The 67592-nt window shown below is 54.8% G+C and overlaps 16 protein-coding genes across 16 annotated transcripts; 5 read left to right on the top strand and 11 right to left on the bottom strand.

Annotated features, from left to right (window-relative positions):
- Window positions 1–8601: 8601 nt before the first annotated feature.
- SPBR_04696 (6-phosphofructokinase) lies at window positions 8602–11121 on the bottom strand (the record flags this gene model as incomplete). Its single annotated transcript, XM_040762973.1, has 2 exons — window positions 8602–10242; window positions 10315–11121. 2 exons carry the CDS (start codon window positions 11119–11121, stop codon window positions 8602–8604), a joined length of 2448 nt encoding a protein of 815 aa, XP_040615356.1.
- A 1868-nt stretch (window positions 11122–12989) lies between these two features.
- Window positions 12990–15819, bottom strand: SPBR_04659 (uncharacterized protein; the record flags this gene model as incomplete). The annotated part of the gene is made up of 5 exons (XM_040762936.1): window positions 12990–13529; window positions 13562–14179; window positions 14210–15011; window positions 15096–15587; window positions 15623–15819. 5 exons carry the CDS (start codon window positions 15817–15819, stop codon window positions 12990–12992), a joined length of 2649 nt encoding a protein of 882 aa, XP_040615355.1.
- Window positions 15820–16143: 324 nt separating this feature from the next.
- On the bottom strand, window positions 16144–17183 carry SPBR_05146 (uncharacterized protein; the record flags this gene model as incomplete). The annotated part of the gene is made up of 2 exons (XM_040763423.1): window positions 16144–17007; window positions 17088–17183. The coding sequence occupies 2 exons, from the start codon at window positions 17181–17183 to the stop codon at window positions 16144–16146; spliced, it is 960 nt and encodes a 319-aa protein (XP_040615354.1).
- A 2359-nt stretch (window positions 17184–19542) lies between these two features.
- On the bottom strand, window positions 19543–20147 carry SPBR_05334 (uncharacterized protein; the record flags this gene model as incomplete). The annotated part of the gene is made up of 2 exons (XM_040763611.1): window positions 19543–20049; window positions 20109–20147. 2 exons carry the CDS (start codon window positions 20145–20147, stop codon window positions 19543–19545), a joined length of 546 nt encoding a protein of 181 aa, XP_040615353.1.
- A 1206-nt stretch (window positions 20148–21353) lies between these two features.
- SPBR_04650 (cell cycle protein kinase DBF2) lies at window positions 21354–24263 on the bottom strand (the record flags this gene model as incomplete). Its single annotated transcript, XM_040762927.1, has 3 exons — window positions 21354–21641; window positions 21803–21872; window positions 21985–24263. The coding sequence occupies 3 exons, from the start codon at window positions 24261–24263 to the stop codon at window positions 21354–21356; spliced, it is 2637 nt and encodes an 878-aa protein (XP_040615352.1).
- A 1062-nt stretch (window positions 24264–25325) lies between these two features.
- On the bottom strand, window positions 25326–27557 carry SPBR_04740 (phosphatidylinositol:udp-c transferase pig-c; the record flags this gene model as incomplete). Its single annotated transcript, XM_040763017.1, has 1 exon — window positions 25326–27557. The coding sequence occupies one exon, from the start codon at window positions 27555–27557 to the stop codon at window positions 25326–25328; it is 2232 nt and encodes a 743-aa protein (XP_040615351.1).
- Window positions 27558–28847: 1290 nt separating this feature from the next.
- On the bottom strand, window positions 28848–32499 carry SPBR_04581 (gata transcriptional activator; the record flags this gene model as incomplete). The annotated part of the gene is made up of 3 exons (XM_040762858.1): window positions 28848–31247; window positions 31368–31794; window positions 31895–32499. 3 exons carry the CDS (start codon window positions 32497–32499, stop codon window positions 28848–28850), a joined length of 3432 nt encoding a protein of 1143 aa, XP_040615350.1.
- Window positions 32500–46018: 13519 nt separating this feature from the next.
- SPBR_05069 (uncharacterized protein) lies at window positions 46019–47206 on the top strand (the record flags this gene model as incomplete). Its single annotated transcript, XM_040763346.1, has 1 exon — window positions 46019–47206. One exon carries the CDS (start codon window positions 46019–46021, stop codon window positions 47204–47206), a length of 1188 nt encoding a protein of 395 aa, XP_040615349.1.
- A 1036-nt stretch (window positions 47207–48242) lies between these two features.
- Window positions 48243–49373, top strand: SPBR_05109 (uncharacterized protein; the record flags this gene model as incomplete). Its single annotated transcript, XM_040763386.1, has 3 exons — window positions 48243–48462; window positions 48564–48956; window positions 49105–49373. The coding sequence occupies 3 exons, from the start codon at window positions 48243–48245 to the stop codon at window positions 49371–49373; spliced, it is 882 nt and encodes a 293-aa protein (XP_040615348.1).
- A 996-nt stretch (window positions 49374–50369) lies between these two features.
- SPBR_05210 (uncharacterized protein) lies at window positions 50370–51273 on the top strand (the record flags this gene model as incomplete). The annotated part of the gene is made up of 3 exons (XM_040763487.1): window positions 50370–50499; window positions 50547–50881; window positions 50941–51273. 3 exons carry the CDS (start codon window positions 50370–50372, stop codon window positions 51271–51273), a joined length of 798 nt encoding a protein of 265 aa, XP_040615347.1.
- Window positions 51274–51754: 481 nt separating this feature from the next.
- On the bottom strand, window positions 51755–53041 carry SPBR_05029 (12-oxophytodienoate reductase; the record flags this gene model as incomplete). The annotated part of the gene is made up of 1 exon (XM_040763306.1): window positions 51755–53041. One exon carries the CDS (start codon window positions 53039–53041, stop codon window positions 51755–51757), a length of 1287 nt encoding a protein of 428 aa, XP_040615346.1.
- A 638-nt stretch (window positions 53042–53679) lies between these two features.
- SPBR_05051 (uncharacterized protein) lies at window positions 53680–54909 on the bottom strand (the record flags this gene model as incomplete). The annotated part of the gene is made up of 1 exon (XM_040763328.1): window positions 53680–54909. The coding sequence occupies one exon, from the start codon at window positions 54907–54909 to the stop codon at window positions 53680–53682; it is 1230 nt and encodes a 409-aa protein (XP_040615345.1).
- A 445-nt stretch (window positions 54910–55354) lies between these two features.
- SPBR_05199 (uncharacterized protein) lies at window positions 55355–56281 on the top strand (the record flags this gene model as incomplete). The annotated part of the gene is made up of 3 exons (XM_040763476.1): window positions 55355–55699; window positions 55791–56164; window positions 56242–56281. The coding sequence occupies 3 exons, from the start codon at window positions 55355–55357 to the stop codon at window positions 56279–56281; spliced, it is 759 nt and encodes a 252-aa protein (XP_040615344.1).
- A 1762-nt stretch (window positions 56282–58043) lies between these two features.
- Window positions 58044–58566, top strand: SPBR_05367 (CBF/NF-Y family transcription factor; the record flags this gene model as incomplete). Its single annotated transcript, XM_040763644.1, has 2 exons — window positions 58044–58071; window positions 58172–58566. The coding sequence occupies 2 exons, from the start codon at window positions 58044–58046 to the stop codon at window positions 58564–58566; spliced, it is 423 nt and encodes a 140-aa protein (XP_040615343.1).
- A 610-nt stretch (window positions 58567–59176) lies between these two features.
- SPBR_04945 (uncharacterized protein) lies at window positions 59177–60724 on the bottom strand (the record flags this gene model as incomplete). Its single annotated transcript, XM_040763222.1, has 1 exon — window positions 59177–60724. The coding sequence occupies one exon, from the start codon at window positions 60722–60724 to the stop codon at window positions 59177–59179; it is 1548 nt and encodes a 515-aa protein (XP_040615342.1).
- A 1566-nt stretch (window positions 60725–62290) lies between these two features.
- SPBR_05421 (uncharacterized protein) lies at window positions 62291–62626 on the bottom strand (the record flags this gene model as incomplete). Its single annotated transcript, XM_040763697.1, has 1 exon — window positions 62291–62626. One exon carries the CDS (start codon window positions 62624–62626, stop codon window positions 62291–62293), a length of 336 nt encoding a protein of 111 aa, XP_040615341.1.
- Window positions 62627–67592: the final 4966 nt, after the last annotated feature.

Here is a 67592-nt window from a genome sequence, read left to right as displayed (position 1 = left end):
TGCTGCAACATGAGTTGGGACAACCGACGGTTGTCTGGTAAAAATTGAGAATAATGATGAAGTAATCAAGGACTAAACGTTATGTCTCACAAGAGCGTGTTAATGTTGTGTTTTCGTGTTGTGGCACATGTGCTAACATAGAACCTTTCTTAGTTTATCTTTCTTTTGTTTCCCCGTCCCTTGGCGCCTGGTTTGTTTCGATTTCAAATCGGTCTGTCACGGTGGACAAGAGGCAGTCTCGAGATTCCTTTTCTGCTTTCATGCTGTGCACACACATTCAGATGACCATCAACGTTCAAGTCACGGTTTGATTAGGCGCTCCGTGACGGCTGGGTTTTTACGCAAAAAAATATGGAGATCGAACCCAGTCTGAATGATGACAATGGCAAGTGACGTCGGACCTAGCTTTCTTACCAACTGTTTCTAATCAAACAAACGGTCAGAAAAAAAGGTATTCCAGTGGAGGATTCATTCTTACGCTCGTCCGGCGTGAGCACGAAAAGTCTCCGAGTCCAGTGGACTTTGGCGAGTTGCACGCCCAATCCAGAACATACGGCTGGCTTTAGATAGTGTCCTGGGTGGCCTTTGGCCCCGTTGGAAAACGGACCTTGTCCTGCCTAACAATCAGCTCGAAATACAGGCCAATCCCCACCACGTACGATATTTCTTTCATGTCTTTCTTTATTCCCACCGCGGTCGAGTCGCTCAAGTGCGGGACGGCACCCGTTCCGTGCATATCACCGCATTTTGTCCGCCTTGCCAATTCACGAATCTCATCTGAATACTTTTCTTCGTGTATTTTCACTGTCCAGTTTCAGGTTGCTGGCCGCACGCCATGGTTTGGGGATTTTGTCACTCTCCATTCTCTCAAACCCTTATTCACTTGTTGTCCTTCCCTCTTCTCCTTTTCTTTCCTGCAAGATATGTAGCGTAGTGGAGGCTGGAACCAAAGAAACCGTTCAGAAGCCGATGCAACAGTCATAGTCATACAAAGAGCCACAGAGGCACCCTAGCGAGTAATTACATCGCACTAGGATCGGCGACCGGCACTGGCAAAGTCGCATTAGCCACAAGGCGCGACATAAGGTTGGATGAACCCAGATGACAAACAATCGTATTTGACGCGAGTTAAGACAAATTACATTAAAACTCCTCCGTTTCGCACAGCAGCCTCCCTCGTTGTTCGCCCTTTGATCGCACTGGACCTTTTTCCTTTTTGTTTCTGCCCATATCTGTTAAGTCCTATCACCTGATGGCGCCAGCAAGCAATAGCCGGCAATAAACCTTCCAGCGTCTTACCCATTACAGTATTCCGTACGGAGTACAATGAGAGGATGTTACTACGTGCACAGATATAGGATGGGGCGTGTATGATTTTTAATCGCAACGGAGCACACCCCGTTGACGGTTGGGGTGGTCGACATCGACAAGTAATCACCCTCCGTCGTTTTCAACTGCCACATGGTCCAATCGCGTCGAAGACAGGAGTGAGGCTCCGACTCAAATGCCGTGAATTAGAGCTACACTACGAAAAAGAAAAGGAAGAGCAGCTATGGCGAGCTGGTCCACGAGGACACTTTTTGTTCTCTGAGATGGTGTCCATCCCTACCCCAACGTTGTGAATTGGCGAAAACAATCAGGAACCAGACTTTTAGGGTAACAATCTCTTGGGATTTGGAGAATGGACAAGGCCATTTGCACCGCCGAAAAAACGGTGGATGGCACCCACGAAATAAAGAGCCAACAGAAAATACAACCAACACCAACAACACCAACAACGTCAAAAACGCCAACAACGCCAAGACCGTTGCCCCAGTTTGCCTAGCCCTTGACCGTTTCTGCGCCACGCCCCAGAGGGTATTACACATACGTCTGCAGAGGGCGGGATTCAGGTACAGCATTACATAACTCTTTACGCGCTTGGGTCGACCTTTCGACCCTTTTCCGCAGACACATTCATGGGACGGAGTCGTGAAGTCGTCCCGTCTCCCTCTTGGTGATTTTACATTTCCTCGGGCACTTTTCGGAAGATTCTCGCAATCTCTATATGTTTGTTTTCAGCGGAAAATCCAATCCAACAAGACGGCCACTCTCAAATCCTGAACAACGAACGCAAGAAACGTAAGAAGACAGAAAAAGGACCGTGGCCAGTCTGACAGGTGACATACGACATACAGCAGGCAAATGTTCCGTCAATCCATCTAGCCAGGGTGCATGTCTTTTTTGGGGGAGGTTCCGTCTTTGTCTTTCACCTCACCTGGCCATATTAGTTCCTCCGTATATACCTCAGACGTCGTATGACGTACGAACGTCCATCATATGAGCCTGGATTGAAACTGAGATATACATGATGCCGTTTTAGCAATCAAGACAGGAAGATACGTCACTGTCAACTGAGCCTGGCCAAGCCACGGCTCTGCAGATTTTGAATATTCCAGAAGCCCGACCCCGAGGTTTTGTTCGATTCACGCCTCATGCGACTGGGATGTTCGTTTTCGGCAGCCTGCACCCCGTGGTTTTGTACAACATACTACATACCACGTACTGTTGTGTCTGTTCCGTCTTACCTTTTCCCCTCGTTTTATATTCCCCTGTTTTTATTTTCATAATTGGTTTTACTTTCATAACTGGTTTTGTTTTTTGGACCTTTTTTTGGAGACGGATTGCCTTTACGGAAGATGCTTCGTCCAAGGCTCGGGGTATGCCGAATCTCCGAGGTGCGTTGTTCTCCAACCGCAAGAATCGGGTTGCCACACCTTGTTTTGGGGGTGCCGTTTCGGTGTCGCTCTGTTACCGAGGGCCGTCATCTGTCCATCACGCGGGGAGCGTAATCGTCAAGTTTAGAGTCACGTTTGGATGGATTCTTAAAACTTTATTTTGTTTCCGTTGGTACGACTTGAAGATAAAATTACCTCGTCAAGTTACCGACTTTTGTGCGCTGTTGTCCGAGAGGGCTAAATTGAAAAAGAGAAGGTCCTGAGCGTACGATACGGAGAAGGAGACAGTTTCAAAGTCTCTGGGCGCTTGGTGTCTCCATGGAGAAAGCATAAAACTCAAAGGCGCGGTCGGGGAGTTGAGCAATCCCGGCATTGGGGTTTTCGAAGAGCATATGCCGCATTACACTGTCAAAAAGGGCACGTGCACAGACCGGACGGCATAACCTTGCAATAGAGAAGTCTTTGACAGCCAAGCACACATAAGTCACAACCGCATCCCAGGCCACAAACCAATGTATACATTCGAAGTATTTTACCAAAATCTAGCGAGGTAAATAACAGTGACCAAAGAAGGAACCCGCCCATCCGTTTGCCGACGGCGAACTAGTAGACGTATTTCGTTCAAGGTCCGAAATTTGAGCGCACGGAAAGCACTTGGGCCGGTTCCGGTTGCACAAAACAAAACGGACAAAAGTGCATCGTCTTCGACTGGCGATGCAACGCTGGAGAACGGAAACATTTTGCGTGGGTTGAAATAAAAGAAAATTGAAAAAACCAATGGAAAAAATGAGCTTTAATCCACGCCCTGTCAAATCAGTAATTGTGCTCCGCCGTGAAGACCTCGGCTTGTGCAGCATCCGGTCGTTTTGTGCAACGAGGCGAATTTTGTGCCTGGCAACCCCACACAGCTAGGTGCCGTTCTCTGTTCGTAATTGGGTCAGTGCGTTTTTGTGCAAATTTATGTTGAGAAAGGAAAAGTGCATTGTGCAAACCATCTACGACAACACAACGTCTCCAAGGAGCCCGGACATATTTTGCAAGCCGAGGCCGATAGTGGCGACTGACACGATTTAGGACCTGTAAATAGTAAGATTATGGCGTAGGGAGAAAGCCAAAAGCGACAATCGCGTTGTTTTGTTCGTCGTATGACACCTTCTCGGACTACGGAAGACGGCACCGGGTTTAGGTTTTGGTCTTAGTTGGATGTTGACGTGTGTGGTGGGACGATGGAGACCACAGAAAACATCGAGAGGGTTTTTGTTTTAAAAAGTGCATTCGACCAGCACAACTTGCTCGCTTGGTGCAGTTCTCGTATATTTCAACACGCTAGCAGACCGCAAGGGTGTAAGCTCAGGTGGACCTGCCGTGTAAAAACCTTCCAGAAGGATTCTTTCGTGGGCCAGAAACGGTGAGAGAGGACGAGGCGACAATTTGATTACAAGATACAGTGTCCTTGTCGTTTGACGAGCACGTTGTGATAAACAGGACGAACTCTTGGCAAAGGTGCCACTGGAGGGACGGCAAAAACATAAATGGGGCCTCGAACATTGAACCTCGAACCTCGAGCCTCGGCGGCCCATAAATCTCCAGTGATTTTTTAAACAAAACATATAGGGCGGCGTTGCGAAGTAGTTCTGAGACGACAAGGGACAATGGAAGAAGGCCATAATGGAGAAAGATGAACTTGTGTGGACGCCGAGATACATCCGCCACAACGGTCTCTGAGCCAGTTTCTCGACTTCAAGAAAAAGAGGGCTGCTCTAATCGCGCGTTCATGGACTGGGTCTCTGGTGGTTTGGGATTTTGTTCCGCCCTCACACTCGGTCTCGCCTTTGACGGGGACAGGCTCACCAGCGACGGCGAGAGCGACAAAATAACTAAACTAATAATACGCGGTCCGCTCCCAGAGCATGCCCATCTTCCGCAGAGTGAGCTAGAAAAGGGTCAACCCGGGAAAGCTTCTAGCCTCGAAGCTGTCTCCTTCGCCCGTCATGTTAGTCGTCGAGGTTTCCTTCCCTCCATCCCGCAGGCCCCATCCATAAGCAAACAAGACATTGTAAACTGTCCCCTCCTGACAGGGCATGAGGGTTCATCGCTTCTTTGTCGTATCCAGCCCTCTCTTTATCTGTCTCGCTCTCTCGGCATCGGCATGGTCATGGCCCGGAACGTGTGCCGAATATCTGATGTTCTGGTGCATGGCGAAGAGGATACTCCGTTCGACGTCGTATGACAAAAGGAGATGGCAGGAAGAAAAGGACAACGCGGGCAGGCTACGCTGAGGCTTTTATTGCTGCCACACCGTCACGGCCTGCCATTCGCAATAACGGCATCGCGTCTTCGCTTTTCTCGGCCCCCCTCCCCACTCACTCTATGCTTATTCCTCACGGCATGTTGTTACGACTCGACTATACCTCACTTCTGCAGGGAGCGTGCAGGGAACGAGCCCACCCCCCGCATTTCTTTCATTTTACCGATCACGATCGTCGGGAAGGATAGGGAGGGACAAGCCGTAGTGTGTGTGTGTGTACGACGTGTCTGTAAGTGAAGAGGTTGAAGGATGAAAAGGATGGTATCGTAACAGGGGCAGTTTCTGCATGAAGTCCGTCCGACTTTCATGCGCTATTTGAATTTGTTTATTGTTTGGCTGCTCGCTTGCTCGTATGCTCGTCTGAGTATTGGCATCTTTCAGTGCAGATCTCACGCTGCATCTCTCGCATCTACAATGACGTACAGTACGAAGTACAGCACGTACAACGTACAGCACGTAATACTGATTGTGCATATTTCGCATATTATCCATGATCTCGGGGCAAATGATCCACATGGTCGTGACATGATGTTATGTCAGTATTACAAATGTTGTTACTCGACGAATTCGAGAGCAAGAGAAACGAGCAGAGCAAACATCTCGTCCCTTTTGCGGCCATTATCGATCTACGAGGCATTTATTTATATGGATACTAATAATCCATTACGGCGTACTCCGTGCTCTGTGCTCCTCGGCGACGAGCACTTCAGCGGAATTCCCATGGCTGTGGTCGACATCCGCGGAGATTTACTTACAGAATACGTATGGAGGAGCTTACCTGTGCTTGGTTTTGGTTTGGTTTGGCCTCTGGGAAGCTTGGTTGGGAACCTCCAAAGGCTGGGCGAATGCCGAAGCCGCGAGCAATCCCCTTCCAGTTTAGTGACTGGAGACGGACAGAGTCACTTATTACGTGGTAGTGTGGCCGTTTTTCCGAACGCTAAGCTCCTCATTACCAAACTTGATTCAGGGCATTTTGGGTCAAAACGGTAGAAATAAGAACCCCCTGTAAGTTGTAGTACGGCAGACGTTGACAAACTCCGTCCGTCTAACCTCTACGATTTGTAGGCTTAACACCGACTTTTCATACCGCACGGAGTCCGGAGCGTGTAAGCTGCGACCTCCACCTGGCCAGGTGGACCAGGGGCCCTGTGCCTGGCTATGTTTGGTCACACACTGTCCCGGCCACACCCCTTAGGTCCACCGAACGGCGGACAAAAGACCGTTAACAGGTAAACGGTGCAAAACGAGAAGAAAAAAAAAAAGAAAAAAAAAACGGACAAGGCAAATCAAATAACGGACAAGCAGAACATCAAAATATAAAAAAGAAGAAAAGAAGTTACAGGCCCATAGGCACGGCATTGATATCCGTGCTGTCGATGTCAAGGTCGTCGCCAAACGAACGGAGATACGGCAGATATATCACATGTTTGCTGGTCGTGAGAAGACGAAGGAAAAAGCAACGACAAAAAGAAAAAGAGCCAGGACGGAAGGTCGCCGAATCGGCCAAAAGAAACGAGGACTTAGGCAATAAACGGCTAGATTGGCCGATTCCGTCTATTCACACGGGGGCCTCTTCCAGTCCAAGAGCGCAAATTGGGACACGTCCAACTTCGGACGAAGTCGATCGAACGCGGATGACCGCCCCCCTATGTATGCGGGCTGAAGATGCGATTTTCTCATACCGTACGGCTTTCCGCCGATTTTGTGTTTTGTATGTTGTGCGTTGCATCCTGCGGACTACGTTACTTAATCATGCTTGCTTGCACGAATCCTTTGTGGCTGTCACTGGCTGGCTGATGCCAGTGACCAACGTTCGCCGCCGAGGCTTGTGACGTCTCACAAGAAGGACGATGAGGCAAGGCGATCCCAAAGCCAACATTGTTACGCTGCTCCATAAATGGCACAGGCGGGGGAAAAGGGTCATCAACGTACGGCACATGGAATCATACTTTTATTTGCTGGCCAATGACGCATCACAAGACGTTGGTTTAGACTTTGCACTTCCGGACGTCTGACACGACCCTGTGAAGCCTTGGCTATGGGCGAGACCACCAATTACAATGCTGACCGATGTGCTTTTCAACAGAGAGTGTAGACATGATGGGGATGCGATTGCCAAGAATGGACCGGATATGGAATTACGGAACTACAGCGGAAATACATTCGGGGGCGTGTGAACAGGAGACAGCCAGGAAAACCACCGTCGCGAAAACTGTATGTCCAAATAGAACGGAAGATGGCAAAAGAAGAAATACAAAGAAAGGGGAAGAGAGGCCAGTTTCGCGAAAAAGACTGTCCGCTCCGTTTATTCGAGTAAGCAGTGGTGTTGGGCTGTTCAGCGACCTCCCAGTCCTCATGATGCTAAAACGGCGACTGTGCAACTTTATTGAGTATGCTTGACACGTAGCGGTCGTATACCACGAATAGTATCGTGAGGAATACCGCGAAAGACAGTCTCCACCGCCATATTGTCTCTTTGGGGCCATCTGTCGTACACGCTGCGTCTGCGTCTGCCACTTGCTATTGCTTGTTTGCACCGCAGCTTTGCTACCGATACCGTACCCCAACGCGGACATTGGACGACCGAGTCCACCGAATCCCCCAGACGCGTAAACTCGGGGAAACCCTGTCCTTGCACGGAACCTTCCACGTAAAACCGAGAACAAGAATACCTGCGGGGTGTTTCGGCGCCGAATTTGCCCTTTCTCTTCAGGTGATCAACATTGGCAACAGAGACGCCTGAGAGCTGTTGTCTTTGACCAAAGGCAGTGTGCACTTCAAAACACACCAACCTCACGAGGGACGACAAGAATATGCATGGGCACATTGCTTTCGGTTCGGAATTACTGCTGTCCGAGCCCGACATCGATGTCAAGACAGCATGGACGCGCGGAAGCCATGTAGCGTTGCAACATACTTGCTAGAGCATTATTTATCCATGGCATGGCTTCCAGATGTCCTATTTTAGCTTTTATTATAGGTTCCTATTCTGTTTATTATGAACAGCACGGGGTGGCTTGATTATAGGCAAGGCATATGTAACTGGACTGGACGACGAGAGAGACATTGTCCTCTAACACACGTTCCTAGTGTGAGAAAACAACAAGACCAACAAGAAGAAGGAGCCCTCATCCCTCATACGCGTGCTCAGAATGAAAAGGACCTCTTGCGGCAGTAGATGACAGAAATGGACAGCAAGTACGCATGGCAAGAAACATTCGAAGAGCCGGTGGCAGATGCAATCGAGAGAAAAAAAAATCAACGGAAGAGACTATCAAAGACAAACAAAGGGGAAAATCAAAGGGAAAAAAAGCTCGCAAACATGCAACTATGCAAACACGCAATACATTTCCGTGCACTGATACAATGCCCCTGCACAGCACAAAATACGTAATAGCCACAGATATCCTGCCACATCGCCGAACAACAACCAAATCAAAGTCAAAGTCAAAACTCCCATTCTCCGTGAGACCCGCCCTGGGTGAATATTCCCCCGTACCGTATGCATTTCGTGGAACGGTGTGGGACGAACTTCCGTGTAGCACTGCTTTTGGTGCTTCCGAGTGTCGTTCGTGGTCACTGCGTGACGATGCCGCGCTTGGCGTCCTTGGCCGCCAGGCCGCTCAGGCTCGTCTCGGGCGACTGGTGCGATGGGCGGCCCGCGAGCACGTCGACCACCTCCTTCATGTCGTACCAGTACGACGCGCGCTGGCGCCGGTTCGGCCAGTCCGTCTCCGTCTCCTCGAGCGTCTCCATGGGCGAGAACACGACGCTGGCACCCTTGATGCCGATAACAGCAGCCGACAGCGGGTCCTTCTTGACGCGGTTGTGCGCGTTGCAGCCAAACGTCTCCAGGTGCTCGATGCACTTGATGGCCAGACGGGCGGCCCGGCACCGGTCCATGGGCGACGGCACGCCACCCTGCTGGACGTGGCCGGGGATGCTGTCCCGGGACTCAAAACGGTTGTGGGCCTCCTCGCGGATAATGTCGGCGATCAGCTTGGCGCTGTACACGCGGCTCGTCTTTTCGTTGATCAGAATCAGCCGTCCGGCGCGCGACTGGCCCTTGTCGTTGACAAACACCTCCTTAAGGTGCCGCACGTCCGCCGCCAGCATCTCCAGGCTGAGACCCTCCTCGGGCGTGTACACAGCGCTGGCGCCCACGCCCAGGCCGGCCACCGTGGCAATGTAGCCGCACCGCCCACCCTGCGTCTCAATCACAAACACGCGGCGGCGCGTGGCCGAGGCCGACTGCTTGATCTTGTCGCAGTAGCTGACGAGCTCGTTCAGACACGTGTCGGAGCCAAGCGAGTACTCGGTGCCCGGCACGTTGTTGGAGATGGTGGCCGGCAGCAGGGCCATGGGGATGCAGAGCGACGGGAACTCGTTGCGGGCCTTGCGGAGCTGCGACACGGCGTGGAAGGCCTCGAAGCCACCAATGAGGAACAGGCCATCGAACCGGTATTGCTCGACGAGGTTCGCAATCAGCTCCATGCCCGACTCGCTGGGCAGCTCACGGTTGGTGCCAATCTCCGAGCCGCCCTTGCTCGCCCAGCCGTCGACCTCGAGCCATTCAAAGGGCCGCACAGAGCCCATGGGGCTGTCCTCGTGGTGGCGCGAGAACCCGGCAAACCCATTATGAATTGCAATCGGCTCGTGGCCACGCGAGATGCAATAGGCAACACCGGCGCGGATGGCCGCATTCATACCACCAGCAGGGGCGCCGACGTTGATGAAGCCAATTTTCATGCGCTTCTCGCTGGACAGCTGCTTCGCGTCGAGGTTGACCGTCGCCGTCATCATGTACGACCTGTACTGGTCCGAAAACTCCGTGTCCCGCAGGCTCATGGCCTTGTCAAAGTCGCGGGCCTCGATGGCGCTCGCGACCGACTTGGTGGCTTGCACGGCCTGCATCAGAGGCTTCCGCACAATCTTGTTCTCCGTGATGGCGATGAAACAGGTCTCTGATTCGGGCGTCGCCTCGATGACGGCCCGCACTGCCTCGACGCCCTGCAGAGTCGACAACATCCGGTCGTAGGCGACGGCCGTACCGCCGCGCTGCACATGCCCAAGAGTCGTGATCCGTGTGTCGAGAGCGAGGCCCTCCTTGTCCGCGAGGAGCTTGTGAATCATCTCGGGCGAGATGTGGTTACCATGACGGTCGTGCGCGCCTTCGGCGACAATCACAATCGTCTTTCTCTTTCCGAGGTCACGATGCTGTCGCTGGTGTCAATAGCCAAGCTTCTTCCGAGATTCCGGGTGGTACAGGGGCACAGGTACCGGTCTTACCTTCTGGATGATGTCGCACATCTCCTCACGCCAGTTGTCCTTGCGGGGTTTCTCGGGAATGAAGATGAAGTCGGCGCCGGTGGCCACGCCGGCCATGAGGGCCAGCCAGCCGCAATGGCGCCCCATGACCTCGATAACGAAAGCACGCGAATGCGACGAGGCCGTGGCCTCAATGTAGTCGACCATCTCGCAGATGCGGGCGAGCGCCGAGTAGCAGCCAATCGTGGCGTCGGTACCCGACAAGTCGTTGTCGATGGAGCCGACCAGGCCCACAATGTTGAGATGCTTGTAGGGCGCGATCGCGTCCGCGGTCAGCTCCTTGGTGTGGACAAGCTCCTCGAGCAGCGAGGGCCACTCGGCGCGGAACTTGTCGGCGCCCGTCAGCGAGCCGTCGCCGCCACAGATAATGAGGGCGTCGATGCCGTGGAGGATCATGTTCTTGGCGGCCTTCATGCGGCCCGCGCGCTCGTAAAACTCCATACAGCGGGCCGTGCCAATCAGCGTGCCGCCCTCGGACAGCCAGCCGCGCACGTCGTGCCACTCCATCTGGCGGATATAGTCGCCGCCACGCACCAGGCCCTCGTAGCCCTCGTAGACGCAGAAGGCATCGCAGCCCAGGTGGATGGCCATGCGGACGCAGGCTCGGACGACGCCGTTCATGCCGGGTGAATCGCCGCCAGACGTCATAATGGCAATCTTCTTCCTCCGGACAACTCCGTCGGGGCCGACCGACGCGGCGGGCACGGTCGTGGACACAAAGCCATTGTTGCTGCTGCCATTCGTCGGCGGGGACGGACTCGCCATCATACACGGGGCCGAGGCGTCGACAAGAAAAAAGGAAGAGGGGACAGGTCAAAAATACGAGGGAGGAGAGTCGACTATGAGATCCGCGGGCGATGAAAGATTCGATGGAGGTGCTTCGATTGGGAGGAACCAGCGCAGATGGAAGGATTGGATGCCAACAGCACGAGTACGTAAAAACGACAGGCAACCACAAGACAAATCAAAACGTCAAACGTGGTCGGGAAAAAGGAACGAACAAAGGAGAAGAGAAAAGAACGGAAAAGCTGTGCTGTTGCGAATGTGGTGATATAATCGAAGGAGGCGCAAAAAATAGTATTATTGGGGAAGGTACGATGCAGACAAAGTACGGCGCAGCGAAGAAGGGGCGTCGGACGGTGTAAAAGGAAGTGACGTCGAGGCGGGCAAACCATTGACAGTGAGTACGAATTATTCAAAGGTTGCATTACAGGGAGTGAGAAAAAGAGAGCGGCTTGGAGTGCTTCTTTTCTTCACTGGATCGGCACCAGATGTGGGAGCTCTTATCTTATCAGCTGCAGCCAAAAGTGCAACGGAATGGCGGCGCGCAAAGTGTACGACTCGTAGGGGGGCACAGAAGGTGGGGGGTGGGCTACAGTGGGGTAATGCCGAAAATCACGCAGGGGAGCAACGAGGAAACCGCGACCAGCGCGCTGTCCACGAGGGGAAAGTGTCGCTGAAATCGGACGCGGCTGCCCTCGAATCCGCGGGATCTGGAGCTTCACACTTCTTGACAGGAGGGACGTTAGATCAAACGCAAGCACAACTGGAATGGACACGAACAACGACGTCGGGCCTCCGTAAGCGGCGACACAAGTGTCTTGCTCCCTTTTTGGCGGGCGTCTGGGCATGGGCAGTGTCTGAGTCAGGACAGCATGCCTGTCAAAAACATGGCATCAAGGAAGCAGCCGAGGGTTACTGAGTCAATAGCCTTGAAATTCTTTGTCCTCTGTGAAAGAAATCTGTGAAGAGAATTATAAAGTATAGAAGCGTGTTTTTCATTTAAGTCGACACTTCTTGGTGGGGTATAAAAGGGCCGTTTGTGAGAGTACAGGTACGATTCGAAGGATGAGGAAAACTAAGGGGCGATAGAATGGGAGAGTTAAGGAGAAAGTAGTTGACGTGAAAATTGAAAGCAAATACACCGCAGCGAATAGTAATTCAGGACACTTGGCGAATAGAAACACAATTCGTTCGTATTACGTTGATAAGAGATTTGCCAAACCGAAACTACTTGAGGAGCGAATTCGCACCCCGTTCAGCTGCGTGGTTTTCAAAGTTCTCTCTTGGCACTTTCTTCCCTCAGTGTCCGATGATCCGTCTCCGTCTATTCATTGTTTGTAAATCATTTGTGGATGTATTGTCGTCGTCTTCTCGCGGTTGTATTCCCAGACAGACATATCACGCCTCTCCGTCGCACGATGGACAATGTGCTGGCACTCTGTGTGTAACAGCAGCCTACTTTGCACAGGCCGTACTCGGCCAGATACTACATCCAGGGAGCATTGGCGGGACCATCCGTGCAGATGATGATTCTTATTCGTCTTGTTTCGTTGCGGTCGAGAGATGGCAAAGGACCTTTGTCGTGCAGCTCCCGTCTACTTTTGATGTTTTTGCAGTGATGAGTCTCTCATTGGCTGGGGAGCTGTAAGTGAAGTAGGTATACAGTGGAATAGGTTCAGAAGGCACTGTACACACTGTGCGCCACACCCAGCCTCACCCAATGCAACTGCCGTTGCGAGCACAGATCAATGTCAACACCAAGACCCTAAATCGCACACGGAGCTCCCTCTAGTCGCGTCTTCTGCATGCATGCACGTCTTCATGGCACATGTCACCGTCCCGCCACGATCTAGTTACCGACTGTGAGCGTGCACACAACGTCGCCCGCCCGCCATGGCCGACAACAGGCCTCGTCCGGTAGCTCGACCCGATGCGGCCTCGACAGCATCGGCATCAACATCGGCATCAACATCGGCTTCTGGAGGACCCCTGGCACCACCGCCGCCTCCACCGCCGCCTCCACCGCCTCCGATCTCCGGGCCCCTGTTTGGCACTCGCGACCCCGTCTTCCGGCCATGGCCGCTGCCGTCGAAGCAGCCGACCAATATTGGCGAGTTTGTGCAGCGGCTGAAGTTCCAGGGGATCGACTTTCGCGATTTGTCGGAGGAGAAGCTGAAGAAGCAGATTGAGAAAGAAAAGGCCGAGGAGGAGAAGGAAGAAAAGAACGGGGGAGGCACCACGAAGACGGCAGTGACGACCAAAAGGAAGAGCAGCGACAAGAACGGCGCCAAACGCGACACGTCGCACGACCGGCCACGAAGCATCCAGGAGATGCTCGCGAAGCGCGACGAGATCCTCATGTCGTTGGAGTGAGTTTGACCTCCGTCCGATGGCTGGTGGCAGCTCACAAATAGTTTCCTTTTACTAATGATCCTCCAGAGCCGCCCTGCAGAGCGGATTGATTGCCGTCGACTTTGTCTCCCTCCTCCTGTCCAAAGACCGCCCGACGCAGGCGCTGCAGACCCTGTCGCCCATCGTCCGCGACAAAGCTGGCATTGGCACCCTGAGCGCCGGCCGCATCGCCAATGCCGCCCAGGCTGCGCGTGCCTTGCAGAGCCAGAACGGCGGGGGAGGGGGTGGGCGCGGCGGCGCCTCGGGTCTGTCCGCGGCCGAGGTGCAGGCGCTCGACGAGACGACGCGTTTCAACGCGCAGCGGCTGATTGAGCACAAGACGGAGTGCGTGGGGTGGCAGCTGCTGGCCATGGACCGGGCGTCCGACGTGTTGAGAGCCGGCCGCAAGCGGCTGCGAACCGAGATGCGGCGCGAAGAACGGTACTGGTCTGAGGTGCTGGCGGTGCGCGACAAAGGGTGGACCCTGTCGCGCATGCCGGGCCAGCGGCGCGTGCTGCGCGTCAAGTTTGGTTTCAGCGAATCCGCGCCGGACCTGCGCGCGCTCAGTTTTGCGCCGCTGCGGCGGGTCAAGAACGGGCAGGTGGCGCTCGACCTGAGCGCGTTGGGTGCGCCGTCGGCGATTGTCGTGACGCTGCGGAAAAAGGGAGCATCTACGATCCACCAGGGTCCCGCTCAGATCGGCCGCTCGCCGCTGGCAACACGACTGGCGGAGTCGGCGTCGCTCGAGGACCGCATTCTCGAGGCACGCAACACGGTCAACGCCAAGGAGCTGTGGCGGGAGCTCAATCGCGAGGCTCGCCTGATGCTCTCGCACGGGGTCGTGTTCCGGGACGCGGAGATTGTGTTCCCGGCCGGCGCCGACACCGAGGGCATCATTACCATCGAGCCGCTGTACCATCGGCCGTCGGCCCACACGTCGGCCCACACGTCGGCCGCCGAGAAGAAGAAGCGGGAGGCCGAAGCAACGCACGACCCCAAGCTCAACGACATCGCGGCGGGCATTTGCACGTCGCTGCAGCTGTTCCTCGCGCACGGCCACCGCGACCACTACCGGCAGCGGTCCTCGCCACAGCCCATCACCGACACGGAACCCCAGCCGCCCATCTACTATATGCTGCGACCGATCGTGGCCAACCTCAAGTATGAAAAGGCCATTCAGCACATCTCGGGCTACCTCTCTGATGTGTGCGGCATCCTGCACGGTCTGGGACTGGAAGGGTCGCGCTTCACCCTCTATGAGCGGCCGTTGTCGATGAGCATTGCGCCACCAGGGACTGCTGCACCGCGGCCTGGACAGGTTGGGCAGGCTGGGCAGGCTGGGCAGGCTGGACAAGGTGGTCAGCCGGCCCAGGCGGCGCCGTCCGCGTCGGAAGGCTTGTGCAATACATTCCTGGCGCCGCGCGAGTTTTCGTTCGAGTTCACCATCAACCCAGAGGTGCGCATCCTCGTGCGCTGCCGCACGACTGTCGTGCCGCTCAAGGCACAGTACCTCATCCAGCTGCTGCCGCCAGCGTCACCAGCGGCGACCGCGAGTCCCCTCGCACCACCCGCTCCGCCGGCGGCCCGCAACCCGCTTTTCGATACGTTCCCGCCCGCCGACAACTACGGCACACTGCGCGACGTGCTCGACTACCTGAGCCGGGCCACGGCGCATGTGCTGGCGGCGCACGCGCGCAAGCTGGCGCGGCAGTGGGAGGACCGGTCCGGGACGGGGACGGCGTGGGCGACGTCGGTGGACGGCATGGAGATCCGGCAGCTCAACAATGCGTTCTGGAAGGTGCGGTTCAGCCTGGTGCCGCAGTCGGCCATCACGGCGCTCGACAAGCTTGTGGCGCTGTCTGAGAAAAGCGGTAGTGCTCCCGCCAAGGAGGAGCCTGTGCCTTTCTCGATTGAAAACGACGAAGACGACTATGTCGACGAGACTGCACAGGTGGCGGCGGCCGTGGCCGCGGCGGACTTGGGCGGTGACGACGATGGCGCCGACGATGGCACCGACAATGGCACCGACAATGGCACCGACAACGTCGTCCTCGACGATGCTACCCAGGACAGGGAGAACGCGCGCAATGCGGACAGTCCGCTGGCGCGGCCCAGCCCGCCCGAGCTGCGCGTGTACGCGTCGTGGCCCATAGAAGAGTCCGAGTCGGCCGTGTACCGCAAATGGGTCTGGAGCAGTGCGAGCCTCGAGGCACAGGCAGCCGGCACGTCCGACGACTTGGAGTCTGTTGTCGTGGGTTGCGTCAGTGGCAATCTGAAGCCTACAGTTGGCATCAGGTTAAGATAGGTCGAGGCGTGGGATAGGACAATTACGCAGGGCAGCGACTGCGATGTTGACGTTGATTTTTTACAACTATTTTAAACCTATAAACTTGCGTGGCGTCGAACAGGAGGGATAAAAGGCATATTCAGTCATAAAACTAATGAAATCCGATTCAACGGCATAGCGGTCGTTTGCGTCATATTGAGAAACAAGGTACATGAAGGCATGGGGTGAAAGGACATGAGACAACGCCGGAGACGTGAAGCAAACAGAAAAAGGAAAAAATCAGAGAACTGTGACAAGTGAATACACGTGGGACATCACCGTTTTCCCCCTTACAGCATACCAACCGCCGCCAGCATCGTCCCCAGCGCCAGGCCCATGATCTTGACGGTCGCCCAGCCCTCGCCCGAACCGCTGCCCGGACCGCCGACGGCCAGAGCCCGTGCCGGGCCGGCGCCGCTCGACGTGCTGCCGCTGTTGCCGTTGTTGCCGCTGCTTGTCACCTCGGAGTTGAAAAACGTCGTCGTGCTCGTCAGCCCGCCCGACGCGGCCTCTTCGACCGTGGCCACGCCCGTCGCCGTCACCACCACGCCGCCGGCGCTCGTAAACGTCGTGGTCACGGTGGTGGCCGCCGTGCGGTACGCCCAGCCGTTCTGCGAGCTGCCCCAGAACCCGCCGCCGCCGCCCCAGACGCCGCCACCGCCCCACCCGTTGCCGCCCCAGCCGTCGTCGCCTCCATTTCCGTTTCCGTTTCCATTTCCATTGCCGCCATTGCCGCCGGGTCCTCCGTTGCCCCACCATCCATCCGTCGCCCACGGACAGCCCGTAGCCGTAAAGGTCGTGGTGGCACCGCTTGCTGGCCAGTGCGAGCCCGACGCAAAGGGCCCGCCCGGTCCGCCGTTTGGTCCGCCCGGTCCGCCGCCAAAGGGACCGGGCGCGCCAAACCCATAGCCGTCGTGGCCCGCCGTGGCCGTGATCGTCACAACACCCGTGCTGCCAGCGGCCTCGCACGTGGAGTAGAGGCTGCAGAGAGCCGACGACACGGACGAGAAGGTGGAGACGGCGGCGGCCGTGGCGGTGGCGCCGCAGCTGGCGCTGAGGCAGCTGGCGACGGGGGGGAAACCGGCGGTGGCACAAAAGGCCGAGGGCGAAGGGAACGACGACGACGACGAGTAGGCCGACGAGAGGCAGGATTTCTGAGAGGGGCTGTTAGACGGGGGCGCACACACATCAAGATCCGAGGGCGTCGAGGAGACGCAGGCATGGAAAAACATACCACACAAGCGGGCGCCCCGTTCCAGAACGGCTGGGCAGCGGCGAGCGCCGGCAGAGCGACGGCGGCCACGGCAGCCGAGGTCGAAAGACTCTTCATGGTTGTGGTGGATGTTGGGGGAGCGTATGAGTACGAAGCGATAGGAGGATGGCAGCGGTGTGTTCGTCGTAGAAGAGGGACCAGGTTTGTCCTTACTGTAAAGGTGCAATGTGCAATCCAAGCGCAGATGCGGACGAGGATGTCTTTAAATATAGTGCAAGGCAAGAAGAAAACGAGACACGGAGAATTCATCAATGGAAAAGAAATGCAGAGGCTGCAGACCGACTGGAAGGCCGGGTTCCGGGGACGGCAATATATCTGGTCAGGCCTTTTGTCGTGACGTACATGGTCGTCCTCGGGGCTGCAAGTGCCACTTATACAGGGAGGGCGTACTTTTGGGGCGTTTATGCGACGTGTTCGTCCAACAATACGCGCGCCACCTTCTTTTCTGGCGCATCGCCATGTATTGTCTCTTGTCTTCGGCACATGGCGGACGCATGTACCGCAGGGCAGGAAACGTCACTGGAGGTCAAAGGATGGTGAGGGATGGTGAAACAATGCGGGCCAGCCAGAATGACAACAAAGACAAAGGAGACGGAATAAGCAGCGGAGCAGCAGAGTGACGACGAAAACTGATATCCCGAACCCAGCCTCTTTTTGGTGCACACATCCCTCAGCCGAACGAACCGACTGGCTGGGATTGAGTGGTTGCGTGTGGCACGCATAAAGCGGGAGGCAGAAAACGGGAGGACAGGGCGGGCGTTCCTGCGATCCTCGAGTATGAAGGCAGAAAAACGAGTGGCTCGACCGCAGCGGACGTCCTTTTTACCCGGGACCGACAGGGTCAGCCAGGTGACCGTTCCGCCCACCGCAACCAGCGAAAAGCAAAACGGCCAGCGATCCTGCAGCCCCAAAAGAGAAATACAAGGTCTCAGCCTCCGCTAGAAAGCCAAGAGCGCAGAAAATGCAGGTAATAAAATATGATTCTGTGCTATAGCAGGCAAGCGTGGCGTTGCTCCTGTGTCGTCTCGTTGTGCCCTCGTTTTGCAGGCTGGATTTTCAAGGTGTGCCGCTGGGCCAATGAAGGTGAATTCTCGGCCGCATTTGACTGCATGGAAGCTCCTCTGCCGAACTCAACCTCTGCATGCGTTGGCCCAGTGAATGGAAGAGAAAACCAAGATACAACAGTCAAACCATCCAACAAGAGTGACAAAGGGAAAGAATCACTGCCGCGCGTCCCTGCATCATGCAACGTAAGATCGAAAGAGGAGGGCAAAAGACAATGGCTAGGAATGGTGAGCGACAATGTTGATAGTCAAAGGAGAGACCAGCTTTTGACGAGTGACCAAGTCGGTCGGGACCGAGACTACGTGACGAATCGACTCGATTTACGATAAAAAGAGCAGTGAAGGAGACTGTGTGGGAGGATAGCCTAACCCTTTGTGTGACGATGTAGGAAGGGGAGACGTAAGGCTTACGCCACATGAAGAGAGAAGCAAAAGAAGAAAAGAAAAGAAAAAGAAGAAAAAAGAAAAGAAAAAACAAAATCACGGAGAAACAGGATCCTGTAAAATAAAGCGAAATGACCAGCAGGGACGACCATGGGGCTGGTAATGGCCGTCAACTGTGAATGTGGATGAGGGCTGGCCAGCGTCCAAACTTCTGCTCCCCCATGTCTCACACCTCACTCCGGTCGTGGGCGGGGGGGATGTCCGTGTCAGACGGCGAATCCTGACTCGTCATCGTCAGCTCGCACAGCGGCGCAACAAGACGACGGCGGCAGCGAACCGACGGTACAGACAAAGAAAAACTGCATACGACGACAGACACGCGTCGTGCGGGTTCGCCACATGATTTCTTTGCTGTTTTGGTCTAAGAAAGTGATTCATCTTGCAAGGTAACTTGTCATGTCGTTGATGCTAACTCGATACATTGCTGGCAGCGAGCAAAAGCATCTAGTAAGCCTGATTATAAATAAAAGATTATTATTTACGTATTTCGTTTTCAATTTTCCTTGATTTATTTCAATTTTTGTTTTTAAAAAATAATAGACAAACAATTTTTTCCAATTTTTTTTCTGTTATTTTATAAAGTCGTATAAGGTGACGTTATACCTGAAACAAACTTTAAAAACTAAAATAAACGATCCGATCCTTGCTCCCCCCGCGTTGGCAAGTCTTGTTCGCACAGTCCATGCACAGCATCTGTAAAATACTGTCGACAAGGGCATGCGAACCACTTGCTTTGCCTTCAACGCCCAACCCCCTATCTCTAGCTCAGACCGAAACTGCCGAGTCTTATACTGCCGGGCTCCCTGCCACGTCTCTCCTCTGTCCTTCCCGCAAACGCCCTCCCCTTCAGTGGCGGCACCCTGCAGAGCTCTCAAAAAACGCTGACAGAGGAAACCTTATTGTCTAGCCTACGCCTTGGGCCGGGACGAGCAGTCAGGCCGGCCGGGCAGCACGGGCATCGTGACGGGCATCTTGACGGGCGTCGCGGACGTCGTCTTGGGCGTTCCCTGGGGCGATGTGCTGGGCTTTGCGGGAGCCGCTGGGACCCCAGACGGCTGTGCGGCCGCCTTTGTGGGTGTTCCGGGGGCCTCCTTGGCCTTCGTCTTCAGAGGGCCCATGGCCTGCGCGTCAGGCACCGTCGTCGCAGATGTCTTGGGCGCGGTGTCTTCCACCGGAGACTTGGGGGAGCTGCGGGCGGGTGATGCTTCCAGCGAGAGGGTGCCGGACGACAGCGACGAGCGCCCCGGCGGCGTGGCGCTCCCACTGGACATGCGCGAGCTGGTGGAGGGCGACGGGCTGGTGTTGTCGTCGGAGACAGCACGAGCGTTGGAGGCAGTGGCAGCGGCGGCGGCGGCGGCGGCAAGCACAATGGGGTTAAGTGGCTGGCCGGGCGTGGCTTTCACGTTGATGCTTACCTACGGTGAGGGTTAGCTGTATGTATTATGAGCGAGAGACAGGACACTTTGTGACGTACCCGTCTCGGTCTGCCCTGTGTGGGCGGTCCGGCCGGCATTGTGGTTGTTTGGTATGAGGTTGGAAGCAACTTTGTCGGCACTGTAGGATGTATTTGCTTGGTGTCCGCGGAGGAGGGCAAATGAAGATTGAGTTTGTACTTCGAGACAGGCGATATTTATACCTTTTGGGGACGCGGATTCGAGTTGGATCAAGCGAGGCTATTCACATATTGACGAGACCATACTCCTGTGACAAGAAGAAGTGACGGACGAAACGATGCTGTGATCGCACTTCATCTTGTCACTGATTTGAATGGCCGTTACTAGACTCTGGCTGTGAAGACGTAGCGACTTTACATGTCACGAGTCAGTGATCACGGTTTGGCCGGCATGTTATGGATGGTGGATACAATTGATGCTGCCTGCAAAGTGCAGACACAATGTACTGGGATTGGACGCTTGCATCACGGATACGTGCCATTCACCTAGTCATTCAGCAAGAAGAGTACGAACGGCAACTCACAAGAGGTTGACCTGTGCTGTAGACAAACGTACACGCAGCATATCTGTCTCTACGTTCGTCCCCATCGCATCGCTGGCCTTGCTGCGAACAACAAATTGGTCTCGGTCTGGGAGCAACGACGAGATGGCCAGACGATGAGAGAAACAGACAACAATTCCCGAGACAAACGAGCAGTGGACATTAACGAACAAATCGAAATTTCTCTACACTGTTGGATTCGCAAACGCTGTTCGTGGCAGCCGAAAATCATACGTACAAAGAAATCATCCAGCGATCCACGCTGTTCTGACCTTTGATGGGGAGAGCAGGCATTGCAAGAAACCAAAACACCAAGAACGACGACGGACACGACAAGTAAAACAACAGACGTCTATGCCATTGCTCTCCTACCTTCTCCCTCGCATAGCTTTACCAGTCCCACGCTTTCCCCTATTATTACCACTCGCTTCTATAAAAGCAGTGAACAAAAAGGTAAAACAATAAAACATTCAATGCCAAAAAAATAAAACCACCAAACCAGGATAAAGTACAACAAAAAGCCCTTCTTATGAAATCCCCCAAAAGACACAGAAAACTAGTTGTGTAGAAGGGAGGGACAAAAAGCAAGAAAAGAATGAAACATTTGCGTATCGATGCAAGGGGCGGCAAAGGGTAACGAAATGGGAAGGACTCATGCGACAAGAAGACACTAACAAAAAAGGTTGAAACAAGACCAAGAACCAGACACACAAACGCAACGCACTTACGGACCCTTTCTTGGGTTGCTCGATTTCCCCATGACGCTCGACACATCCTTGGCGAGGGAGGGCCTGGCATTGTCGGCAACACCCCATGGGTCTTGCATGGCACCAGAGGACCATGTTTGGTGTTCCTGCTGTTGCTTTTGCTGTTGTTTCTCATGGTGTCGCTGCGGTCCCTGCTGTCCCTGCTGGACATAGTCATTGGGAAAGGCCAAATGGCCCGGAAAGGCTCCAGGTGCCGAAGCGTAAGAGGTACCACCGGGGTGCAAGTAATTTTGCAGATAGAATTGCTGCTGCAATTGTGGAAGGGGGGGCTGAACATGAGGGATAGTGTGGTGCTGGCTGTGCTGGCCGGGGTGAGGATTGTGACGCTGCAGGTAACGCTGCTGATGAATGATGCGATTCTGGGTAAACAAGTTTTGGTGGTGGCCGTAGGACTGCGGGGGTGTACCGAAACCGGCCGGGTTGTTGCGGCCACGGTGCCGGCGGAGGCGCTGCTGGTCTTGGTCTTGGTGCTGGTTCTGGTGCTGGTTCTGGTGCTGGTTCTGGTGCTGGTTCTGGTGCTGGTTCTGGTGCTGGTTGTGCTGGTTGTGCTGGTTGTGCTGGTGATTCTGATGCGGATGCTGGTCCTACAACATCGTACCATAGGTCTCGGCGGCGCCCGTATCCAGCGGCACGCCAAAGGTGTCATTTGTCAGCGGCTTGCGAGGACTGCTGCTGCCACCACCGCCGCCTCCAGGCTTCTCGCCCTCGTCCGCAGTGGCCGGGCCCGTTTTCCGGTGCCGGAACGTGAAGCCAACAAACAGGCCCTTGCCCATGGACTCCTCCCGGTCCGCCATGGACTCCAGCGCCGTCTGCTTGTCGTGCACCTCCTTGTACTTGGCCATGTCGGCCTCGTTCGTAAAGTCGTCAAAGTAGCCGGCGTCGGTCTCCGAGTCGAGCTCCGGCACAAATGGCGCCTTGCTGGACCGCAGCGTCTCCCACTCGACTTCGGAAAAGTAGTGGTGCTGGTAGATGTCGTCGATGCGCGAGAAGCGCTTCGACCGCGCGTTGATGCACGTGGTGATAAAGTTCCACGTCCGGTTGCTCAAAAAGTAGTTGGGGTCCTCCCACACCGGCCGCTTGAGCACGTCGCGCCAGTGCTTCAGGTTGCGCCACGTCTCGTCGGGCGTCGCACCCGCAAACGGCGGGAATCCCGTCAGCGCCTCAAACAGCATGCAGCCCAGGCTCCAGTAGTCGACCGTGAAGTCGTACTCTTCGCCCCGCAGCACCTCGGGCGCCATGTAGTCCGGCGAGCCCACAATGCTCTTGGCGTAGTTGGTGTCCTTATCACGCATCGTCCGGTAGCCCTCGCGACGCTCGGCCATGGTGCGCTGCTCCATCGGCTTGCCAAACGGAACCGACGTCTCCGACGCCTGCTCGAGGCGCACGCGCATCGACTCAATCTTGGCTGGTGCGAGGAAACCGGCCGCCAGACCGAAATCGGTCAGCTTGACGTGGCCGGTCGAGTCGACCAAAAAGTTCTCGGGCTTGAGATCGCGGTGAATGTAGCCCAGCTGGTGCAGGGCATCCACGGCGCAGAACATCTCGGCAATGTAGAAGCGGGCGTGGCGGTTGGAGAGGACACCCGTGTTGTTAAGCAGCGTCCGGAAGTCGCCGCCAGGCACGTATTCCATCGCCAGGTAGATGCTGGCTTCGTCCTGGAAGGAGTAGAGCAGCCGCACCAGCCACTCGCTCTTGGCCGTGGTCAGAATGTCGCGCTCTGTCAGCACGTGGCGCACCTCGTCGAGCTTGAACAGCAGCTTCTTGCTCATCACTTTGAGAGCGCAGACCTCGCGGGTGTCCTTCTTCTGCGCCAAAAACACCTGGCCGTAGCCGCCCTGGCCGACCTGCGTCAGGATCTGGAAGTCCCCGTGACGCAGGCGGATGCGGCGCTTGCGGAGGTTGGCCCGCTCGCGGCCTGTGTACTTGTGCCACATCTGGTGGTACGTCGCCTCGTCGGTTTCGGGGGGTGCAGGGATCTCGGACTTGAATGCGTTGAGGCGGCCCTGGCGGGACCCGACGTAGGTCAGCAAGTCGAAGTAGTAGTCGAGGAAGTAGAGCTGCGTCACGTTGACGAGACGCCGCACGTTGGGCCGCTTGAGGATCTCGAGCTCCTCGGGCGTCAGGCCGCGCGAGGTGTTGAACTTCTTGACGTTGGGTGTGTTGGGCCGCTCGCGGGTGGGCTGCTGGTAGAGCTCGTGCCGCGTGGCGGCGGCATGGCCCTGGTGGAGTTGCTGTTGCTGCTGCTGCTGCTGGCTGGCCGCGTCGGTGGGCACCGGCAGACGCGTTGAAGGTTGCAGGTTTTCCTTGCCCTTGTGCTCCGAGGACGCGTCCGCACCCGCACCCGCACCGGCATCGACTGTTGCCAATGCGGGCGAGGCGGAAGACGTGACGCCCACGTGTGTCTCGCCCTTGCTGCCGACGGCCTTGTTCTCCTTGTTGGCAGGTGAAACAGCCGACTTCTTGTGGACGACGCTATCATCGATGGCAAATGGATCTTCGAGGAGCTGCTGGTGCGGCTGCAGGCTGTTGCCCTTGGAGGGCGACAAAGGTTGGCTGGATCCAGTCGTAGGGGTGTTTGTGTTGTTGGAGGCACTGCCCGCGCCCGACGTCTGCGGCCGGCCGAGACGCACAGCGTTGTCAAAGAGGCTCGGGATGGGCACGATGATGTTGCTCTGTTTCGGCCCGCTGGCCATGCCGCTGTTGTCCTGTGCGGTCCCAACTTCGTACGCGCCCGGTGGCAGCGTCTTTTTGCTCGGGCTGCCCTGGGGCGTGCTCGTGGGTGTGAGGAAGTTGTTCTTGGTCGGTGTCTCGGGACGCGAGACGGCCGTGTTGGCCCGGTCGAGGAGGTTCGCCATGAAGCTGGCCATGTTGCCGATGGATGTGGACAAGGGCTGAGGAGGACAGAAGGGATGTTTGGAGGCAAGAGACTCGATACTAGTACGTCGGAGCCTCGAGAGAGACAGACGTGAATGCAAAGGAAACAAAAGAGAGCGACAATGATGAGGATGGCGAAGGAGAGAAGAGCAAAAGAAAAGAAAACACGACCAGGAAAAGGGCCGGCTCGGGTTTGCTTTGCTACTTGTCGTTTCTTAGGCACGTCTCAAATGGGGCGAGCTTTTGCCAAAGAATGCGCGGTTGTCCCGAGCAAGAAAAGCGAACGAAAGAATGTCGATGAAAGTGGAAATGGATAGACACTGCAGCAGTCCGTGGCCGTCACCGTGCTGCTGTGAATGAATATATTGACTGCTCTTCGACGTTGGGCCTGCAGAAATGGCGTCGCTATGGAGCACAGAAGAGGGAAGGAGTGGAGGAAGGGACCCAGAAAAAAATAAATGGGAAAAACAACAACTGGGAAGGCACGATTGGGCATTGGGCTCCTCTGCATTGTCGGAGAAGCGCAGGTGCAGGTGCTGGAGGGGAGCTGTCCGGTTTGGCGGGCACAATTGCCCCACTACACACAATCTACAGTTGCCCCAGCAACGATCGTTCCATCCTGTTTCGCAAATCGCGACGGGAGAGTCCCGAGGTTGGCTGCTTCTTTCCAATTTAGGACGGGCGGCGGTCTTTTTTCTCATGCCTTGATCGCAAAGGACTTTTGCCAGTGGCTGGGCACCAGCGCATATACAAGTTTAATTGCGTTGTATTACGTATGGAACGCCGTACTTTGTCACTCGAACGTCTCCAATTTCAAGGCCGCCGCTCATTGCACAGAATACATCCCGATTGAGTAAATGCGCTTCTCGTAGCGTCTGGAGAGACGGCTCAGTTGCTATCCTGGTATTAAATTATCGCTTATCGTCATCCCAATCATGTCTATGCTATGTGAATTGTGTTTTTGTGAGTCCGCGCTGCCTGCCCCAATGACCAATCAATAATTATGCGAAATATGAGATACGAAGAAGGAGACCCAAGCTGCCAAACGCCAACCCCTACACATCATTCCAGTGCCGTCGGCTGATGATGACTGGCCGTGCCGGGTCCCAGGGCCCGTAGATCTCGTTCTTGTACTTTTGCAGACCAATCAGCCACCAACTGCAACCGCCCATCGCGACAGCCGACAGCAGACAGGCGACGACCATGCCGGCCGTCGCACCGCGCCAGGGGAGGCCGTCGCTGGGCTCGGTCAGTATGATGCCGACACCGGCGCCGGCGCCGAGGACGAGCAGGACGGTGAGGCCGATGTGGTATTGCCAGCTACGGTGGCGAGCATAGCGCCGAAAGACTGGAAACAGACCAAAGACCTCGATGCTGAACAGGGTCAGACTGAACACCTGGCCGGTCGAGGGCAGGCGGCTGGCGAGGACGGTGGAGGCCATGAGGGCGGCATTGGTGGAGAGGGAGGCGACGGGGAACTTGTGGGCGCCGACCCAGACGCCCGAGTAGTCAAAGAAGAAGATGTTGATGGTGAGCAGCCAAAAAGACATGGCCCAGATGCTGTCGGAGGACGTGGAGCGCGTGAGCGACTTGAGGATGGGCGACAGGCCGAGGAGGGTGAAGTAAATGAGCACGGCAGACTTGATCGTAGCAATGCGGTGATGGCCACGGCCGCCACGCACAGGCGTCAAAGGGCGTCGCGGTGGCGGGTAGCGCGGTGTTGCTGGTGTGGTCGGCACATGGTGCTCGGCTCCTGCTGCGGACCGACCGTGCGAGGAGGCTGGTCGATGGGAAGAGGAGGCGGCAGGGCCGCTTGTCGTGTTGCTGCCGTTGCTGACTTGGGATAAACTGCTGGAGTGGCCCACCGGCTGCCACGAGCTGCTTGTGCTTGTGCTGGTGCCTGTGCTTCTGCCGGTGCCGACACTTCCGTTCCCGTTGCCGCTGCCACCGACATTGCTGTTGGCATATGATGCGTGGCCTTTGCCGCTTCCCACGCGGCTGTGGCGGGTCGACATGTCGAGAAAACTTGTCGAGCTGTTTGTGGACGCTGCTAGGCTGGGCGTCGTATCGGCAGTCGACGCCTCGGAGTGCTTGGACAGACGGCTGGCGGATTGGCTCGAGTGTGCCGAGTGCGGCGCAAGCGAGGACATTGGCGGCGATTGGTCGCCACTTGCGGCACTTGTGGCGCTCGCCACACTGGCCACACTGGCGGTACCCCCGTTGCCCCGCCGGCCCATGCGCTGCCCGTTGGGACTGGGGAAGCCGTCCAGATCGTTGCGGCTGGGGGCTCTGCTGCTGCTGCCAATGTACTCGTCGTCGTCGTCCAAGCCCTCGGCCTGCCGCTCCTGCTGCTCCTGCCCGGCCCACCATTCCCACAGAAGCCAGCCCATGCACGTGGCGATGCTGCCCCAGCCGACCACGGACACAGGACTGACGCGGTCCTGGGCGATGCCGACGAAGCAAATGACAAAGATGATCACCGAGCACACGTGTTGCACTATGACCGTGGAGTCGGCGACGAGCGGCCAAAAGTCGTACGGTTGCAGGCGGGGGTTGCGCTGGAGATTTTCGAGAAAGGTGGCCTGGTCGGTGTAGTTGTCCGGGTACGACTGCTTGACCCAGAGCAGTTTCTTCCACGTGCGTCGCCGCCGGCGGCGGCTGCGGCTGCGGGATTCGCCTGTTCCTCCACCGCCGCCTCCGCCGCCGCCTCCGCCACCACCGCCCAAACCGCTCATCACGCCCGACGCAGACCGTCGCAGATTGTTGCTGCTGAGTCCACCGGGTCGTAGCAACTGCCGTGCGCTGAGGCGCGACTCCTGCGGCAGCTCGCTGCCCGAGACATTGCTGCTGGCAGTCGCCGCGGTACTGTTGTTCTTAGCACTGTTGTTGCTATTGTTGCTATTCCGCGCCGCGTTGCGGTCCCATGGCGGCGAGATGGATGAGTAAAAGGCGTCTTCCGGAGCGAGGTGGTACGGATCGGCGCGCCGGCTGGTCGCTGCCGACACGGGAGCCCATGCCGGCCTCGACGCCGAGGCGGCGGCTGATTGTAAGGAAGCAGGGAGCGTAGAGGATCGTGTCAGGCCAGGAAAGGGGCCGTCAAAGTCGGTAGTGAGGGCTGGTAGAGCAGCCTTCAGTCCCGTCGGCTGGGAGGAGGAAGATGACGATGTCGTTGTCGGTGGTGGTTGCGCAGGTTGGGATGGCTTCGCGGACGAGGTTTGGACAGCTGTCGCTTGGCTATTTGGCCGCCCTGGAGGCAGTGAGAAGATAGAGGAGTCTGCAGCTGTCATTGTGTTGAGAGGTGGGGGGGGAGGTTAAGAGATGTCTCCAAAATCGAAGTGAGCGTGGAGCGTGGTCTTCTTGTCGCGATTGGAGTGCGGGAGAATGGCGTGGGAGGAGAGATGGGGCTTGCGAAGAGGACGAGACGAAACGGACGACCGATGCCGCGAAAAGGAGTGTCACCGTTCTTCAAACGACGTAAACAGTGAGAGACGAGCCCACGAGGGCGGTTGTGGCAGGAGCGCAGGTGTGACCTGCCGTCCAGGCATAGTCGTGATGTGGAAAGACAGAAAGGAGGGAAGGCGACGGAGAGGAGGACCTGCCCAATCTGGCAAATTGTCTCCGCTTTGTCCATTTGGGACGAGTCGAAACAGTGCACTTCAAGACGACGGCGCGCGCTTATCGATAAGCCCGTTCTTAGCGTGGTGCTTGAATTGCGGCTAATTACGTCGGCGCTCAATGGGTCACTGGAAACATGAACTCAAGGATCGCAATTTAGGGGTTGAGCCCGCCTCGAGCCCGCTTGTAAGAAGGGCTGAGATCACCTGTCCGAAACTGACAGTTCCGAGGAAAACGACAGAAGCAAGACAAAAGACGAGCTGCCAACATGACACGGCATCTAATTACCATCACATGCCATTTGTATGTGAAACATAGTTTTCGTCATTCATCGTATCTGATTTCTACAAACTGGGCTTTTCATTAAACAACCACTTCCCGGAGTATAATATTATCCACACACGATCAAACATGTTCATACTCAATACTATGAAGAGAACGTACCGTTAATATAGAAATAAAAGAAGAAATCCACTTCGTATCCTGATTCCATGTTTAAATACCGCGTCGGGTTGTGGATAGCAGTAATATGTTCAAGTGTTGGGTGCGTCTGTCAAGCACAGTCTATATATTCCAAAAACAACAAGGAACGACAAAATCCACACTCGGGGGGTATCCCACAGGTTCTACTGCTGTCTAAACGTGTCCGACAACCGGCACACAACGCGGACAGGAATGACGTAAACGCAAAACACGCAGGAAAATGAAAATATAAAAAACAAACATAAAAACTCCCAGCATATCGTCAGATCGTCCCCTGCCCTGGATATCAAATAGGTAAGAAAAGTAAAGGACGCGAAAAAAAAAAAAAACGCAACCGCCCCAAGTATATGGACATGTCAGTCGTCATGTATCATCTCCTCGTCTGTCGGCCCCAAAGGTGTAACAAATGAAATGAAGAAAACGATGAGGTTGATGTGCAAGAAAGAAATTCAAAAAAATAGTACACAAATCAGGCAAGATTAAAGACTCATGGTGAGCCACTCCCACTCCTGTGGACCGCCCGCCGAGCCACCAGGTGTCATCATCGAGCCGCCCGAGGCCGCAGGGCCCATGCCGATCATACTGGGGCTGACAATCGGGCGCTGTGTGACACCGAAGGCATTGGCGAGGCCCAGATTGCTGGTGTGCTTATCCAAAAAGTTGAGGCCCGTGCTGGCGCTCATGGACAGCGCAGACGCGTCGTTGGAGCCCGTCGAGTTGGCGGGGCTGTCAATGTCCATGATGCTGCTGCCGCCGAGGCCGACGTCGCTGGGCGTGACGGCCATGGACTGGTTTTTGTTGTTGGTGGTGTTGGTGGTGTTGGTAGCGGAGCTGCTGGCGTTTATATTGCTGACGCTCTTGCTGTGGCGGCGCTGGCGCTTGGACGTGGTGGACGACGACGACGACGCGGCAGCGAGAGCACGCGGCAGGGACGCAGCACCAGGACCGGGCGTGTTCTTGGGCGGCGCCGCAGCAATGGGCACGACACCCTTGCCGCCACTGACAGAACCAGAATAGCTGGCCGGTGTGCTGCCGGCTGTGTTGCCGCCGTTTCCGCTGGAAGGACTCTCGCTGTCGTTGATGCTGCCGGCGCGGTTGAGCTGCGAGGGCGGTGTCGTGACGCTCGACGACGCAGCCGCGGCCGATTGGATAGTGACGTTGGACGACGAGGCCGTGGCGGTCATGGACAGCGTCGAGTTCTTGCGGGTGCTGGAAGCCGATGCGCCGCCCTTCTTGCCAGACCGGGTGCTCGTGCCGCCCACGGGAAGACTGGCACCCGAGCCACGGTTGCGCTTCTTGATCACATCCGTCTTCAAGCTCAGCGGGCGGACGACGCCGTGCAGCTTCAAGAAGAGACCACAAGCGTTGCACAGCGGCTGGCCTTCGGGGTTGCGGCGCCACAGCGGCGTGGTCTGCGTGAAACAGTTGGTGCACGTTGTCGGGGCCGACGACTCGCCCTGGGCCTGCAAGTTGGTGGACGAGCCGTGCTTGGAGCCAGGCATGGGCGGCGTGGACGGGCGGCTGGGCGCCACGGAGCTGTAGCCTGACGCGTGGCCACCCAGGTCGTTGGGCGGCGAATTGGGGTTCGACTGGCCCATCATGTCAAAGCCGCCCGAGATGCTGCCGGCGCGGTTGACGTTGGGCGTCGAGGCCGTGCGGGGCACCTTCTGCTGGCGGCGGTCGGCGGTGGTGGAGGCGCCGCTGATGCTGCCGTTGCGGAAAGATTGCGACTGCGAGCGCGTGAGGCTGCTGGCGCCGCTGCTGTTGTGGTTGTTGCCGGTGGCGTTGATGGAACTGCTGCTACCGTCCCACTCCACCGTGTTCATGTCACTGAAATCGTTGGTGGTGGTGCCGCCAATCGTGACCTGCTTGCGTGGCGGGATGCCACCCGGGTAGCGTGCCGCCTGGGTGCTGAACTGGCCAGGAAGAGACGCGTCCCAGCCAAGGTTGCTGCCGTTGCCCACCGAGCCAGGGCCACCGCTGCTTCCGTCCATGCCAGGGTCGTCCATGCCGGGCGAGTATTCGCCGCTGCTCATGGTCATGTTGCGGTCAGCAAACGCGCCCGCCTCCTCCTCGTCGGCATCGGAATCGGCGCCAAACGAAAACATGTTGTCGCTCAACAAGTTGTTGCTGTTGGATAGGCCCGGGGACGGAGCCGACACCTGGGCATCGTGGTGCTGCTGGTGGAAGACCTGCGTCGGGTCGATGTGGCTAAAAGAGGTCGAGAAGCCCGACACGCTCTCGGGGCCCGTGGTCGACATGGAGCTCGGCTGGAAGATGCTGTTGCCCGCACTGCTGCCGTACATGAGCGGGTTTGCCGAGTGGCCTGCAGTCGTCGTGATGCTGCTGGCGATCGACGACGAGATGGCACTCGTGGTCGAGGGGGCACCCTGGCGGAAGCCCTGAGGACCACGCTGGGACGGGCCGCGGATGTCCATGGCGCCAAAGTAGAAGCCATCGCCATTGGGCCCGCCGACACTGCCGTCGTTAAGCGGGTGCGGGGTCGAGGCGGTTGAGTGGTAGGCCGAACCGGGCGGAGAGTAGTAGTCGGCCGTCGTGGGGATGGACGACGAAGGCATGGAGGGGCCGCTGTTGCCGTACAGGTTGGAGAAGAGGCCATGGTTGACCATGGGAGACGAGGAGGGCGAAATGCAGAATTGCTGCTGGAACGGGCCCGCCGAGGTCAACAGGGCATCATTGTCCATAAAGGAGTCCAGAGGGAAGGGGATGCCGTTCGGTGTGGGGTGGTCGCGGTTGGTGAGACCATTCGAGATGGTGTGGTCCAGAGCGTAGTCCTGAAGTTCCGGGTCGACGTCCAAATCGGCCGTGCTGCCAGAAGCCGGCACATGGGGCGAGAAGTTGGCAGGCCGTTTCCGTGTCTGAGTTGTTAGTTTGAGTTTGGGTCCAGGGCCTTGGTAGGAAGAGGGGTGGGAAGTGGGAGCTGGAGCTGGAGCTGGAGCTGGAGGAGGAGGAGGAGGAGGAGGAGGAGGAGGACGCACCCGACGGTCGTCGATGCTCGTCTTGCGGTGATGGCGGGTGACGTAGGCAAACTCGTCCTGGCCGACCTGGTGCTGGGCGACGGGCACGCTTTGGGGAACAAACGGCTTTCCAGACTCCCGGCGGGACTTAATGGGGATGGCGCCGGCGACGGCGTGAGCCGACAAGTGGCGGTCCTTGCTGCCGGGGATCATCATGCCACCAGCAGCATCCGGGGTCAAAGCTGTGACGTCGGCGGACGACGCCACGTTGCGCGGGTCGATGAAGTCGTCCATGCTCATGTGGTCGCTGGATGACCCGGGCACGCCGTAGGCTGGCTGGTGGTGGTTGTTGCTCTTCTGGAACAACATGCTCTGCTCGCTGGACTTGCGCAGCTGGGCGATGCCGCTCGGGGCGTTGGCAACAGGGGCGGCCTTCGGAGGCGGGGGCCTATGATATGAAGATTACGGTTAGCAATGTGTTATCGTGACGTGGAGATCTTTTACGTTTTGTTATCTCATCGAGTCCTGCAAAGGGAGACTTCACTCACATTGTGGGCTGGGCCGACTTGAGCTTAACGTGCATCATGCGCCACGTCAGGTTCTCCATGCGCTCCATGTTGGGCAGCTGCTGCTTCGTTTTGGAGAAGAAGCGCCAGATCTCGGTGGCCAGAGGGTCCTGCTTCTGCATCTCCTCGGGGTTGCCGGGCGTCGCCGAAGTGTTGCTGCCGCTGGCACCCCGTCGCAGATCGGCAAACACATCGTCGCGCGTCAGATGGCTCTGGGCCGACTGAAACAATGTATCCACGTCCAGGCCCAGACGGCCAGCGGCGGACGGACTGGTGGGCGGTGCCACGGCATCCACGGGGTGCGACGGCGCCATGGTCGAAACCGACGTGTGCATGTCAGCCATGGCACCCATGGTGCCAAAGTCATGCTGCTCGAAGTGGTGACTGGGGAAATCGAGGCTGAGGTTGTTGTTGTTGTGGTAGTGGTGGTGGTTGTGTTGCTGGCGCTGGCCAGGCGGCCCGTGGACCGCACCAGGACCACCCGTTGGTCTACGGGGAAAGCGGAAGTCGTGCTCTGTTGTTGTGGTGTTCATGCTCATCATGGGACTCGACGTGCCATGCGGCGACGTCGTGCCGGCGCCCATCATGGCGGCCAGCCGTGAAGAAGAGGAGGAAAAAAAGAAGAAAAGAAAAGTAAAACAAATGTAGCACAGTCAAGCGGACGTCCAACTACAACAATGCAATTGTCCGGTTCGGCCGACGACTGTCTTCGTCGTGCGCCGCGGAGAAGTCGAGTTCGAACGCAATGCCGGGCCGTTGCGTCGGGACTGATTCCGAGAGAACGGGGGCGGAGGGCGAGTGTGATCCAAGGAGGGTCCTCCGGAATGGCGACGATACTAGTCGATGCGAAACGACGTCGCAAAAAACAAAGGAAGCACACTCGAACAAGGTGGGCAAGGCCTATTGTGCTTGGTATTACGTCGACGATGACGGAAGGGTAGGCGGTTTGCGTGGTGATGGAAAGGATGGAGAAAGAGAAGAAAGCGCGGGGGATGGGCGGAAAATTACGAGAGAAAAACCTCTTTTTGGCTCTTTCTGCGTCCCCACGTAGGCCGGTTCGTCCGCTTGGCGGGTTCTCTCCAGGGTCCAGTGCAGGCGGCGGAACACGATCGATCGTTTTATAAGAGTGCCGATTCGAGTCTATCGGGCAAGGCTGACGAGTCGTCGTTTATGCTTTTGTTTCTTTGCTCCTCCAACGTCTGGTTTGCTGGCCGTTGCTCGGGTTTGGACGCAAGGAGGACAAGAGGCTGCTTACGACTCTGACTCTTCCGTCTCGAGGCGAGTGGCGAATTGGAATGCACAGCTGGACGAGGGCAAAGAGAGAGAGGCCGGAGAGCAGAGAAGCAACGACACGAAAGAAAATACTGGGGGAGAAGCGGACGACGAGGATTCAATAAACGAAAATGCGAAAGGAGGGGGAAAGACGAAGGAATAGGAAGGGACCGAAAACAAGAATCGAATGAGGAAAATCGAGGTGGACGGGGATTGGGAGTAATAAAAATAAAGCGACAGGCAAACGAGACGAAGGCGACGAGGGAAATTGACGAATGTGGATGGGGGGCCGGGAAGTACAGCGCCTTACAGTGTCGCACCGGGCCTACGGCAGTAGTGCCTACAGCGGACGCTGGAACAACGGGCAAAAAGTCGACAAAGTCGACGAAGTTGACCAGACGAAAAAGCCGGCAGGTCGTACCTTCCGCCTTTCCACATGGGACGACGGTGTGCTCTTGCGCTCATTTAGGACGCTGCATGCCATTTTCGTTCGCACTTTCCCCGTCTGCTTTAACATTGCTATTTTCTCTACGGCGCATGCAACTGCCTCCGGACCGGAAGTAGGTTCCGATTGCATTTGTGGGCAACAGCGACCGTGGCGCATGCAGGGTGGGCTGCGAGAAGAAAGACCGAAGGGCAGAAAAAAGTAGAAAAGGCGCGGATGAAGGAACGAACCAAGAGAGTGTGGGAATACGCAGGAGACAAGCGAGGACTGATGCCCGCAGCCAAGAGCAGAGACGGAAAATGAAAATGGGGGTCGCCTCTATGGCTGTCTTTCGAGGTTGGGGGTCCGCACCAGCGGGTTTTTGCTCTTCCGCCACCCCCTGTCGCTTCCTACTTATGCTGGTCGTCTTTTCTGTTCGTTGTGCTGAAGCTCTTCTTGTCTCTTTCTATTCGCTCCTTCCCGGACGCCATTTTGAAGCTGTTTCTTAGTTGGACCCGTTCCTCCTTTCCTATTTCGTCGTCTGTCGCGTTCTTTCTCATTGAAGAAACAGCGTCCGACACCAGTTGCCTCTTGCAGGCCATTGCAGCAGCGAGAACAGATGATGACGGCAGAGACTAACGAAAGTACGGAGTAGGAAGAGCAGCCACAAAATAGCGTAAATTGGTGGGCAGAGAACAGCCTCGGCGAAACTGACGAAGGAGCATAGAGTTACCCAAGTCTAAGTCTCATGCTGTCAGTTTTCAGTTTTCAGTTTTGTGCTTTACAAAGTGGGAGCGTGGCACTACAGTGGGATGGGGCTTTGCGCTGCGCCAAGTGCGACGAAGCAACGACTGCGACCTATGACGCCTATGATACCATACCCGTCGAGAAGCATAGGAAATAGTGAGAGGATGTATACAACGGCCTCAAGAAGCCTACAGATAACGTCGAGTGCAATATACTACACAAAGGACAAACAAGATGTAGTTACGCGGAGCACGAGGCTCCTGGCAGCGCCAAACAGAGACGTCATTAGAGGGAGAACCAATATCAACACTGAATACTCTGACTCTTCGACGCTCTCCCTCCTCACACCCTAGGACAACTAGGTCGGGCGCACTAACCTCGACAGTGCGCATCCTCCGGCCTAGCGACAAAGTGAAGAGTTGCACGGATGGTGGTTTAGCGGGCTAGACTAGGCGGTACGTCAGACACGGGGTCCGCCTTTTAGTCTAGCAGGGTACGAACATGGTTCGTCGTACACAGACAAGACCCGGGTGTGAACAAGCAGTGACGCCTGCAGATGGGAATGAGTGTTGGAGTGGGTGTTGTTGCACTTGGCAAGGTGGGTGAGGAGTGGAGCGGGAGGCAAGCAGGAGCAAGTACTGTGTGTATGGGACAGAAGACAGCAGAGAAAAGGCGGGAGGTAGAACATCGTAATTACTACTCGTGCTGCAAACCTCTTGCAAGCTCAAAGGCGGCACATCCCACGCCCGGCGGCCTGTTGGCACGGAGCGCGTCCGAATGTGGGTTTTGTACGGGAACCAGAAAGAGAAAGATGCATATCTCACTACTCTTCCTTTCTCTACCAGGAGCGGGACGACATTGGAAGTTGGGGGTTCGTCCTGCTGCAAATCACCCAGACGAAATCGTATGAATACCCGGCATATTGTGTGCTACAATGCCTCTCATTTTCCAGACTGCTATATTTACAAGCAGCATGGGGGTCCCGCGCCACGGCCGCCGTGGGTTGTATGCCTTTTTGGGACGAATACAGAGCATTTACAGCGAGGCATGCCTTGGCTCTACTTCGTACTGAAAAAAAAAAAAATGAACAAGGGTCGAAGAGTCCAGGGAGCATGGGCCACCGAAGACGCGGTTCACACCAATTAGGAACGATGAATCCCCCCGTCTCCTTACCATTTACCATCCAACCCTGACACTTTGACGACTGGGGGTGACAGACAGATGGCAACGAAACCCCACTGTCCGACCATCGGCTGCAAGCCATCGTCTTACCATGCAGCAGTCGCAAGTTCCAAGGGTTCAGGATGTGAGAGGATGTGGACGTGAGGACGTGAGGGGAAAACAGCAATGTTGCACTGGTGGTCATACAGCCTGTATCTATTTCCTTCCGTGTGGCGCTTTGCAACGGCTACAAGAGGTTAACGGATGATGAGGGCAGTCCTTGCTGGTATCGATCGCATATCAAGGAAAATTGGAAAATTGGAAATTTGTGATGGTGACCAGCCTGACGCGTGTCATAAAGAGCCGCCGGAATTTGCCCTTCGAGCACCCCCTCTTTGTCGTCAACGTCCTCACTGTGTAGATATTCTGTGTGAAGAGTCAAAAAGCGCAAAGCAAAGGCAAAGAAGGCCCGTCGGACGAAGAACACCGGGGCGGGTCCTTGTCGACGCAGGCTTGTCATGCTAGTGTTTGTCTTGCTGGGAACCACCTTTGCTTGTCGAGATTGCTTGAGAACTAGCGACCAAAATGGACAAGTGCGCGTCAGCTATTACCGGGCCTTGCCCGGTAGGAATCGGAGCGAGAAGGAAAGCGAGACGAGAGACGAGAGGGTCAAAGAGGACGAAGACGGGAAGTCAACCGTGCGAAAGAGGGAAGAGAAGACCGAGAAGGCAGAACGGCCAATTTCGACGAAATCGATATCCAAATCCGCGAATGGGTTGTTTCCCGTTTTCCCCTGTATGCTGGACAAATGACTAGCCTTTTCAAGAATTCCGCCTTTGAGTTCCCAGGGACAAATATACCTTGCGACAATTGGGCAACATGGTATGGCAGGTATATTGGGGAAACTTGTTCCGTAACGTCATCTTTACTCGTTCTTACCTTATGGTTCCCTCTAACACACATGTTAACACACAGGCTTGTTCTCCAAGATCCAAGCGGAAGTTCTCCAAATCGTGATCATCTGGACCCACGAGTCATGTTCTCAGACTCCAAAAGCTGTGGAGTAATCGAAATAGCTGACGACATGCAACAAATAAGAGGACCCAAGTGGCAAAAGAATGTAAACTAAAGTACACATCAGGGTGATAGACAAACGCACAGTTTCGAGAGACAGCACAACACCGACGCAAAGAACCACCCGACTGGAAAAAGAGCGCCCCATTAACCCAGCTAAGCCAGGCCTTGCATGTTGAGGCGTCACTAGCCTCAATACATTCGGTGGAAAAGTGTGAGTGGGCAGCCTCTTAAAAGCCACTGATGCGCGTCGCATATACCGTACTGACGAAGTCGGCGTGCGCGGGGAATTGCAGGAGGGATGAACAAAGCAGGTAGGACTGTGCCGCGTTAGATGCTCCCCAATATTTGTAATTGCTGGTTTTACAGCATGGCACAATATGCTCTTCCTGCAATTGTGTCGAGGTGTCGAGGATGCCGCTCGCGTGGCAAGAGCCCCCACTTTGGTTCGTGAGCGGGCCATGCCCCATTTTTATATGGCGCCTGTACTGTGTAATATATTTAATGTACTTTTGCAGAGTGGCAGTCCGGACGAGCAACTGTCTTTCACATGCTTTCACTGCGACAGCACCTTGAACATACCCAAACGAAAGATGCACAGTGAACAAAGAAATCGGCAGCACGATGCCCCATTCAGGCACTCTTCCTTAGGAGGACAAGCTTGTCGTAGTACGGCGTACGGATAAGTGCATCACCTTGGACACGTAAACAGGCCTACGAAAAATAGCCCGTATGGTCGTCTGGGCTCATGCGCTCCAACGAGCACCGGCGTTTTTCGTGCAAACGTGGACGGGCCAGACGCGTCGATTCAGGGACACGGCTGATCGTCCATGGGCGACATTCTGGTGAATAGACCTACAGCGAAAGGGTTGCAAATGCAGGAGCTGGGCGACGTGCTGAAAACGTGAACTTTCTTTGTTCTGCGCAGGGTTCTAGTTGACGGAGAACGCCGTCACGAGGTGACATGAGGTAAGCTTCCGTACATCCATGTTGTGTTGCAAGACGGACAGCGAGAACGGAAAGACAAGACACACAGCCTGTGGTCATGACATGTTATGCGACCTCCGAGTATTCAACGAGGTAAGATGAACCCAAACGTCAGCGCATTCGTTTTGCGACTCTCGCGTGCGTCGTGTCTCTCGAAATGAGCTGCGTCTTTTTCTGCTTGCACCATGGCTAGAATGCCCTCTGTGCTCCATATTCCCTTCCTCGAAAAGAAAGCGGAGTTGGGGTGCATTGGCCATTGCGCCAGCAGAGCGAACGCAGCTGGACGACGTAGAAAAAAAAAAAAAAAAAAAAAAAAGGAAGACAGCTCACGATGTGGCTCGCCAAAGGAAAGAAAAGGGTGGGTGGCAGTGGAAAGTGAGAGACCCCCACGTCGGCCGGCACCCCCCCTTGAAGCTGGGGCCACCCCCAATCCTCCTGCGCTGCAAAATACCGTGTATTCGTCAGTACGACATGCGACCACAGCATGCGAGATGAGAGAAAAAAGACGCATGGAATGGACCTGTGGACGTAAAAAAAGGACGTGTCACTTGCGCGTCTACGGCGAACTATGTCGAGTGATCGTCCGAGGGCCACGCGACAAACAATGATTTACTCAAGTGTTATATTTTGTGCCAAGAGTACGGCATTCGTGGAAAGAGTAGCTACAGCTGACGAGAACGGGAAAAGCCTTTGCGCCATATTCTAAATACTGCAACAAACTTCAAAAGAAATGGAAAAGTAACCCATGTCTTTTCCGTCCACCAGGGGCGGTATTTTCATTCGTGTTTCCCCTTGCTTTTCTCTGTCCTGCTCCACAGATGTTTTTTTAATGTCTCTTCTCATGTCCAGATCGCCACGCATGGTAGGAAGGTTGTATTTCAAATCTGCAGGTGACCTACCAGGATAATTTTCAGTCCATGTGGACGGCAACGAGAGAACGAGGCCACCCCCATGTTCTGTGTTCGCGCAGGGTACAGAAGCGACTCGAAGAAAAGACTACAAGGGAGAGAGGGCTTGGGCGGCAGGAGACACGGGGTAGAGACTGGAGAAGCGTGTCGCAGAGAGTGTGTGCTTGTTACTTCAAGACCACGTTCGACTGTTTCTTACCAACAATCGGAGTACTCACGACTGGTTTCTCGGGCTTCGACCCCGAAATAGCTTCGACGCACATGGCAGAACAACAACAGAAATATGACTTATTATCGTTGGGGCTGCGGAACAGACAGTGGAGCATGGCGCTAGGAGAGGGTCTTAAGCGCTCTGCTTGTGGCCCATTTGACTCTTTGTTCCTTGTTTCGCCCTGGGGCCTGGCTAACGAACAAGGCGCGCGAAAGTAAAGAAAGCCAAGAAGTCGCGGCTCGAGTAGGAAGTCAATGGTCCATAAGCTGGGCGAGGCTTTGGAAATCAGTGTTCCAGACTCTATTTCACTTCTTCTCTCCAGTCATTTTCCTCTCTTCCCCAGATCGGCTTTGTCATTACTGCGAATGTTACATCTACGGCGGAGGATCTGCCGCTCCGATCTCTTTTGACTTGGACCAGCATTTTACGCCTTTTTTGCCGTACAGCCGCAGAGGTCGGCAGTATTGTTCGGCCGAAACAAGTAAAGCGAGATGGTGATCCGAAGCATACAAAGGTAAAACGATATACAAGGAAGCAAGTGAGTTTTCTGTCTGTGTCCTCGAAGCGGTGTAAAATCTCGTTACATGCAAAGGCAATTCGTAAGCCAATCAACAGGATGCTCGAAGGCCAGCAAAGGTTGGACCAGTTGGCGATGACGGCACTGAACAAGGATGATGGAGGATGAGATACGAGCAAACGAAATGGAAACACGTAAAACTGGCCGGAGACGATGGGTCTCAATCAAGAGTTAGTCAAGAGCCAGATGCAATCGCACACATCCGCTGAGAAACAACTCAATCCGCAACCGGGTCCAGCCCGTCGCTGCAAGACAACGGACCGAACTGTCTCGAACGTCACAGATGACCATACATGCCCGTTGCCCCATACGGCGCAAGGCCGACTGATAAGATCTGACAATGAAACGCTCTCGACCTTCGAATAGGAAAGCCCAGAAACGCGCCCGGAAAGCATCAATGCTTCCAAACGCTTTCCCATTGCTCAACCTGCAACGTAAAGTTGGTATTGGGACTGACAATTGATTACTCGAATCCATTGTGCAACCAGCCTGGACAAAGAGCGGGGCGACTCGCGGCTGGCAGCCAGAAAAATTGGGGCGATGCGCGACCTGCAGGACGCTGGGACCCTGACTGCTGGTTCCGTCCAATGAAAACGGGATGCCACTTGGTGCAGCCGTTTACCGTTTTGTCTCTGTTCGAGTATCATTTCCCCGAAGTGTGAACCAAAATAAACTTTCGGTTCTCACAAGGAATAAAGGGATGGCCGGACTAGGGGGGGAATCCCGGGGCGCGGAAGGATGAGGATGCGAAGGAAAAGCGCGATGGGGCACTCCCCACCGACTTTTTGGGCTGAAATCGAGACCAGACTATGCCCTCCAACCAGAGACGGAAGAGGCCGGGCCAGAATCCAGTGTCCGCGACGATGGTCCGTCACTTTGTTGTCGTGATGTTTCGCCGTCACACGAAACGAGACCCGCAGTCCCCCCTCCTCCTTTTCTAGTCCTTCCTCCTTTATTAGCCTTGTCGCTGTGTTGCCGTTCGTTGGCCGAGGATGATGGCTTGGCTAGAAGCCCTGTTTGTTTGTGCGGAGTTGAAATGTGACGAACAAAATGTTGGATACTGCTAAGATTGAAGCGTGTTATTGTGCGACGAAAACAACGCGGAGGCCGGGCCCAGCGATGTAGTAACCCTTCGTGATGCCTGGTAGGCTTGTTGGGGTTACCGGTCGTCGTTGTCCCACATTCACGGCTAACGCTTCACTGTTCGTCGTGTATATGCCGCATATCGTACTCCAACGTTGCCCGACGGTCGTCCTCCTATTCGGTGATGTCCGTATGCCCCATTTTCAAAAGGCCGGCCTCGTCATCAAGTGAAAGCGACCGTCAGCAAGGACAACAAAGTTGAATTCGGGCGGCTGGATCCGTGCACGCCTGCCGGTCGACACTGATGCCCGGCTTCGTGTCACGGGTGACTGTCATATCATGGATGATGGTGGCTATCAAGCCTCCAACTGACAGCCTCAAACCAGCCGTCTTGTCGTCTAGCTCAGCAATTATGCCATGTGCGCTTCCACCACAACCCAGCATCACACTTAATGTGTCTTTCCAGAAGACTCAGGAGATCCCCGACAACGATCTACAGCCAGAGACCCGATCTCATGGCTCTCGTGGCCGTTGCATTGACCCACACGTGACATTCAATCGCTGGACTCCCAGCAATCAACCTTCACATCAGGGGAGTTGGAACACGCAGAAGACGACTTTCTTCTCGTGTTCGATTTGCCGCTGCGGCTTTCTCTCCGTTGAGTGTGCTGCCAAAAGCACGTACTCGTATGGCATTCGCCTGGGGGCCTCCAGCACTTCCCCCCAAGGCTGAACGAAAGCCTTGTGGCAGCCCTTTTTGTGGAGACACAGCGGTCGTCGGTTGCCAAGCATTCTGTTGGTAAGGCCATGCCGTAACCCACTAGAAACTCAAGACACACATCAACCCATATCAGTGAGCCCCATTATCTTATCTCCCGGGGGTCGATGGAGGATGCCATTTGTGGGGCAAAAGGTGGGGCCAGAAGGAGTGTGCTGCGAGTTCTGGGGCTCGGGGGTTGCAAGATGGCTGGCCCTTGGCGTGCCTTGATCGTCAACGGTGGCTGGCCCAGCTCCGCCAAGCCGTCTCTTTCTGTGTAGGTCCAGGGCGGTCAGTCAGTCGTGTCGTTTGGCGTTGTCCCCCCTGCGATATTTCCCATATCAGTAGCCAATCAGCGCTGTCCCCAAATCTGTTTCTCCCCAGTGGGGTGCAAAAGACCCAACTCCTGATGTTGACTGTCCGTCCAATTGTCAAGTCGAACATGCTTTCAACCCCTTGAGCTCATCCTTATCCCGTTTTGATATCCTTCTTATTTTATTCTTCTGTCGCGGAGCGAGCAATCGAGCGACAATGCTGCAGCAGAAAGCAAGAGACCGAGACGGGGGACTGTAGCTCGTCTTGGCTTCTCCCCACCCTTATCAGAAGAGCATGTGTCCTGCAGCCCAAGGTCGAGAAAGATAAGGGATCTCGTTTCGTGCCGTCGGTGGGGGAAGGGCAAAATGGATTTCGATACTCCGTAATCTTTGGGCGTCGTCAGACGGCTCGGGCAATGTCGGGTGGCCAGTTTCCTTTTCCGGGTGCGTCGATATGCAGAGGTGGAAAGATGGGCGACGTGGACGACAACACAACGACGTTGTTGATGTTGATCGTAAAGGCCTGTTTCCATATCACTCGACAGGAAGTCAACCTCCAAAACCAATATGGCCATATCAGGTAGCATCAGTCGACGGTGAGGGAAGGTGCGAAGGTGCGAAAGTAGGCTGGCGACACACTATTGTGGTCACGTGATATATTCGTTGTAAGTTGAACGGCATGTTACTTCGATGAAAAGAAAAGGGTAGGTTGGGTGACTATGTCGAAGGAAAGTATACTAAGGAGAGGGAAACAGAAGTAAAAGAGAAAAGAGGAGCGTCGACGAGTTGGGAGTCTGGGGAGAGGGTCTTGATATAAAGGAGTGTAAGGCTGGCTTGGGGCAATGGCAGAGGCCTTTGTTTAATGCACGTCTTTTGTGTTTCTGATGTTGTCTTGTCTGGCTTGAGCTTCTTCCACGGGGTTCGTGTTTTGTTTCTTTCTTTTCTTACTCTTATCTTTCGTGCGAGGGATGAGTCGGCATGTGCAGTTCCAGGTTTGCCGGAATCAAGGGAGAGCGAGCATCCAGAAGAAGAAAAAAGAGAGAGAAAAGAAAAACGGAAGATCTGGGAATCATGATGGTTAATAAGCGCATGACTGTCTAGATAGAGGGAGGAGATGACGTGAAAACTCTTCACGGACGTGCATGTGCCAGCTGTACTGATATCGCGCTTCGAGGACTGTTTAAGTTGCTTTGATGTACAATTATCAGACCTGAGCCGATCGCCTAGCACGCCTTCACCGTTCTACTTGCCATGCTTTTAATTCAACGGAATACGCAATTCAGGAGCGTATTTCCCTTCCTGTACGTTCGTTATCCAGATAGCTATTCCAGGACGGGCGCCAAACACCAATCGCGTAAGAAAGCGCAGTTGGTCTCTCAAACGAGAGGAAACCACAGGCCACGGCGCTTTGAGCAGTTGGTGGCTTTGAAACAACATTGGACAGTGCAAAATGACGTTCGGTGCTCGGATTCGCTGTTGGAACTGATAGGAGCTTGCCGGAGAAATGGCACTCAGGCTCAACGGGGTTCCGAAAAGGGCATATCACTAGGCTGTGGTACGACTGCACAGATACACTCACAGTGTCTGATCGAGTCGACCCATGTGCATGGCTTCACATAGTACGGTGCGCAACGAATTAAAGCAAACAACAACAGATACAGTGGGAACGGGTGAAAATACGTACTCTGGTCCGTAAGCCCCCTTTTTCCCCCTTTTATGCTGCCTCTTGTAATGCGGAATAAGGGGGTGCGGTCCTCATAAAACGGGGGTTGTTTTGGTGTCGATAACATGGAGTGAAAGATAAGGCTACGGAGACGAGACGGGACGCAGTCCTTACGAGAGCTATTTCCACATCACGCCACAATCTGTCACACTGGATAAGAGCATACTGCCCTCAAGGGCTATTCCAAGTGGAAAAAGATGAAGTAAAACGCAAAAGTAAGAAGAGTACAACATACAGCATACACAGTTCTTCATATCTCGTTTGCCCGACCTAGGAAAATTGTGGCAGGCAGCAAACCTTCCCTGTCGGATTACTATCTTATCATATGCCACCTCGAAGTCCTTGTCTCGCTGGCAGTTTGCCTTACTTCGGGACTCATTTCCTCAGCTGCCCTTTTTGGTCGTCAATCTTCGTGTTGCCTTACTGAACAATGCTATCACACAGAGAGCCCTTGCATTGCCAATGTCGTCCTGCCCAGCGAGGCTTATCTGACTGGATTCCTGGCCACTCGGAGAAGCAGGATCTACTGCCAGTCTTCATACCTTTGCAGTTCATGTGCCAAGTAGGCCGTGTGTCGTGCCTGTAACGTAATTGCAACTTCAATGATGTCTTGTTTCCTTGAGCCAATAGACTAGGGACATGCAAAAAGCTTCATCGATCGCCACTTCTGTCTTACCTGATATCGGAGCTCGGCAGCCCTGATACCTGATATTCAGAACCATTGAGAATCACAATGTCCACGAACACCACCAAACGGGCAAGAGGATTGGTTCGAAGAATACTTGACAATCGATAACATAGCCACTGAGATTGCGTTGGTATCACGGAGGTCCTATGATACGTCTTTTGATACTTTCTTGTATCCCGGGTTTTGATTTCGTATCTTTCCAGTTGTCAGTATCCGCCTCCTCTTGTCTATCTTTCCTCATTTTGCTTTGCTTCTATTTACCACATGACATTTCCTATCAGACAGCTCAAAGCCGGATGCTCTGATCACCAGCACTCTTTTCGGTTCCTCTACCTCAGATAGGAAGTTCAATCCACACAGGACAAAAGTAGAAATCGAAAACGGGTTACATGAAACCCGGGGAAACCGGGGCGGATCTTTTCTCGATTTCCTCTGTCCTTTTTCTATCTTACGTTGACGCCTTGTGTTTTTTCTCCATACGATATGAAAAGAGCATCTTTGACCCAACAAATCACTAACACGCTGCTCCATGTTATCTTCAACAATGATGCAACGTGTGTTGAGCATGGCAGCAGGCGGCGCTCGCTCTTGACCGATCAGGACAATGCTCGTTATCTCGCTGTCATGATGAGGTCGAGAGACAATTCAGGAGAACAAGATGGAAGGGGCAAAGAGACGGGGTTGGGCCACTGATTGGCTTCAATAAACTGCTCGTTGTTATCTTTGTCAATTTCCCATCTACAAAAAATGCGGATCCCAAAGACAGATACCAACTTTGCATTGCATTCGGACGCTCCCAAGGAATATTCTCATGTCCTATACAGAAGCTGGCTCTCGAGGCCTCTTCCCTTTGACTCGACGACAAACGCCTCAAAACCTGTCCTCGGCTGGAACTCGATATTCGACCTTGTCGCTTCAAAAGTCAAAATCTAATTTTGTGAACAAGACTCGAAACAAAGCCTCACGTTAACCCAACTCTACTCGACCTAACACCTATTCTTACACTCGACAATTCCTTCCCTTCTTACATCCTTCAACAACCTAGACTACACTACACCTACCTACATTTTCTCAGTACGCATATCCCACAGTGGCCATTCATTGGACACTTCATCTTGATCCCAACCCCCTTCCAGTCGCTCCAGACGTATTTCGGATGTGATGTGAGCTTGGTAAACCAGATATCTCGTACAGCAAACCGTCCTTTTGTATGGTGAGCAGAGTACTGGTACACCTGTAAAGCCTGTTTGGAAGCCAGCCCATGAATCAAGGTAAAGCACGTAGTTTCTACGTGCAAGTCAGTAAAGGCGGTGCATGTGAGGGACAAAGTTGGTAGACGCATCTCACCCTTTGTGTTGTTTCTGTATCTCACCCGTGTCGGCCTCCAAGTCGAACTGGTTTGTCCACTTGTCGGAAGAGATTTAAATGTCCCTGGTCATATATATAAGTACAAGTATGGTAGTAAAGAGTCACAGCTCTTGGATTTTCGCCTTACCAAAGTCTTCCCTTCGGCGACGCATCGTTGTACATCGTTCCATTACAATCCAAACTCTACGGCTTGTGCAGATCCTCAACATTCTATCACCTCGACTTGGAGCGTTTGTCCCCAGTAAAGGCAGCCCCATATCAAGATGTGACGGGTGTGATGTCTAAGTGAAAGATCACAAGGACATGTTTGATTATTCGTCGTTCAGAGTATTGTTCGCTTAAAATTGTCTCTTTAATGTTCTTTCTAACACATACACAAATAAAGAAAAACAATACCAAAATCATCAAAAATGTAAATTTGTTTTATTACTTAAAAAAGGGAATTCCAAAGGGACAAAACCAATCAAAGAACAAACCTGCCTTTCCGTTAAATAGCAAAAGTAAGAACCTTTTCAGCCTTGCTCGTGTAAGAGTAGTAATTTTGGAAATGTGAGTGGCCGTAGTCTTATCGGGGCTAGTTTTCTTATCGTCTGCACGTCAGCTACTTTTTTTCTGGGCCTGCTTCTGCCAAACCCTGAGGCTCGCGGACCCCTGCAAATATAGTGGCGAACCGCGCATGAGTGCCCCAAGTGACGTCTTGTCGCGATTTGTAGGTCAAAAAAGTCAAAAAGTGATGATGCAACGCACCTGAGCTTTTCCTTTTGTCTTTCCGCTTGGCCTTCCAAGCTTTTTCTCCCACATCTACCGGCCTCATGCTCTTCGCTCGTAGTTCTCGACACGTCCTGCAACGGCCACGGCCGCAGAGCTCGGGCCTGCTCAGCCTGAGCTTGCCTTCGTCGTCAACATCGTCCTCAATCACGTCGCCCTCATCTTCCTCCACCCCCACACAGACCCGCCGCTCCTTTGTCTCGGATGCCGATGTCGACAAGGCACGAACGTACTGTGTAAACCAGCTGCGGTCCGGCGACTACGATGCCCACCTCGTGCACCATTTCCTGCCCCGCGGCGTGCGTGACGCCTATTTGGCCCTGCGCGCGCTCAACCTCGAGCTGGCCCGCCTGCCGGAGACGGTGTCCAACCCGACGATTGGCGCCATGCGCATGCAGTTCTGGAAGGACGCGGTGAACAATACCTTTGAGGGCCAGCCGCCGCGCGAGCCGGTGTCGATGCTGCTGTACGCGGCGCTCGCTGGGCTGGCGGCGCGTGAGGGCGGTGCGGGGAGCAGTTTCAGTTCCATCCGGTTCTGGCTGCAGCGGTTCATCTCGACGCGGCAGCAGTACATGGACAACCGGCCCTTTGCGAACATGGCGGCCCTCGAGGAGTACGCCGAGAGCACGTACGCGACGCTCATGTACGTGACGCTGGCGATGCTGCCGCTGCGGTCCATGCACGTCGACCACCTGGCGAGCCACATTGGCAAGGCCTGTGGCATTGCCGCGATCCTGCGGGGCATTCCCGTGCTCGCATCGCCCCAACCGACACCCGCGGGTGCTGCACCGTACTCGCTGCCGCCCCGCAACCCGGTCCTGCTCTTGCCCCTGGATGTCCTGGCCGACGTGGGCGTGCGCGAAGAGTACGTCTACCGCCAGGGCCCTGCCGCGCCAGGTCTGTCCGAAGCCGTTTTCCAGGTGGCGACACGGGCCAACGACCACTTGATCACGGCACGCGAGATGCTCAAGAACATGCGAGCTGGCCAGGACCCGGGCCACGACTACGAGCACGAAGGCGAGACGGGCCACACCTACGCTGCCGAGGATGGAGAGGGCGGGCGAGACGAGCTACGGGCGCTGCAGCGGGGATTCAATGTGCTGCTCGAGGCCATTCCTGCACAAGACTACCTGACGCGTCTGGAGACGGCGGACTTTGACGCGTTCCGTGTCAAGAGTGGATGGAAGCTGCCGTGGTCGCTCTACCGTGCGCAGTCGACACAGAAGATATGATGCAGCAGTCGACGGCCGCTAGATACGATCAAAAAGAAACGGACGGGGGTAATAGGAAGGAAAACGGCGACTCTACACGACGAAGAACGCGTGTTTGATTCTTGGCGTCTAGTAGTAGAGGGTAGATGAACAGTTGAAAGGCGCTCACAGCGCATCAATGAAAATAGACAATGGGGACGAGGACTCAAAAAAAGCAAGATACCATGGCGAGGCATTGTACGATATTCACGAAAGTCGAAGACGTTTCCTCAGCGACGATGACAGGCTAGAATAATGACACACCACACGCAATCACGCCCCTGCGTTTTCACACACAGATGGGCAAAATAGGAAACCATGAGGTAGATGAGGCAAAGGAAGGTGCACGCAAGACAATGAAAAGGGAAGGAGCGGCCGGCAGAACGACGAGGGAAGAGCACAAATATACTAAGACGATCATTCACTACTGCATTGTTCTTTGCCAAAAGTACAAGCTGAAAGCATCCATACAGCTTAGAATATAAAGCACCCAATTCCGTTTGAATTTTAGGTGCTCTCTTTTCAGTTGTTTCTGCAAAAGAGGAAGTCGCGATGGAGGTAAAGCGAGGACAGTCGCAAGTTTTTGGTCACGCGGCCGTCTACGCAGCACCCGCACCTTCCTCGCACTCTCTCAGAGCTACCTCATCACGTATGGTGAGTTGCCACTGCTTCGTGGCTTCCTATTTTGTCAAGAAACTCCCATTGCTCCTTCCCTGTATTCTGGTATTGTTGCTTCTGTTTCTGGCTGATTTGCCCACTTCCATTGCTGTATTTATTCTCCCCCTTTCCGTGGACTTCATCTTCCTTCCCTTCCTTTTTCTTTCCTCCTCCTTCTCTCTCTGTGCTCTTCGGTCACTTTTTACTTCACTTCCTCTTCGTCACCAATTGGTTCTTCCATCCCAGCTTCATCAAGGACAAAAACATCGTCGACGACAACATCATCATACTTCCATATTGTCACATATTTGACATTATTGCACACTTCTCACTTCTGGCTATACTTCTTTCAACCAACGCCATGACTTCGCAGAATCCCACCGAGCCGCTCGAGAAAACCGCCGACAACATCGTTGTTGACGGCCAGGAGTTCCACTTGGTCACTCGCACAAAGGCGGCCACTCGGGGCCCGACTAACCTTGGAGCTGCCGGACCTCGCGAACCGGTCGCCGAGGAGAACCGTGTTCCTCAGGACAACGGGGCCCCCGTTTCATTTGTCTCGTCGACCAACACCTTGAAGAGTAAGCAATCGTCCATGGCCATTCATCAAATGCAATTTCCATTTCATCTCGTCACATCAGACCGACGCAAGCTGACGATTTCACTTTGCGTCACGCCACAGGACAGAAGACGGGGTTTGAGGCCGTGCCCTCGCAGCCCTCGTCCTATGTGGCCATGCCAATGAAGACGACGGGCATCACCAGCGGCCCTCCCCCGGCCCCGCCCTCGACCCCGAACGTCAAGCAGTCGGGATTTGCCGAGGACAAACGCAAATGCCCGGTCGTCCCCATCGAGCCAACGGTCATTGCGAAGCCAAGTGCCATTCGGGAATCGCTGCGTACCCATTTCCGCGCTCCTTTTGATGGAAGCATGTTCAAGACCTACGCCGAGATGCGCGGTGGCGCCGGCGATATCGACGACAACGACAATGCCAATGCCAACACCAACGGCAACAACGAAAAACGTGAACGCGAGTTCGTGCGGGCCCCATCGTCGGCCCCGCAGACGAGTACCGGTGCGTCGCCAATGCCTTGCAATGAAACTGAAGATGACGAAGGTTGGATGTTTGTGACGGGAGGCAAGTCTCCAATTGCAACGAGCCACTTGGGCTAAACAATGTTTTCTCTCTTTTTCTTTTCGTTTTCTTTTCGAATCAAATTTAGATGCTCTAGCCGACGACAATCAAGAGCTTCCTTGGCCCAAAGGCACGCTTTGGGACCACAGTGTGTCATACCAGACGACGCGGGAGGAGACGGAAGCGCGTGAGATGGGGGAGGCAAGCGAAAAGCTCGCAGAGCTCGAGCGTACCATGGCCAAAGAAATCCAGGCGATCAAGGAGCTCAAGGAGCTCAAGGCACTCACAATCAAGGAGCTCGAGGCTCTCAAAACCCAGGAGCTCGAGGTACCCATCGCGAAGAAGCTCGACGGATGAGATTGCGTGGAAGAAGGAGGATTGTGAGTGTTGCAGCAGCTTTCTGGTACGCGGGCGAGGTGGAAGAACGGTTGCTTTCTTTGCACATTTCTGTTTATGTTCATATCATGTAGGCCCAGACGGCCGTCATCTGATCGGATACGTGGATATCACGACTCCATTTCAATCTGTGTTTGCTGCTTAGGATTCAAAGGTGGACTTACTCTCTACAGAGGAAACTTGTCATTTGTTTCTATTTCTGCTTTTAGTTTCAGTTTATGGCTTCTGTCCAATGGGCAGGGGGTTATATCCGAAGTTATAGGCCAATTTCAACTCAACGTACTTTAGTTATGCACAATAGCAACGCAATGGAGGCACACATTTTACAAATGTATATTCTCTACGCAGCGGGCAAGAAGCGAGAAGGCGAGGATGACAGTTGAATCTTCAAGTGGCTGTGGTCTGAGATGGAGGCCTTCAGGTGACTATCAGCAAGGAAACGTGTGCTCAACAAGAACATTTGCGTACACGCGCCTCGAAGACTCGCTGTCGACGACTGCTCAACATGATTGTTCTCAGTGCTCTTGAGATCGCCATTATTGTCAGAATGGGGGACAACCGCACTCACGGCCATGAAGTCCCCCAGAAACCTAGCTCAATAGGGACTCATACTATCAAATAGACCCTGCACTGCCCCTATAGCCCTGTAACGCCCCCCGAGATCGCTTTGCCTTTGCGACCCCAGACTACCTTTACTGGGCAACGCTTTCCCCTTTCCCTTTTCCCTCTTCACACTCCATCACCCACCGTCCCGCTGCGTCCTGTCGCTCTTCGGTCATTTGGTGTCGGCACGATGGACGCATACGTTGAGTACGACTACGACCTTCTCCACACGTCGTTGTCGTCGTGGTTGCCGTCACTTCTCCCAACGGTATGAGAATCTGGTGGTAGACGACGAGACGTATGATTGAAAACAACAGTAGCAGCCACCACCATCAACACCACACAAGAACAATCATGGCTGAACTCGACCAGATCCTTGCCAGGTACACCCACCCGAACACCAGCAGCCTCCACGGGGCATCCTTTGTCGCGGTCGACCGCGATGGCCCACGACCTGTACCGCGACGCTTTTGGCCGCATCAAAGTCGACCCCAACAACCCAGACGGCAGCACCGTGACCTGGGTCGCCAGTCAGAGCAAGCAGCCAGAGCAAGCTGACCACGTCTGTGGCTGTGATGCAAGCCGTCGAGCAGGGCTTGATTGGGCTCGACGACGATGTGCGCAAGGACGTGCCGGCCTTGCGTGGCATGCAGGTCCTCATGGGCTTTGACGACCAGGGCCAGCCCACCCTGGAAGAAGTGGCTGAACTGCTGACGCTTTGCCACTTGGTGTCCCATACGTCGGGGTTTGCCTACGATGCTCGTCATCTGCTGCTTGTCAAGTACGCCCAGTGGGCCGGCCGAACAGCCAACATGTTTGGACACCATGGACGGGCAGACGCATCCCCTCACCTTCCAGCTGGACATGTGGTTGAGAGACTAACGGGTGACACCCTTGACGCGTTCCTGTAGAAGAACATTTGGAGCCCTGGCGCGACCAGCACGACATTCTTTCCGGCGAAACGCGGCCTGACTCTCGCAATGGGACAGCTACTCGGAAGTCCGCCAGTGCCCTGTGCGGACTAGTGAACAGGGACGACGTCGTGGGCCGCGAGAGTGTCCGCCGGCGCAGCAAAGGCACCATCAGCCGGGACGGTCTTCCTAACCTGCTGTGGTTCGTCGACCGCACGAGCAGTATGGCGGCCACCTTTTTCACACAGAACATGCCCATGGATGACGCCGAGGCGCGGAAGCTGTGCACCAAGCCGGAGGAGGCGCTGTACCGGTTGGTGACGGCCAAGGCCAAGGAGACGAAGTAGAGGGGTCTTGGATGTGTATTTGGACAAATTCCACAAGTTTGCAACAAAGTTTTGCCATTACCGACTGTCTTCCGGACGAGGGAGACTGGCTAGGTAGGTCACGTAGAGTCTCGGGTTTCAAGCACCTCCTCGCATTGTCAAGCCGTTTTGGTTGGGGCCAGCAGGGAGCGCAGAATTCACTCTTTCCGGACAGGCTCTGTGACGTGATTCTTCGCTCATTTTTTATTTCACTTTTTTAATTATATTTTCCGTAACATTTCTTTCCCCCCAAGTAAAGAAAGTCGAGCGAGGAAAGCACAACTGGCACAAACCCACCGCTCATTGGCTAGCTCAGTCCGTTATTGCCTAAACAGGAAATTTCTTAATTGACCTGTGTTACAGTGGACATCAGCGCTACACGCTCCTGCCAGCCAACTGAACGAAGGCCTCGTTCGTACTTGTTTTCACAATACACTACCTCCCGCCTTGTTTTCGTCTGCTGTCACCCTGTTTCTTGTTTTGCCTTGGCTTCCTCCTCTTCCACCCACGTCGGATAGTCCACATAACCGTGCTCACGCACGCCGTCCCAGCTGCCATACAACCGGCTGCGGTCAACCGCCGCCAACGGTTTGCCGAGTCGCAGCCGTTCAGGCAGGTCGGGGTTGCTCACAAACATGCGAGCAAAGGCCACAGCGTCCCATTTCCTCGAGCTGAGTGTCGTGCTCTCGACGTCTTGAGACGACGTCCACCCGCCGCCACAGACTATACAGGGGATGCCGGCGGCGGCGAGGATGGCGCGGAACGGCTCGTTCGAGATGGGCAGGCCGGGCTGCGTGCTGCTCCACGACGTGCGGAACGCTGCGGCCGTGGCGGCATCGGCATCAATGCGGTCGAACCGCGGCTCGATAAAGTGGACATACGACAACGTCTCGCCGGGGGCAGCCTTTCCGTACCGCTCTGCCAGTTGGTCACAGAGATACGACCACGTCTCGACCCGCTCGTCGCCCCTCGTGCCTTGGTACAGCCCCGCGGGCTCGAGCCGGACACCGACGTTGCCAGCGCCGGCGGCGGCCTCGACCACGGCACCAATGAGGTCGAGCGGGAATTTGCAGCGTTTCATCAAGGACCCGCCGTAGGCGTCCTCTCTCAGGTTCAGGTTGGAGTGCAAAAACTGGTCCAGCAGGTTGCCGTTGCCGCCGTTGATCTCGACCCCATCGAACCCGAGCGCCAGGGCGGTGCGTGCCGCTCGTACAAAATCGGCCGTCGTCTGTGCAATGTGGGCGTCTGTCATGGCCGTCGAGGGGAAGTCGGAGTATTTCACCTTTTCTTTCTTTGCGTCCCTCGTTCGGAAGGGGTAGGTCGCCTCAGGATCGTCCCACGGCACCGAGCTTGCCGACACATGCGTGCCCGGCCCGCCCGTAAAGTGCGGAATGGTGGCGCGGCCGGCGTGCCACAATTGGGCATAGACAAAGCCGCCACGGGCGTGCACAGCATCCACGACAGCCTTCCAGCCGGCATGCTGTGCGTCGTCGAAGAGACCGGGGACTTGGGGCATCCCCGAGGCTTCAAGAGACGGCGGGATGCCTTCAGTGATGAGCAGACCACCCGGAGATGCGCGCTGGATGTAATACTGTGCAACAACGTCGTCGGCGAGCCACACGTCTCCGGCCGTTTCTTTTGTCTGCTCGAACAATAAACCCCGATTGCGTGTCATGGGCGCCATGACAACGCGGTGGCGGAGTTGGATGCGGCCATTGGCGATGGCGAGCGGGGAAAAGAGTGTGGACATTGCAGGCGACGGCTGTCGTCAAATGTTGCGGTCCAAAATATAAGCACCTGTTGAATTCTAACAGAGAAACTGACTTAAATTATTTTCTACGTCCAAGTTCGTTCGCGACGTCACTCCTCAAACAAACACGGATCAACTTATTGAACCAAGCGCTAACTGCATGCATAGTCAAGAGTCTCCTGCCAGATCTTGCGTGCTTCTGGCCAAACATGGCGAAACCGATACCGGCCAACGCTGCAACGAAAAAGCACTTAAGTGTGCTGGAAAGGTTGCGAACAGAATCTGTTGCTCCGCACGGAGGAAAACACGCGAGTTTACAAGCTAGAATTCGATAATGAAGGAAGTGACAATGCAGCCGACGTCAATTTAAACTCTTCCTTCTGTGGCAGATGAGGCAGAAGGCGCTTGTGCGTGGCCAAAGTTGGTTGCACCGACTGGCTATCCTTTGGCACCGACGGCGATGACATATTGACAAGGCCAGCGACTTGACAAGGCTCGTGGTTGGCCAACTTTGAAGCTGTCAATTCTGAGGAGACTCTGTCCCCCCTTATGGGTCATTTTCTATAGTTCTAGACATTCTATGTTTTACTGGAGCCGTTAAAGACAATGAATAGAGGGTGCCTTCGCAGTCATCATACCTAATGAAAACCGAGTCCACTCACGTCCGCACTCAGAGGCCGACCCTGCACCATCTCTGCCAGAACCATACCCGTACCGGGACCCATGCTGATGCCCCAGGGCCCGTGACCTGCCGACGCAAACACGCCACCGTTGCCACCGGTCCTGCTGTCCTCCACTGTCGTTTCTTTCAGTTCTTCATCGAGCAACCGCAGCACCAGTGGTGCCCCCCACGGCGTCGCCGGGCGGTGGCACAGCCCTGTTCGCAGCACTTCCACGTCGTCCTCGCCCAAGATGCGCTTGCACGTCGCCAACAGGTCATCCAGCTGGTCCTGCGACGGGACGGAGTCTGTGGCTGTTGCGGGCAGCGGGATTGTCGACGAGTTGAGGCCGGCCAGGTACAGCGTGCCGTTGGCACGACCAAAGATTTCGGGGCAGTACTGCATGGGACCGCCGGCTGCGAACAGGGCGAAGCAGGGCATTGCGCCGGTGTGGTCCTTGGCTTGTGGCTGCACCACCAACGAGTGCCCGGCGTAGTTGTGGACCGGCAGCGGCCGCCGGGCCGCGTCGTCGGGGAACAGCTCGGCAAACACGTGCGGTGTCCAGCAGCCCGCCGTAAGCACGAGGCGCGTGCAGGCCAGCACCGTCTCCTGTCCGTCCTGCTCGATCGTCACCGACGCCAGCTTGCCGGCGTCGTCCTTGCCCACGCGCACAGCACGCGCCGGCTGGTGCAGCTGCACGCCGCGCCGCAGGCCCTGCTCCAAGAGGCACTCGCAAAACAGCTTCGGCTCCACTTGGCCGGCCGTGCCGTCGTCGGCCAGCACCTCGACATGGTCGCCCGCCTGCCGGCGCAGCCAGCCCGGCACACTCTTGTCTGCGCCCGCCAGCGCCGGCGCGGCCGTCGACCGACTCGTCCCTTGCCGCAGCCAGTCCTCGCCGCGTCGCCCGCCACTCGCGCCACCAGGAAGACGATAGCTCAACGCAGTCGACAGGGCATACCCCCACCGTGCGGCGCCGTTGTGCTGTGCGGCCAGTGCGGCGTGCTGGTCAAACGAGAGGGCGGCCAGACTGGCTGCATCGGAGGCCATCCAGTCGCGGGCCAGAAAGCCGCCGGCGAAGCCCGACGCGGACGCGAACAAGGTGTCTGCGGTCTCGACGAGGTGGATGCCGCCGTTGCTGGTGTCGTGCTCGGCCAAATAGTACGCCGTCGACACTCCGACGATGCCAGCGCCGATGATAACCGTCGCCATCCGTGCTGTGTTTATTCGATGCGTATTTTGACCTGCCTTGGCAATACACGAGTCGGGTGGGAAGACAACGGGGAAAGCGACTCGGGTGGGAAATGGTAGTTGACAAACAACCTGGCAAAGAATGTGAAGGATTCGACAAGGCCGACGAAAGAGTCGGGATACAGGATATGCAGGCACAAGTAAGACGGCGAGGGTAGGGCGAAAAAAGTACTTATAAAAAGAAAAGGAGCTACGCCGACGCCGCTTTCTCACGCCTCTTTCAACCCCACACTCTATCGAAGCGTTCAGAAACGAGCTTCGACCTCCGAAATTTGACTCGCGACCAAGACAACCGAAACTACAACCAAAACTACAACCGGGAATTGACAGTCAGGAATTGACAACCCGCACAATCCCACCTCACGATACACCGCGTACAGCAGTACAGAATACCACGACAACCGCCATGAGCAAGGTCGTCCTCGTCACCGGCGCCAGCCGCGGCATTGGTCTCGCCGTGGCCCACCACCTGCTGGCCCATGCGCACAAGGTCGTGCTCGTGGCCCGCGCGGCGGAGCCCATGGCCGCGCTCCAAAAGGCGTTTCCGGACCAGGTGGCCTACAAGGCGACCGACGCCACCGACTACGCGGCGCTGGCCAGCACGGTCGACCTGGCCGTGTCGACCTGGGGCCGGCTCGACGGCGTTGTCATCAACCACGGCGCGCTGACGCCCGTGCAGCGGCTGGCCGATGCCGATCTGGATGCGTGGAAGCGTCTCTACGACATTAACGTGTTCAGCGCCTTGGCCTTGGTAGGTGGCCCTTTTTTTTGTGGCGCGCGAACACTCATGCTCATCTCATGCTCATCTCATGCTCATCTCATGCTCATCTCATGCTACGCAGGCCAAGGCTGCACTGCCCGCCCTCCGCGCCGCCAAGGGCCGCATCGTGCTCGTCTCCACCGGCGCCAGCAAAAAGGGCTACGCCTCGTGGGGCGCCTACGGCAGCTCCAAAGCCGCGGCCAACGCACTCGTACAGCACCTGGCCGTCGAGGAGCCCGAGATTGTGTCGGTGGCCGTGGCGCCGGGCCGCGTCGACACGGACATGCAGAAGCAGATTCGCGACGAGGGTGCCCGCGGCGGCATGGACGCCAAGGTGCTGTCGACGTTTGTCGATGCCTACGCGGACGGCAGCCTCAGCCCACCCGAGAAGCCGGCCGAGGTGCTGGCGAAGCTGGCGCTCGAGGCGGCGCCCGAGCTGTCCGGCACATACTTCAAGTGCGTTCTCCCGTCTTACCCTCCCCCCCTCTCCGCAATTATTCTACAATGCCCCCTCTACGATGCTAACAGAATAGCTGGAACGATTCGCACATGGGGACGTATCACTGGTCGTAGACGGTACGGAGGAATGCTACAAGCTGCGAGGACCGGCCGGGGACGGCGAAGACGACAAAGACTGCTGAGGACCTAGACGTTCTGACCGTGTTAGCATTGGTCTTTTGTCATGTTGCGAATTTTTATACGATAGGAACAGACACAACAACAAGGCAAAGAAGCGCATCAGTCGAAAGATGAAAAGCTCATTGATAGGTATCCACATGTAGTTTCGGTATTAGCATGGAATATCAAAGTGTTACATCACGCGCGCTCCGTTGCCCTGTTGTCGAGGTATGTGTGCTTTGTGTGTATCATGTTGAAAGTCTTACATTTGACGTTGTCGAAGATTCGTGTCAGGTTTGTTGCCAAAGGTAGTAGAGTTGACTGAAGAGTAAATCTTGGTACAAAGTTAGCGTTGGCAAGCACCAAATGCAAACTAAACCAAGGCGAGGGAGTAGCCCCAAAAGCAGAAAGGCAGCAAGATCAGGAACAAAGGGTTTTCTCCGTCATGAAATGTCGGTATTTGATAGTACATAGTTCGAGCATCATGTAGACTGCGAGGCGATGGAATACGAGGAAGGAAAAGAGCATACCACATGAACGTCTGCAAACGTCGAGAAACGCAAAAGGGTCTAAAATGTATTTCCAGGCATGGCACCTTTTCGAAAGTTAGCAACAACGCTCGACTAAGGCTGGAGAGAGGCACGTCGACAAGAGAAGAGCCGAGGACAAGGAAATGGAAATGGCCAGTATCAGAGACGTCCGTTTGGAAAGACAGTGTCAATCACCATGGTTTAGTATGCCTGGGGCGACGAAAAGCTCATCATGTTAAGGGCCAGTGGAGCGGACAGGAGAGGGAAGCGAGGATGAGCGAAGCGAGAGAGAAAGGAGCGGGAGCGCATACTAACCAGATAAAAAGAGTATTCACAAAAAGGAGTTCCAAATATCGCGAGATGGCGGAATCGCGAGAAACAGAAAAGTAAAAAGCAGACGAGGCAGCATTGCAACGCTTGTTCCAATGTCAGGCGTCCGAAAAGAACACAGTAATAAGAAACGCGTAGAAGCGACAAGGACGCGGAGAGAAGATCGACTGTGCTCAAAAATGTGAGAGAAGAAGGAAATACAGAGAGAAGAGAATTTGGCTGCAAAAGCCTTTTGTAGCTGGCGAGAAAAAAAAGAATCCCATAAATTAAAGTGGGTCGTCTCAGGGCGGTGAAGCTATTGTCCTAAGAACTCCACTGCCTTACATAAGGATCGCGCTTTGCTGTTTATTTTCTGCCCCTCCCATTGCCTAAGAGAGCTTTGGCTATTTAAGTCCTCCAGGGTCAAGCATATGAAAAGGCAGAGGGCCCGCCGCCCCTCGCCCACCTTCTACTTGCTGCAGACGTCGAGACGTTCCGAGGACAGCCAACACCAGCAATCACTTTAGCGTCGCAGCTCCAATTCCATGTACAAAACAACACGCCCAACATCCACATCAAAGAGACGCATCATACGCTAAATCCTCCACGCATTAACGACATCTCTGTCGACGCGCTTTGTCACTCAACGTCCGTCTGGTCAATTAAGAGAAGGACAAAGTATTATTTCAGAAAACAACGTACCGGCAAAGAGACCTCGCTCTCATTATCCCATCGCCAACGTTTGCGAGACGAAGCCTTCGAGCTGTCCACGACATACAATCAACGCGTTCTGTCCACGCTTCGAGAGCAACAGCTGCAGCCAACTCTGCACATTTCCGTTTCTGTCGACGTTACAGTCACACAACCATCACCGCACAATGTCTGACCACGAAGGCGATTTCGGTGGTACGTCCTCCCATATATATGCTTCCTCCCACTTGCTGTCCTTTTTTTTTTTTTTTTTTTTTTTAACCTACCCCCCTGTTCACGCTCTGACAGTCGGCAGGCAACGACGACCTCTCCCTCCCCAAGGCCACCGTCCAGAAAATCGTCACCGAAATCTTGCCGCCCAGCATGGGCGTCGCCTTTTCGCGCGACGCCCGCGACCTGCTGATCGAGTGCTGCGTCGAGTTCATCACGCTCATCTCGTCCGAGGCCAACGAGATCTCGGAAAAGGAGGCCAAGAAGACGATTGCCTGCGACCACGTGACGCGCGCGCTGGAGCACCTGGGCTTTGCCGAGTACGTCGGCGCGGTGCTGGAGGCGGCGCAGGAGCACAAGGAGGTGCAAAAGGGCCGCGAGCGGAAAGCGGACAAGTTTACGCAGAGCGGCATGACGCTCGAGGAGCTGGAGCGGCTGCAGCAGGAGCAGTTTGCAGAGGCGGCGATGCGGCACGGATAGGCGACGGCGTTGTGTGTTTGGTAAATTTGTTTTGTCTTGTCAGCATCGTTCTGTACTTTGGCGTTTGCGTAATGGCGTTTCGGCTGGGCGGCAACCGGTGGTGTTGCCCGACTCTCGGGACTTTGTGACTCGTTTACTGCGTTCATCTACGAGCACGATTCACTCTTCGTCACTCACTTCTCAACCTTCACAGCGTATGAAGACTTGGTATTACAAAAACGGAAATATATTGGCGGTATACAACTAAGGAAAGCAAAAAGTAAAGTAAATCAGGGAGTGTACACGTGCATTCTCGTCTGAAAAACTGCAGCAATCCAAAGAAGCGTGTGTTCAAAGGACAGGATAAAAATATGGAAATGGGGTAGTCGAGAAGGGCAATAATAAAATAAACACCAAATCTTAACTGCAAAGGGACAAGATACAAAAAGAAAGAGAAAACCAGAAAGAAAGCGGGCAGACGCAATGAGATAGGAAATATAAAATACGCATGTGTGTGTTTGTGTGATGTGTTGAGCGGGGCAGCTGTGCAGTGTTGCATAAACAAAAAGGCGTTCAGTCTGCTATCGTATCCATCAAGATCCAAAAGGAAAAGAGGCAAAGACTCTCCTTTTCAAGCAGAGTTCGACTTTGCGTCGTCGTCCTCGTACGGTGGCAGCTCCTCGATCGACGGCGCAGCCATCAGGCCAGCCTTCTCCTCGTCGACGGCCGCCTCATCGCCGTGGCGGTCAACGGCAGCCGCAGCAGTCTTCTTGCTCTTGCAGCAGCGGCGGGTGTGACCGACAGCCTTGCGACGGAACAGCACACGCCACGCGCCAGCCACAAAGGTGCCGACAGCGACACCAATGACGCTAACGGCAATGCCGGTAGCGACGCCGAACAGGATAGGCAAGAGAATGTGCGACACGAACTTGCGGGCCAGCTTCGCCCAGCTATGGTGGCGCATCAGCTTGTGGTGGCGGTGGGGCTTGTCCTCGTGGGTGTCGTTCTCGTCGTCCTCGTCGTGGTGGTGATGGTGGTGGTGGTGGTGGTGGTGACGGTGCGGCTTGTCCTCGTCGTCGCCGTCGCCCTTGCCGCCAAATGCCTTGGCCATGGCCTTGCCGGCGCAGCCGCCACGGTGCGCCTTGATGCCGGACTTGATCAGGACCTTCCAGCGGCAGAGGAAGTTGGAGCACGCGTCGAGCTGCTCCTTGAGCTCGGCCATGCGGTCCTCGGCCGGGGGGGCGGCGACCTCGCCGTCGCCCTCAATGTCCACGCGCGCAATCATCAGGCCGCTCTCGGGCGTGCGGATCAGATGAATGTTGACGGCCGGAATGCCCCGGATGAACTCGCCATTGACCTGGATGATCTCGAGCGACAGCGCGACAGCCTCCATGCCGTTGCTCTCGTCCTTGCCGACGGCCTTGGTCTGCATGGCGTAGCCCAGAGGCACCTTGACGAGGTGCTTGCCGTGCTTGCCGTGGTGCTTCTTGAGGTGGAAGTCCTTGCCGTCCTTGAACTCCTTGTGCTTCCAGTGCTTGGCCTCGAAGCCCTCGTCGTCGGCGTGATGCTTCCGGTGGCGCTTCTTCAGCTCCTCGCCGTGGTCATCGTGCTCGTGCTCGTGCTCATGCTCGTGATCATGCTCGTGTTCGTGCTCCTCATGATGCTTGCCCTTGTGGTGCTTTCCCTTGTGGTGCTTTCCCTTGTGGTGGAAGTGGTCCGGCGCCTGCGTGGCCATCAGACCGTCGCCGTTGATGTCCACGTTGGGGTACACCTCAAAGTGGTTGACCAGCAGGTGGTCGCCGTCGGCCTGGTGGTCGATCTTGAGGAAGAGGTTGATGTGGTTGTCGACGTTGGTCAGCGTCACAATCTGGCCTTCTTCCGTCGTCTCGCTATTGTCGTCGTTATCCTCCTCGTGGCCATGGCCATGCTTGCGGATCTGCATGGAGCAGCCCGGGCAGGGCACCTTGACCTTGGTGAACTCGTGGTAGAACGGGCCGGCCATGGCCGCCGGGACGACGGTCCCAATCTTCATCGCGGCCGGCGCGTCCGCCATCGCCTCGCCGTTCTTGCCGCCGCGCTGCGACTGGCGCTCAAACTCGACATCGATGGGCGGCGGGAGCAACAAGGCAGACGCCGTCGACGACGCCAGCGCCGCGGCGAGCAGTGCCTTGGGCAACATGGTGGTCGGGTGGCCGGTGTTCGGTGATCGGTGTTGTGAGATGTGGCAGGTGGTTACAGTCGATGCCACCAGCCAAGACTTTTTCAATGTCTTAGACGGGATGCAGGGGCGATCTTCAACGATGGAAAATGGAGTCGTTCGATACCGACATCGAAATCGGATCGGGCGTTGTGGGCTGGGCGAAATCCGAGAGACGAAAATAAAAAAAATCGAAATCGTATGGCGATGCCAAAAATAAAAGAAAAGGGAGAAAATTGAAAGACGCAAAGGAATGCAAAAGAGTCCGAAAACATACGAGACAAGAGGGTGTGAAAGGGTGGCGAATACAAATACGGGGGTACCATTACAAGGCAACCGGGTTTGGATATGGGACATGCCACTGGAAATTGGGACATGACGAAGCCCATCCTCCACTGTTTGCGCATTAAACTGGAGCCTACGCCAGGGCATGGACAGCCCTGCGGCATGGTCGGAACGCCCATACAGTGACCCCACCAGCCAGGGATCCTGACGTGGCTTTGGGTGTTACGGAATTGCGTGGCATGGGCCCACAAAAATGCCAGGCGCTTACCTAAAACAGGCCGCACTAGTCTTGTTTCGGGCTTCTCACTCTGCCTTTGTCATCCATTCAGCCCCTCTGATTCGCCCGGTGCCAAGAAATTGCTGTTCTGTTCGGCGGGGAGGCATACGTAATCGATGCCTCAGGCCAAAAATGCACATAACGCTCTGACCGATGGTTGCTTTGGGGTGTATGAGTTGCACGTGCAGTGTCACGAGCTCAGCTTTTGTTTACTTTCTCCCGTTCTGCCCCATTCCAAAGCCAACGCTCCTCCTGCCCTGTCGCATTTGCTCTTTAAGGTTTTGTTTTTCCCGGTTGTGACGGCATACCAATAATGCATGGCCAATAATATAAGCACCAGGTTTCCCAGCAAATATATTAACGAAACACAAAGTGCTACTCCTTGCATTGTCCATGTGCGCATCGTAAATTGCCTTGGATGCACGTAACCGTCCCATCTGCCCGCTTCGGTTGCCGGGCGATTTTCTAGAGGGCCGAGAGGCTCAACGAAACAATAAATTGAATTCCATAAATAATCAGTTCGTGTTTGTGATGTCACGTGCATTGAAACCACTCAGGTGCAAGAGACCAGGTTGCTTCACGCTTCATTTCACATTGCAATACAAGTGTCGGCATAGAAAGTCACTGCTGAGGAAAGTAAAGAGACTTGGAAAATTGAATGTGAAATGAAGTCAAAAGAAAAAAGTTGCCCAAAAGCCCGTCTAAGTCTGTGGCGTCGTGCCTTTGCGCTCCAACATTGTGAGATCCAGTGTAACATGTCTGCTTCCCTTTTCTTTGTGACTTTTTGGCGGCTTTGCGCCGTGCCTCCTCTTCCTTTGTGAACCCAAAAATGTGGTTTTTTTTTGCCCAGCCCAAAACTGATAAAATATCAAATGACACAATGTCGATCCAGAAACAAACAAAAAAGTCCAAGTCATGACAAAATCGTAACGCAAATGAAACAAAAATATTAACAAATGAAAGTAGCGCTCCACTGCGCAATCCGCTCAGAGGATCACACACCGGTGCCCCGTCTCTCGTCGACGCCGCCGGACCCGGCGACTTGACGACGGCTGGTGCTGTGCCATCTTGTCCTCGACCTCAAACGCCGGGTCTGTGTCTTCGCGCCGCAGCATCTGACGACAAAGGTCGACAAACACCTCGTCGACGTTTGTCCGCGTCCGCGCACTCGCTTCGTAGTAAGGGGCATTCCATCGCTGTGAGAGTGTAAAGGCTTTGCTCCGGCTGACGCCGCGCTGGTCCTCGAGATCGGCCTTGTTGCCCACAATGACAATCGGTGTGTTTTCGTCATCCTTGACCCGGATGATCTCGTCTCGGAGCATTGTCAGTTCGGAGAGCGACGATGGTGACGTGATACTGAAGACAAGTAAAAAACCTTGCCCTGTCTTCATGTAAAGATCCCGCATAGCCACTACTTGTTGTTAGTATTTTTTTATTTCTCGATCAAAGGGCCAACGTTTGCCACAGGTACATAATTTGTGCGTGGTCTTCACTCAAAGACACTCGGTGCAACATGGTCTCAAAGCTCGTGCCAACGGAACGGGGCGTGAGGTACGCGGCATCACGCATCACTGCAAAAGCGTATCGGGTAAGGTTTGAGGGCCGTAGTCAGGACGTACCAAATTGCTCGGTCCCTGCGGTATCCAAACTAAAACACATAGGTCAGTGATTCTGTTGACGGTACACAACGCCCGAATGCAGAATGACGGGCAGGAGGGCACTACTCACATCTCCAAGACAATTTGTCGTCCCTATACGTGTGCCATGAGAAGTGGTTAGTGTCTTCGGCTGTCTCGTGCTGGGACTTGTTTCTTGCCACGGTAGCTCGCAGCTCGCAGTCTGCAACTCGTAATTGAGAACGACTCACATCAACGGAGACCTGTGTCCGATACGAGTCCTCGATTGTCGGGTCGTAGCTCTCAATCCATTGGTTGTGGACAAACTGGGCTGATGTCGGACAACACACTTGTTAGTACGGCTGAAATTGGCAGGGGCGACGAAACGACAAGACATCCACGTCTTTTGGGCACATGCAAACACGCCTGCGCGAGCACATGGTGCACATGTCCAAGCTTTCGGTCATTCTGTCTTGAGAATATCCCGCCAGCAATGGGCCAATTCTTCTTCGCAGGCCAAGCCGAAGATGCCCACCGGATGCAAGTGCGCCGTGAAAGGCACAAAATGACACGCGAAAAAGGCCAAACTCACCTGTCAGACAACTCTTTCCGACGCCACCTAATGTTGAAGTCAGCGCTTAGGCCTCGAGGAACACACGAATCGGGTGAATAGGTGGCGAGATCAGCCCAGGTTGCCTGAAAGCACAGAAGAAGACGATGACGGGCCGTAGGTGAGTGAGCGCAAAGTGGGAGAAAGTGCATATGTGGGCAAGCGTACCTGCGCCAAGAACAACAATATGACATTCTCGACTAAATGTTCATAGCCATTGGGCATCAGCAAATGTGTTTCAAAAGTGGCTTGCATGTAGGGCCCGAGTGTACAGATGTGAATGGAAAATTCAAAAGACAGCGTGTCTCTGATGCCTCTTACCTGGGTTGGTATCGAGGAGCCATGGCTGGAGATGTGATGTGAGGTAGTTTCAAGAGCCGTTCCTCTGATTTACTTTTCGTTTTCGAGTAACCCCCACGCCAGTTCAGGCCGTGGGTCGCTTTCGTTTGCGGGTGCCCAACTGGTCAATGCGCAAAACCGTTGTAATCAAGGGTGAAGAACGGCAGAGTCGAGCTCCAAGAAAGACAATTAACAAAACGTTAGGTAGAGGGTGGATGCCAACAAGGATATTCAAATTTTTCTGCGATTTGCAAAAAGACGCATAAGATACGTCGAGGCGTGATACACGCGTCGTCAGTGGTGCCGTGAGAATGCGACTGAGGTTGGTATCGCTGCCGTTCGATTTTTCCCAGAATATGGAATGAGATCAAATATAAATAAACGTAATGTGGAGGATTGTCGAAGCAGGGTACGGAGCTGGCCGAGAAGGTGGTGTGGGGTGTGAGTGGTAATGGAAGACAAAAAGGTACAGAGTACAGAATAGAGGAGAGATATGAAAGGATCAGTCGAAAAGGGGACCGAGAAAAGAGAGAGGGTCCAAGAGAAAGAATTGGGAGAGGGAGAAGAAAGCAGCCGTTTGAGGCCTTTAATAGTGTCCCAAGGATTGTTGTCGACACAATGGCGAGAATGGGTGCCGTTGCGTGTGAGATGCAAACTGGTGTGTATGCATGAGTATGAGAGACTGATGGAAAGTCGGCGTTGAGGCGCGTGTCAGATTTATTGCGTTCCGGGAGTGCAGGGCAAAGCCAGGGCGTACGTTCAGAGTCGGGTCTCAAAGAGGAGCTACTTGTAATAAGTTTGGCGGAGGTTTTGAGGCAGACCAGTGCAAGGCGGAGGAATGAATTGCAACGAACGAGACCGAAACTGGCTCAGTTCGCGAGAGCGAAGCAAGTAAAATGGCAGAAGAGCGTGTGTCACGGCTGAGAACGCGGATGACTGGAGATGAACAGAAATGAAAAGAAGGAGAAAAAGGAAGACAGATATATCTCAGCAAGGTAAGGGCGCTGAGTCGGTCTCAAGCTTGGTCGGCCTCTGTTGGTCGTAAAGTTCCGACTTGTTGTGATGACATGTGCTGTATTTTAGCTGGCTGAGGCGAGGCGGCAAGAGAAATTAAGTCATGAAACTCAGGAAGGAGAAAAAAAGAAAAAAGAGATACACTCTTATTTCTCTCTAAGACAGGCCCAGACAGCTAGTAGGAACAGGGGTCCAGTGATCGGCCCCGAAAGACTGGTGACTGGAAGCGTGAGGCGTAAGTGGAGAAGCAGAGCTAAACGGCTGAGACGGGCGAGACAGGCGGGTGGAAGGGCGGCGCGCGGCGCGTGTGGGCACACAGCGAGTGTATGAACAAATCAGTCGATGGTATGCGGAGCGAGAGTGTGGGTGTGAGACTCGGATACCGTTTGGTGAGCTTCCAAGTCGCAGGCCCAGCGCTGTTTCAGGACTATACGGATGAGTGGCCTCGCTGGAGTTGGAGTGGGAGCCTGGAGCCAGGCAGGGAGCTGGTCTTGTTTTGTTGACTGTTCTGGGTGTCTTGTTTGTGCTTCTGTCGTACGTGGTGTTTCTCGACGCTTGTCGTCGGGTTGGCGGTGCAATTTTGTCTTGATTTTGAAGGCAGAGCTCTCGTTATTGTTGGTATTGCTGGCTCGATCGGTGCCAACGGGAGAGTGAGTGAGCTTTTAATATTACCCGTACCATACCAGGCAATTATAAAAGGGTTGGTTAGTATGGTCCGGAGTCTGACGAGGCGCGATGCGTAGTCTTTGCACACACGGAGAATGTGATGGACGAGACATAAAAAGCGGGAAGCAAACGAAGCACGGAAATGGCAAGGATTGCAGGTGGCAAGGTGAAGCGGTATATTTGGTGAAGGGGGCAGGGAGAAAGAGGGAGAATAATAAGACCCCACGACGAAGAAGGTGTTGGCCAAAACGGGAGGAAGTTGTGGAAGGTAAGAGCGAGGGATCCTCACAAACTATTGTCCTATGTACGCCGTATTGCGGGTGGTGCTGGGGAAAGGCGGAAGGTACGGACTACACATGTACACCTTGGCCGTGGCAGGAACATAGACGGCCGGCCTGCTGCTTCCCCTTGCTTGGTCTATGGCCTTTTTTTTTTGTCAATTCAAAGTCGGTCGGTCCTTCTTCTTTTGGCAGGTTTTCTTACCCCAGATAAAAATGATTTCAGCGCTACGAACAAACTGTCATAGTGGCGGCCAGCTGTCGGATTAATTCTTGCTGGTAAATGCACATATGGAGTACTCGTACACTGACAGTTTTGGCCCGTCGCCTCGTCAATCTTTCCCGATCAGACCTTTCGTCCCCCCCCCCCCCTCCGTCGGGGTCGCGGGTAAAGCTGCTGCGAGATGGTAGAGGATGAAGAAAGAACACAAATCGAGATGACCAAAAAAAAATCTTCAGGTGCAAGGGACAATTCACACCTACACATCCGTTACGACAAAAACCGGGCCAGGTATGGAAGGAGCAAGGGGTCGTTCAGACCAGGCCCGTCCAGGCCATTCCAGATAGGCGAGGGCAAGCTCGACGAAGAAAACGGAGAAGAAAAAAAAAATCAAAAAGTCCCCTTGCCAAAACGAGCACAGAAGCTGCGCGAGAAAGGAATGTGCATTAGCGGCCTCTTTCTTCCTTTTTGTTCTCTGAGATTGTCTTTTTTTTTTTTTTTTTTCACCTGAATCCGGATACAGCAGGGAGGGTACCAGGGGGAAGAAATGGACATGGGGTCGAAATCCGTTGCAGAGACAAGTCGACGTCCGAATCTGCAGACGGGCACGAGAGGACAAACATATGGGGATGAAATACAGGGGGCCTGCAGCGAGTAGGGAAACAAGAGCAACTGAAAGAGAAACTGATGGGCGAAGAAGACCAAAAAGAGCGCAGCCTACCGACAGCTCCACCCGATGGAGACGCTACGGAGTAGCTGCCGGAACCCATTCGTTGGGCTGGGACATTTTAGGCGCATAACGAGCGCTGTGGTTGGGCGGTCTTTCCAGAAAACGGTTTAGTTGGGGGGTGATATGGCTCCTCTTTTGTCTCTCGTCGGCTTCTCTGTTTTGTTTTCTGCAGGAAAGCCTGTCCTGGAAAGGCGCGGCCGGAAAAGCAGACCAGAGGGGCCGGACGGAACGCAAGAAAGGGGAAAGAGGAAGGAGGTAAGGGCAGACGCAGGTCGACACGGAAAGAACGGACCAGTCAAGCCCCCCGGTCAATGTATTTTCGACTGAAGTTTGCCGGCCGCCGCTTCCTCTCTTGACAGAAGTAATTCGTACGAGACCGAGACGCAGCTCAAATCTCACTGGGATTTGTAAGTCATCACACACATGCTTTTTGCCGTCGTACACGCCAGGGATAACGACATATGCAAGAAGCTATGGCGAGCTTCATTGCGTTGACGCTTTCGATGTGAAGTTTTGGCAGCGTGCATCTCAGCTGCAAGTGTCCAGTGGGACCTTGCACATGAAAGGAACCGGGTTTTTTGTGCTTCGTTGCCTTTTTTGGTATTTTTATTTTTATTATTATTTTATTTTTTTTCTTTTAGCTGCAGCAGCCACACAGGTTGAGGCCGGCACGCCTGTGTTCTGCCGCGCAACTGGGGAACTAAGCTGGTCCAGGGAATTAATAACAGGCCCTCTTTCTTTTTTTTTTTTTTTTTCTTTTTTTTGGCTGCCTGTCTTTTCTGTCTGTGCCTGATTCTATCTGACCTGTCTCCTCG

Source organism: Sporothrix brasiliensis (genome assembly GCF_000820605.1).
Source record: "Sporothrix brasiliensis 5110 chromosome Unknown Cont21, whole genome shotgun sequence".
Lineage (NCBI taxonomy): Eukaryota > Fungi > Ascomycota > Sordariomycetes > Ophiostomatales > Ophiostomataceae > Sporothrix > Sporothrix brasiliensis.
This window is presented reverse-complemented; position numbering and strand designations above follow the sequence as displayed.